Source organism: Anarhichas minor, unplaced genomic scaffold (assembly GCF_050575085.1).
Source record: "Anarhichas minor isolate MPS153535 unplaced genomic scaffold, ASM5057508v1 ptg000010l, whole genome shotgun sequence".
Classification (NCBI taxonomy): Eukaryota; Metazoa; Chordata; class Actinopteri; order Perciformes; family Anarhichadidae; genus Anarhichas; species Anarhichas minor.
The window spans coordinates 9857558-9922210 of record NW_027466456.1 but is presented as its reverse complement, the minus strand read 5'-3'; the positions used below and the strand labels follow the sequence as shown (position 1 = coordinate 9922210).

General features: G+C 42.1%; 3 protein-coding genes across 5 annotated transcripts; 1 reads left to right on the top strand and 2 right to left on the bottom strand.

Annotated features, from left to right (window-relative positions):
* Positions 1–4272: 4272 nt before the first annotated feature.
* psmd1 (proteasome 26S subunit, non-ATPase 1) lies at positions 4273–38331 on the bottom strand. Of its 3 annotated transcripts, none has more exons than XM_076088098.1 (25): positions 38148–38328; positions 37623–37666; positions 37108–37181; positions 36532–36701; positions 36058–36266; positions 35624–35767; positions 34717–34943; positions 34173–34233; positions 33909–34037; positions 33695–33783; positions 33517–33595; positions 33250–33423; positions 32859–32970; positions 32390–32586; positions 32092–32187; positions 31500–31564; positions 17661–17775; positions 14926–15042; positions 13919–14021; positions 9893–10062; positions 8915–9007; positions 8482–8568; positions 6392–6604; positions 5049–5214; positions 4273–4472 (listed from the first exon to the last, which is right to left on the bottom strand). In XM_076088098.1, the coding sequence occupies exons 1-24, from the start codon at positions 38161–38163 to the stop codon at positions 5068–5070; spliced, it is 2931 nt and encodes a 976-aa protein (XP_075944213.1). In that variant the 5' UTR covers positions 38164–38328; the 3' UTR covers positions 4273–4472; positions 5049–5067. The 3 variants fall into 3 exon arrangements, 2 of the variants coding, with proteins under 2 accessions (XP_075944213.1, XP_075944214.1); XR_012953106.1 differs by lacking the exon at positions 4273–4472 and adding an exon at positions 7987–8036 and having other exon boundaries at positions 5070–5214; positions 38148–38330; XM_076088099.1 differs by lacking the exons at positions 4273–4472; positions 5049–5214 and adding an exon at positions 7967–8036 and having other exon boundaries at positions 6497–6604; positions 38148–38331.
* htr2b (5-hydroxytryptamine (serotonin) receptor 2B, G protein-coupled) lies at positions 24132–29571 on the top strand. The gene is made up of 3 exons (XM_076088102.1): positions 24132–24393; positions 26463–26663; positions 27600–29571. The coding sequence occupies exons 1-3, from the start codon at positions 24132–24134 to the stop codon at positions 28547–28549; spliced, it is 1413 nt and encodes a 470-aa protein (XP_075944217.1). The 3' UTR covers positions 28550–29571.
* A 679-nt stretch (positions 38332–39010) lies between the features above and the next one.
* On the bottom strand, positions 39011–41668 carry LOC142946653 (uncharacterized). The gene is made up of 3 exons (XM_076088101.1): positions 40818–41668; positions 40075–40179; positions 39011–39836 (listed from the first exon to the last, which is right to left on the bottom strand). The coding sequence occupies exons 1-3, from the start codon at positions 41593–41595 to the stop codon at positions 39739–39741; spliced, it is 981 nt and encodes a 326-aa protein (XP_075944216.1). The 5' UTR covers positions 41596–41668; the 3' UTR covers positions 39011–39738.
* Between the last annotated feature and the right edge of the window lie 22985 nt (positions 41669–64653).

Here is a 64653-nt window from a genome sequence, read left to right as displayed (position 1 = left end):
TTAGTTTGTCTCCAGCCTGCGTTCCCAGAATGGGCAGAGCCGGCTGCCTCTATTTTTTTTTTTTTTTTTCTTTCCATTTTGTGGAGATTTCATTTCTGAGTGAAGCCTCCCCAGAGAGCAGTGCTCCACGCCATGGTGAGCTGTCAGTCTTTCCAACAGGTTTCCCCAGCTGGGGAGGTCTGGTGTCCAGCTGTTCCGACACCCAGAGGATGGAAACCTCCTTTCAGACTGATGGAGCATGTAGCCAGTGCTCCTCTTATCCCATCGTATTTGGAACAGTGGGAACCCCAAAAAAAACCTGATAATTTTCTTAGAGCAGCCGGGAACATGAAGGAAAAATAACCACCCTATTCTCCCTGAACACCATTTGAGCAAGGCACTATCTTACTGTCAACAAATCCCATTTAAAGACCAAAAAGTAGCGATGAATTGATCCAACGTGTTTGAGTGGAGAGGGACATTTGTAATCAAATGCATTCAGTCAAGACATGACTAAATAAAAAATACCATCACTAAAGTAACACCCATCTTCAAACTTTGAGTTTCCTCGAGTCCATGTAGCCAACAGCCAACAGAAAGTGTCCCTACAACTCACGCCAGCTGTGGAATTCAAGCACAGAGCTCAGAGGCTTCAAGAAGGTATTAAATCAATGAAGTGTTATTCAGAGATTAAACGCGGTGCTTAGACCTGCCACTTGTCCTGCCCAGCTGCTGCTAACGGATGCCAGCGACGACGCAGAGCATTATATAACTCTTCAGACTGTTTTGACGTCAGTCGCCCTATCTTGGGTGCACAGGGGCCGAGTGAACGTCAACACAGTAAACTAGTCAGGGCAGCGTTTGAGTAACCAGGCAGCGCATGTGGCAGAGAGACGGGGCGCTTTTGAGTGTACCTGTTGCAATCAGGCATAGTTACTGGTGTGACCTTTCACCAACTGTACTAATTATACAGTATTTCCTCTTGAACTTTAACAAAAAATAGGAGGTCTCTATCTTTTCACGGTCAGAGAATTAAGGAAACCTTCGAGCAGGAGGCCGCTGGGGCCAAAATTCACCACAGTTTGTTCAGCGTGAACTTCCATCCCGAGGAGACAGAACAGTCTGCTCAGTCCAGAGCTGTATCATGGACCACCGGCGCATCACTCATTGGTCTTCGCTACCAGCCAAAAGCTCTCAGCAACTTCGACCCTTTTCCGCAGGCTACACACTCGCTAACCCGACCAATGAGCTCTCTGGTGGGTCCATTTGTTTGCTTTAACCGCCCTGCTGAACCCTCCATCCTTTCGTCGACACAGTCACCGCTGCATCCACAGACGGTGACTACATGCTCCGTCTGCTCACGCAAACCATCAACCTTCTCTTCTTCCTCCTCCATTTCTTGATGTTTGGTTTGTCAGTTTACTGACAGACGTTAGTCGCTGCTGGTTGGCTGCCCGTCTCCATCTCCTCTCCACAGCTTGGCTGGCAGGACTGGGATCCTTTTGCCTTCTATGGTGCTTTGCCGTTGAAGGCCTACTTATTAGGGAATTTGGAGTTCTAACCCTTCTTTGACATTTCCTAAAAAAAACACAGGTCCAAGCTCAGAGGTTTGAGTTGTGAATTTGAAAGCAAAAGTTCACAAGTTCGATCCCTACAAAGGCCAAACGTTGTTGAGAGATTTCCGTTTGGACCGCCGAAAGTGGCGAGTCGCCTGACAGACCAGCGTTGCCATGAATAGAGCTAGCGGGGCTACAACAGAGCCCTGAGCTAATTTGGCCAAGGGCACCAAAACATCGAGCACTGCCATGTTACATGTTACATGTACAGTATAGACCAGACAAAGCTCCAAAAAAACGTTTTGGTGTAAGGAGAGTGTGAGAGAACAACAGAGAGCTTGACACAGTTCTTTGGTGAATAACAGATTCATATCACATGTTAGTTTACACGACAGAGGTATGGGGAGGAAGTCCACTTCATCACAAAGAAATGTGAGTATAAACGTTTCAGAAGTCTGAAGTATGAGACGTGGCTGTGTGTAAAGGCGCACAGACTGATTAATATACATCTACACCCCACCCGCTCTTCAACGGCATGTACGGGAAGTGAATGCTTTCAGCAGACCTCTTCTCATCTTAGCTGGGAAAGAGGATGGAAACAAAGAGAGAGGGAGAGAGAGAGAGAGGTTGCAATGTAACTAAACATCCCCTCCTGTGGAGACTACAAGGCCTTAAAGCATCGCCAGGAATGTGATCCTGTAATAGAGAGTTACATCCCTCAGCAGTGGAGTCAACAGCGTCTATATTTAGGATGTGTAGAGTCGGACGTGGAGTTCTGCATCAGTCAAACAGCAGATGCTTCTTCCTCCACCTCGCAGGATCACACGCCGAGTGATAACGATGATGGATTTGGTCTCAGACAACCGAGATGAGGAAATACACAGAGAGACCGTGGAGTCGATAAAGTTATTAAACAGTCCTCCGTGACCAAGTATCTGGGAATGTGAAGGGAGGAGTTGATTAGACTAAATGTCTGGCCAGAATGTGCATACGGTTCATTGATGGAAGTGGACGAGCTGCAAATCATCTCTGACGACCACTTACTGCAAAGCGAAGACGTTTTTCCACCGGTCTTGCGTATTAAAAATCAAACAAGTGGCATTCCAACACATTTCATGCAGAAAACAACTGCCTGTGTTATCATTTCCTCAAGCTTTCCCAAACCACCTGTCCACATGAAGCTTCATTCTCCAAATAGAATCACACTTCGGTTGGGGAAACTGGCCATTTGAAAATGATAAACTTGATCTTTGGTTGAAGGCCAAAAACCACAAGAAAAAAAAGTATGATATAGATAGATAGTATTACTTACAATACATGTTTGGATATATAATCCTCAAATTGATACTCAAGTTGCTATTAAGCATATAATTTAATAATCTGTAGTCCATTTCAACAGCTTACATTTAATACACAACTCTGCGACTGTGTGCGTCGGGTTAGGAATGAGAACGCTCGTGCTATTAGCTTAAGTTAGTGATGCCGGTGGACAACTTGGCAGTTAAATGTGGAAGTGAGATTGAGAATATATTTAGATTTTTCTGTGTGCACTATTCCAGTGCAGCCCTAAATCATATGCTGGCTCATAGCATGTCATGTATATCATGACCATTTAATTTAAAAAAAAGTCATCGGGATTCAAGGATGTTGAAAAAAATTCATAAAAAAAGCCAGAGTATAATATATTATATAAATCATAGTATAGTATGTAAAAAATGACATAGTATAGCATGATGAAAAATATACTATAATATAAAACGTATATATAGTATAATAGTATAGTATGTTAAAACAAAATCATAAAAAAGTTAAATTAAAATGTAATGAAAAAAGCAGTTAAATATTATATATTGATTAAAGTCTAGCATTTCAAAAAAAGTAAAAGAACCTTAGAACATGTTCATAAAAGCGTCATAGTATAGTATGTTAAAAAATTTAACTAAATTTGCCTCGGATGCAGCGACTCAAAGATTTCTTTAAAAAGAAAAGGTGAGAAACACTGCACCAATAAAACCTAGAAAGCGTGTGGAGACAATATGACCGTGAACACGTTACATATGGATATTCATAAAGGCAGGCAGTGATGCGTGAGAGTAAGCATTATATTAACGGTTATTACAGCCGACAGTGGAGGAACATTTTCAGCCCAGTTTATTTTAACCTTTTCTTTCTCGTATATTTGGTCGTCTTGTGAATTTCTTTTTACACAAGTGTGCCTTAAGTTACAGACGGACCTAAATAAAAAATAAGCGCTGAAGAAAATAGTACCGAGCCAGATCCACTCAATCAAATGTATCGAAAGTAACCGAAGTGTTAATGTTTAACCATCGAACCGCCACATGATTGAAATGTATTCTTAGAATCACAACTGCATCAACAAGGTTTTGTTAATAGACATAAATCATCATAACCGTCACTGAAACCAAGAAAAGAGACATTTTAAAGAAACGGTCCCGCCTCAATAGATTGTTCATCATCACTTATGGGCGTATTGTTTTTAGAGTTTTCCTGACTTTCGTCCTCCAAGGAACCAGGAACGTTACACCCCCCCCCCCCCCGCCACCCAGAGTTGTTTAGTGTGTATACAGTAGACTCAGCTCACTGTACAGAGACAGACTGAAGCAGCTGCTGCTGAGTGCTGAAAATGTAAACCAGTCTAAACGTATGAGATTAGAGAAATCCCCTCGCTGCACGCCCGGTGAAAATACCCACTCAAATAAACACACACACCCCAGCCTCCAATATATATCACTTTTTTATTGTACGGACAGAAAATTATACAATTTGAGGATGTAAAACACTCCCTGTCTGGCAAATGATGAGACGGAACAGGAAATAAACGTGTAAAAGAGGAAGCAGGTAGTAGGTGGATGAACAGATGGATACACGGAGGGGAGACGCTGGACCAACATGCTGACATCGCACTTCTTCAGATGCCTGAGGAAAGGAAAAACATGCAGGTTCAATTTAACTCAAACATCCCAAACATCCTCAAAAATATAATGCCACATTATTGGCCAAAACGGCATCCAAATATTGTTTGCAACTGTAAATGTTAGTACGACTTTGCACCTTTTCCTGCTCCGACACGTTGAGATGCCTGCTGTAGTTAATCACACATTTCAAACGTGTGACCTTCTCTAAAAACTCGGTCACTGACCGCTTTTTGCTGCCTCCAAGTCAGCCTGACAATGATCTCTGGCGTGTTTACTCCGTCACGGCACTTGAACCTCATTAAGAGGTGACATAGTGTGCAATCGAGGCCCTAATTTGGTCATCGACACCTCATCGGTCTCATCACACGCAGCGGCGACATGTGGAGGCGAGCCGAGGCGGTCCAACACAAACACACGCAGCAGCCGGTGTGAAGGTTTGCCCTCCGAGCTGCTGTTTGGAGATGCCAGTGGGTGTTTACGTTCCTCAGTCACCGACGAGTGAAACCGGGTCAGGCTTGGAAACAACAGCACAGACCTGCGTCCCGCGTTATCACACAACACAACTTCAGTGCGTTACCTTTGCTGCGAGAGCATTTCTACTCGTCGATGTACTCGAAGGGCTCCGGGGCCTCTGGTTCCTGCTCTTCCTCCTCAATCTTGGGGCCGTGAGCCGAGACGGGCTCCACCAGGTCCTCCTCTTCCTCACTGGTGTCTCTCATGATGATGATGCCGCCTGAGTGGAGCTGGTGACAAGACGAGGAAAATCAGAAACAGCATTTAGCCAATGGGTCGAGTGTCATCAGTGGTTGATGCACTAAAAAGGTATTCATGTAATAACTTTATTTAGGGGATTTAGGGGTTAATTTATTCAAAAGGTAAGATCACAAATACGAGTACCGTGTGGTTTTGGTTTTTCACTTTGATTCTTTAATGGAACTGAGTGAGTCCACAAAAGGATTATTTAAACTCTTCTAGTCCCAAAGACTGGAAACTTCACATTACCGCATGTTGATCCACATACTAGGGTTTCAATAAACCTCCAGACACTCACCAGATTTCAAGATAAGTCTATAAAACCTCTCCACTTCCTAAACCCGCCATTGAATGTAAAAACAAACCCTTAAAAGGGAAAGCAGCATTACAAAACGTTAAGACAACTTTTTGGGCACTTGATGCGAGCCGTCGTATATTGTAGGACAGTACTTCCTCTTAACGGGACTCGGGTGAGTTCTCATTGGACGGCCGCACGCCTTCCTGCCATTTAATGCAGGAAAACTGTCAACGTTTACAGCAGGACCGCAGTCGTCCGCTTTATAGGCCTGAAGAGGTGGGAGGCTCTGGACTCAACCAACAGGCTGGATCCTGATCTAAAGGATTCATTTTAAAAAGGAAAGAAATCCTCTCCGACACTTTTACACCGTTAAATATAATGTAATTGTTGTTTAGTGTGTAAACGGGTCTTTGATGCATTGGCTCAACTGTGGTTGAACTGTTGCATCACATCAGCTTCTGTGGTGATTTCTGACTTGATCGCCATGTTGTAGTTTCATAGTTATTCTTTTAAGAAGCTTTTGCTCTTTGATACATTAGAGCTAAATACACGAGCTAACATTTACTGTTCATGTTTATGATAGCTTAGAAATGTGTTGTAGCTGTACCTGGAAATAGTGTCTCGACATTATATCAACAAAACGGAGCCAGATAATAATACTGGTAATAGACACGGGGTGCTTTCACACCCAACCCGTATGGTGGGCTTTCAATCAACTCTAACAGGCAGACAGACAGAGAGAGAGAGAGAGAGAGACAGGCAGACAGAGAGAGAGACAGGCAGACAGACAGAGAGAGAGACAGGCAGACAGAGAGAGAGACAGGCAGACAGACAGAGAGAGAGACAGGCAGACAGACGTGCGTTGTTACCGGTTTGAAGGGCTGGTAGCGGCAGGTCTCGGGCATGTTGAGGACTTTGAGCTGAGCCGGCATCACCCTGGCCGGGTTCTCCAAGAGCTGGAAGTTTGGCTCCGCCTCTTTCTTCTTCTCCTTTTCCTTTTCTTTCTCCTTCTCCTCTTTCTCTCCCTTCTCCTTCTCTTTCTCCTTTTCCTTCTCCTTCTCCTTCTCTGCCTCCTGGACCTCCTGTGAGAGAGAAGCAGCATGTTCTGCATCAGGACTACTGGGATTATTTTTCACAATGTCCTAGTAGTGTGTGTGTCTGCGTGTGTGTGTGTGTGTGTGAGTGAGTTCTTTATCTGTACTGTTCTTATCCCCGATCGTTTCTGGCGTTTCACACATTTATTTTGACCTCTCTATTGGTGTGTATATTATACTTTGTCTTTTATGTAGAAAAAAAGGCCTAAAACATAAAATCAATTCAGATATTTCGTAGGGGAAAATTGCTTATCATCCACAATTATGACACTTTTAAACCCACTATAATCAGAATATATTTGTGAAGTATACATTTGACATTATTTGATAGTTCAGAGGAGTTATGAGTAATACACTATTGTGATTCAGTCGTGCTATTGATGGCCAGAGATTTGTAAGGATATCAGGCCGACACTGGAGACCCATGAACAAGACACCGAAGGACAGAAGGTGCCGAGGAAAGAACAACTTTTGTATTTCAAGACCAAAGTACGTCCTCTCCTGCAGATGAGGCTGTCTTTTCTCCTCTGGCTCGGTTTCTAAAGGGAGGCGTCAGGTGCAAATACTAAAGTATATACTATAGACTAGAGTGGTAGTACTACTTGTACTTGGCCTGTTTGGCCTTTTATTATAACATCAGCAGTCAATGTCTTGAATATTCTTATCCTTAGCCTTGTAACCATTAAATGTTATACACACACACTCCTAAAAATAATAATAAAAACTGTATTTTAGGGCAACAATTGTTAATATGTTGATTATTTTATCAATAATAGATTGCGTATAATACGTCAGATTTTATAGAAAAATGTCCACACATTTTTTTCCAGAGTTAGTCATGTATTCATCAATACCCCGTGTACTTTTCCCTACCATTTTATTCCCATCTCAATCAAAACAGATTTCAGCGTTGATACATTTAGTAAGGATACCACAGCGACGCTTTCAAAAGGAAAATAAACGAGCTAAACATAAACAAAAACGGTCAAAACCAAAGCCAGCTCGATAAAGCTGTCGAGAAAATGACGACGAGTGAATTGTGAACCGGCTGACCTCCGTGTGAGCGGATTCCTCCTCCTTCAAAAACCCGAGCCGTTTGGAGGCCGGACATTTCCAAGCTCGTCTCTCAGCACCGGAGCGGAGATGTAGCGTGTCAGAGCGGATCAAACGCGCCGCTAACGCCCACAGAAAATCACCCTGAACGCTACACCGGCTCCGGGCTGACAGAGTCTCTCCGTGAACACACTGGGTGTGGGCGAGTGAAAAGAACTAAATATAAAAAAGGTAGCTGTGTGCGCGTGTTTTGTCAAAGAGCAAAAAAGAGACTGCCTCAGATACACCATTAAGTACCTGGATATTTAGGATTTTACCTGCATACCAGCAGGTGCTCAATGAAGTGTGTCATTCCTCTTTCTGCAGTCTGGAAAAGACACATGGAGGTACGTAAAGCTTAAACTAAAGACATCACTACCAGGACACTCGCTGGGGCTGCTCTGCCATGTGGTCCTTCGTAAAAGTAATGCCGGTATAAACGCACCGCAGAGCACACACCTGAATATTATACGGTCTCTCGCCCGACCTTCAGAGCAGTGTCTGAGTCCAACAATGTAATAAATCCGTTACTTCAAAGACATTGGAAGGGTTTAAAATCGTCAAATTGTTTGACTTTAGGCAGACCGCCATTAAAATGGGCTCATTTAGGGAACATCGTTCTGTCACAGTAGATACAACTCTACTCTAGATGAACTAAACTAAAGCAGTGTTGCTGTGAGTGAGTGAAAACAAACAAGGAAATAAATTAAGATTTTTAGTAATGGGGGGGAGAGAGAGAGTTTTTTTTCCGAGGGCTGTGCATTTCAACTCACCACCTCCATCTTCTCCTCCTCCTTCTCTTTCTTTTCCTTCTCCTTCTTCTTGGCTTTGGCTGTGATGGAGAGAACAGCGGTGGATACCTGCCATGCACACAGAGAGAGCAGCGATGTTTCCACAGTGTAAGACAACACCAGAGACACTCAGACCTTCTGCAAACACGGCTTAAAATGTACAGAACTCCTCAACCACAGAATAAACGCTGCTCGGTCTTTCATTACGTTCTCCGAGAGCATCTACGATTGTGAAAGTGAGAAAAATAGGCCAGAGATGCTGAAATAATAAATACAACGGGCAAGAAAGTGATGAGGGTTCGGGTTAAAGATGATGCACAAATCAATACGAAGTGAGGTTGGCTTTGCTCAACTAATCATTTGAGAAAAAGGAAAAGTAAAACAAGCAGATCTGTCGTGGCGCCGTAGTTCTCACCTTCTCCTTCTCCTTCTCTTTGGGAACCTCCAGAGCTGGTGGGTAGGCGAAGGTGGAGGGCTTACAGTTAGAGCGGTACTGCACCTTGGGCATCTGAACAGGAAGAGAGAAGAAGTTTAGCAACTTAACACGACGTAACCACGACCTGCCCGCCAGATACACTACACTTCTATCCACCCAGTGTAATTTGGGTTAAATCTAAAAAAGTGTTTATCAATCAAACCGTTTTACACTCTTGTCACTGGAAAGAGCTCGGCTTAGTTGGGTTTTGAAGTTAAATGCATCTTTCTAGACAAAAGAAAGAAACACTCACTACAACATCCTCCCTCACCTATTAGCTGCAGGCGTAATTTAATGTGAAAATGAAAAAGCGGTCCGTCAGCTTTACCTAGATAAACATAAAGGAAGTTCTCCGGCCAGAGCAGCACCAGGTGCCTTCTGTTTAGTGTGAGCCTTCAAGTGATAACAGTGTTCTGAAAGTAAATGACTCAACGGTCCCTCTGATCCAACAGAGCACACGATGTGTGACCAGGGACACCAAATAACTCAGCTGTTTGACTGCAGTGTGGAGGCAGAAAGAGACTTCTCACGTATTCTCATCGATATATTCTTCATTTACGAGAACAACTTGTAAATGAAGAGGATGTTCCCCGTCCAGCGGTGAAGTCTGTGAAGACTCGTGCTGTGTAGTTAATTAAACAGGTGCTGACGAGCCTTTGGCACAAACTCTGTTAAACCCTGCTGTCCCCCCCCCCCCCCCTCCCCTCTGCTCTCTCTCCCCGCTGTATTATTTGGGTCTTTACACCAACTGTATTCTCCAGGGACTTGTAAAGCTGGGGCTGCACAACACAATAAAGAGTGCGAGAGTCTCTGGTGTCTGACACTTGATGGGCGATATCCCTTAATTCACGGCACCCGTTTAGGATCCCAATGTCACCGTGACACAACAAATCACAGCGAGTCGAGCCACTTCAGTACCTTGAGGTCCTTGTTGAGACCGATTATAGCAGTTGGCTGGAAGGCCAATGACAAGAAGTGGGAGAGGGGGAACCAGAACCAGAACTGGGTGAAGACCAGCAGGCCGACCAGTGACGGCATGTGAGTGTGACCGGTCCTGGACTGCAGAGAGATGGTCACGTTACGTCCACCTGTACGACAGAGGAGGGGGAGAGGGTTTCAGGCACAAACAGACATGACATTGGTCCTTCACCAGATGACACACCAGCTAAAAACTAATGTTTTACAAAGTAACTAAAGTAGAATATGATAAACTTATTATTTCCCCCCACATGAACATGTAGAGTGAACACACTAGAAGTTATACAGCGTGTGCTAATTGTTATGCGTCACATCTCTCTGATAAAAACATACTTGCTGCCACAGTATTTACAGACTGCTGGTGATATAATGTATATGTAAAAATACATGCTGTTCAGTAGAGGACAATTTGACTGCAGGTAGAAAACTGTGTTTGGTCTGTGAGTGAAACCACCGCCACCAGTAGCACTCGACACAACCTGCCCGTTTATAGATTGCTGTGAGCAAAGGCAGTTGGAGGCAGGAACGTAATCGTTAAAACAGCTCCACACTGATCGCTCATTGTGTCCACTTGACACAGGAGCGGTAAGATGAAGGGGTGGGAGGTTAATGAGGGCACCGACCAGGACGGTCACCACCCCGAGGAGGTCGTCTTTTGACTTCAAGTTATCTGATCTGTTGATGCCACGGGCAAAATATTACAGCGACAAACTGACGAGCCAATTAAACCCAAGAATGCATTGTCTAGTGCATCCTGCATAGAAGAAGAAACTTCATTCATTATCATCAGATGTGAGCTACAAAGGAGATCAACAATTAATCTACACCGTAAGAGGTTTGACAGCTGCCTTAAAATAACAGACGCCTCTACTAATTATAATTATAGATTACTTCAGCATTTCTCAATCTGGACACTATTTTCTTATGGGGACAACAATTTTTTGGGAAACGGGTCCAGTATACGACAGCCGCTAAACGGGCTGCAATGTAATCGCTCGGGGATATTCTGTATCGTCAATTTACGTCCACTGTAAAGTGCTCGCTTTTAAATCACCGACCGGCTCAGATTGTTATCGTAAGTGTCTGATAACATTATGGAAATGAGCCGACAGATCTACTACTTTCCCTCGGTCTGGTCTTTTTGCTACCGAGTGAGACTTGTTGTCGGAAGACGGTGGAAAAGAGAGTGAGAGTTTGAGACCCAATGTCATGGCTCACTATTTAGCCGATTTCGAGGATGTAAATGTGACGTGAGATTTCAGAATGAGACCCGGGCAATAACAAACAGACTGGATCAAGTGAAAGGTGAAGAAAACATTTGTCTGTAGCGTTCCCGCTCAATACTGGACCATCTTCAAAGATTGTTGCCCCAACGAGTCACAATAACACAAACGCATGGGTAAATAGGGTCCAGGTTGAAAAATACCAAAGCTCCCCTTTAAGGCTGAGAGTTGAAGCCTCGGTGTGGTTATTCATGGTGAACGTGCGTGTGCTCGACAAAAAGAGTGCGATGAATAGGGGTCAAGGGTGCTCCTTGGAGCAGCACCAAAAATGAAGAGACCTCTCGTGGCCTTTGTGGAACAAACGATAAGGAGCGACTGCAGAAGGGAAGACAAAGGGAGGAAGAGACGGTAGGAGGCAACCAGGATGAATCTGTCATCTCTTTAGGGAACAAAATAAATACTAGGGCGTATCCCTTCCAGATAAAAATGAGATCTTCCCAGACAATACCAGTTAAATCATCTGCTGTCTTTGAGCTCTGGGGCCTCATCTTGACATCTGAACTGGTGTTGAAACCGCTCCAGTCCCGCAGATTGAACGTTGGCCAGAATGAGCCACGAGGTCTGCTTGCTGCGCCACAACTGGGTGCTTAAGGGTCTCTTAAAAACTTCAGAGGTTGAGAGCACTTGACTAGCAGGTCCTCCCCCCTCCCCCTCACCCACCCAACCACTGTTTTTGCCAACTCTACGTTTGGTGGGCCAATTTTCATTCCAATAAGTTCGTGAGGGAGGCACGGGGATGGGAGTGAATCCTCGTGAGGGGTTGTATGACAAAATCAACAAGCAACTTGCTCGCTGTGTCGCTTTAAAAAAAAAAAGAAAAGAAAGGTGAAACCAACCAAATCCTGTCAAACAGAAGATAATGTGTTTTTCTCCCTGAATAAAGCTAATTAAAGGAGGGAAAGTCTATCTAGACGAACATGTAGGGGTGAGAAAACGAGCAAAAGAGCGTGACGTTTCCCGGGTAATTATCGGCAGTGATCGTGAAACTGACCTCTAACCGCTTCCGCCCGTCAAATTAAACACAATTACCCGAGCACCTCAAAATCGGCGAACCCCGTAGGAGAACCAGAATACTTAAAACATTCACGACACACAAGCTTGAGCGTGTCCGACACTCGTACAGGAGGAGTGGTGTTTCTTGCATGAATGCGTTTAAACTGTGAGCGTCACACTGAACTGTACTGAAAACACGGGTGAAGCACTGAGAATTAAGAGTTTGGCATGACAAGCCGAGGGAGAGTGGGGAGTGCGTCTGCTGTGTGAAAAATGAAACCAGTGGTTTTGTCTGGCCGGTCTCACGCAGAGTCATCTTGGCGTGTCTGCTGACTTTATTACGATCAATGCGCCCGATTTGATATGCGATCCATTCCGTCATCGAGACGGCCAACCTGCTCAGAACAAAAATAGCGCGTCGAATCATGCTCCAGGAGGGGCGGAGCTAATTAAGAGGCAATTATATGGCTGATGAAAAACATTCATGAGTCACAACATCAAAAAAACAAAACAAAACACATTCACTGCACTTATCCTTTCAAGTAACGGTGCAAATACTTGAGATAGACTTCACTTTGTGTAAGTTGAAAACACCAGATAGTGTATTTTGACAGCGGTGTGTAAACAGAGCTGGTTTCTTTCTGGCTCACGGGGTTTTATGTTAGTGCTAGAAAATGGATTTCTGCTGCAGCCTGCATTGAGGCTTTGTGTATACACGTGAATATGTGGGTGCTCTGTGTGTACGCGAGTGTGTAGCTCGCCACGTGATGATGTGCAGCTCTCTAGGACCTCACACACGCACACACACACAAACATATGCGGCACGCTTGTGTCCACAAACACTCGCACATACATACAAACACAGAGACCATCAGACAAACAGTAATCACCAGTGGGAGACCAACAGCCCATGTGGCTGAGAGCAGAGCGGAGCTGAGAGGTAGGAGCGCCAGGTGCTAATGCACCTTAGCATGATCTGTTCCAGAGACACGGTGCACGGGTGGCCAACCGGAGAGGGTTACTTTGGGTTCGCTCGAGCGTTAAGGAATTCAAATGACGACATACACAGCAAACCACAAACCCACATTAAGGTGAGAGCACTTCACTTGTTTTACAGTGTAATTAAGAATGTGGGTCATTTGGAATCCCCCTGAGGGTTGAGGGCACAGAGGCAAGTGGGACCACATACTGGTTTGATCTCCTGCTCAGTGGCAGACATGGATACATCCATCGCCTACTGGTGAGATCAAGCTGGTGTCTTGAACAGACTGCATTAGTAGGGATGGGCATTATAGGCAGAAGTACTACTTGATAATCACTGGGAACCATTTGATCATTCTTCGAAGATCGCCAGGACCTTTTCAAATCTAACTCTGTGAATTAAGGGTTTATTATGAGCAAATTGTTGGAACTAAGGATGCACCGGTCATTTCAGTCCCGATACAGATACCTGGGCTTCGGGTACCGGCCGATGTCAGTATGTTACAAATTACGGGGACGCCCCCCCACCCAAACGCCCCCACACGCCGATGGAAAGGAGTGGAACTGAACATGCCACGTTTTCAAGACGAGACATAAACTATTCTATTATTTTACAATTGAATGAGTATTCAAAAATCCTGACCCCTCCCTACCACCGGCCTGTATTAACAGCTAAATATGTCTTGTGCACGTTTGTTTCGAGACTCACCTGCATCGAGGATTCCCTGAGCCAGGATGGCTCCAAACTTGGCCATGACGTCATCATGCTTGTCGTTGATCACCTTCGCATAAAGCTGCCTGAACTGGTTAACCTAAAATAGTGTGTGGGGGGGAGGACATGTTAACGTACGTCACAGAACTGATGGTGTGACACCAATGACCAAATACAACATTTCATTTGTTAAAATACAAATTTTGACTCCAGAATAATTGTCAAAATGTGAATTTTAACATGTTGTATGACATTCATTTACACCAATAAGTGAAAGTCTGTTCAATTCTGTGACTCCTTGTTAGAGGCTCTTTAAATTAAGGGGAAGATACGTTTCACAAATCGCAGTACAGCCTGTGACAGCCACATTCAAACTGCTGTCAGCACAATATTCAAACCGAAGCCACGTCAGCATGGCCACGCCCATGATGATGGTGTAATACCTGTGGGAGTCCCGGCACTATCAGCAGATCTCGAGCACCACGGTGAAACCTTGAGTAAACACTGTGCTGCGTAGTTAGCAGTCAAATTGGGCCAATTTACCACTTTAAAACTAGAGGCCCGAGACCTGTCTACAACTTGGAAATTACATAGAGAGGGACTTTGAAATAAACAGTCATGGATAGAATACCATCCGACATTCCACTGTTTGAAAAGAAACTGCCTCGAGCACAATCCTGCATACCGCCTTGAGCTTTAAGGACTGTTGCTGTGCAGATGAGTCTCTAAAAATGTGTCTGGCAAATCTTAACCGTCTGCGACAACGTACGAGGTGCTCCAAGGGTGAGTGCGTGCAGTTATACCAGGACTAGTCACTCTCCAGCCTTCCGTGACACGGACATCTGATGCTTTCTGCTTTTGGTCAAGTCTTCCTCTTTTCTTTCTCCTCACTCTTTAAGAACAGGAGGAACTCTTCCAGACCAAAGCTATTGCTGAGTAAAGATCTGCTAGACCTATGAAAGAGGTCTAGCAGATCCTGGCTCCCCAAACGTTTTGGATCTTACCTTAGGACAGGTGACTTCGGACTGTTGGATCATGATGAGGGCAGAGGCAATGAGGGCGCCCTGTCTCACATAATTCACCGGGTCATTAGTCATCGGCTCAAGCAGATTGATCGCCTCCTGTGGAGATAAAAGGCAGAGCAGAAAAGTTGGTAATCTGGTTTAAAATCAAGTGTACTTTCAGTAATTGCCTATTTACAAGCTGCACAACTCTTATGGGTCTTGTAATTAATCATCTACTGCCCGTAAGCCACTTTCACATTGGGAAGCAAGGAATGGCTCATCAAAGTAGATCTTTGATGTAAATAAACAATGATTCAATCAAATGAATTTCCCATGTATGTATTTCAAACGAGGATAAGGACCAGCTCCTTAAAGGTGAAATGTAAAAGAATATTGATCTCTCTCTCTCTTGACTGATCACTCTCTGCAGTGTTTAGTTTATATCTGTGATGAAAATTAGGACCAAAAACATTGCTGCAAGTAGGACTATACACTTTTCACTGACCGAGCAAATGTTTATTACTTCAGAAAATCTCAAGTCTCAAGGCCGAGCCCTCCGCAGCCCAACAGTGAGTCTTAGAACCATCATTTGGGGATGAAAGTTGTCAGAATGGTTGCTGTACCGTTTAAATTGGTAGCGATAGATGTCCTGTGCATTCCCCACATTTCAATGGCAAAAAGACGATTTCACATATATTTGTTTCGCTCGCAAAAGGCATCGAGGGGGACAAAGGATTTTTGCTATGAAGCAGGTGGCTATGCTAAAAATGCTAAATAAAAGTAACAATGATGGACACTACTACAAACTTTAAGCGCGCCTTTGCAAGGCTACTCGTTTAGTACAACCTAAAAAAAAGTTGGAATAATGACCTCTTAAGTGACAATGATCATTTTATGCATTTCACTCCAAACATTTATATTTCATATTTTGCCATTTCCAAATGAGCAGATCAGTGCAACAGTTGAATACAAGGAACAACAGATCATTATCAACAGAGGCAACCAGACCACACGCATCAATACAATTAGTGTCATCCATATCTGGTTACCCAGGAAAACTGAGTTACGAGAGGCCCAGCCTTTTTTAAGTTCCCTCCAATGATCACTGTGAATGTAAAAAAGAGGGAGGACCACCTCTTTCCTTCTTGTATTTCTAAACTCCCCTCTGTCCTCAGCTGAGCAGTAATGGCTGTAACACACACCACCAGACTCAGAGGGAGGCGTCAGCTCCGCACAGGAAAGAGAAACAAACTGGGACGGTGACAGCGGAGGTAAAATAAACCATGTTTCATCTGTGCTCTGGGCTCAGCTGGCTGAGACAGCCGTGTACCCGGATGATAAGTTGGAGCGCAAAGCCAACACCAGTCCACCACATCCTGTTCCCGATAGGCTGTCGAGGGGTTTAATTGAGAGTATTTACTGTCAGACCCAATCAGCTGAGAGGGATGACACATAATGTGGTTTGCTTAAGATCCTCTTAATCCACGTACAGCGGTGGACTGTTTTCTTCAGGCTCTCGCCTCAGAGTGAGCTGGACTTTAAATTACATTCAGTTCTGCTAAAAACTGGCTAGATGCTTGTGTAAATAAATGGGACAGTGCCGAACACACTTTATCACGACACAATTTCCACGCATATTTATATAAAGTGTATCATATGACGGTATTCTGAAATGGTGGTTGGTTTTTGGTGAACAATGCTTCCACCCAACTCACTAAACCAGCTGAACAGTATTTAAGATTTTCATTATGGCACAAAAGTAGTAAAACAAACAGAAAAAGGTCAAACCGCTTCCCTGTGCAGTTCTTTCTTTTACATTTTTCCTTCGACATACAAAGTAAAAAGAAGAAACATCCCAAGCCCAAGGTGTATAAATGATGGCGAAGGAATGTGCTCCCTCTTAATAAGTGACCCACTTCTCTTGCCACAACATCATTATTCTCACCAAGGACCTAATGTGCTAGAGGTCTTAATCTGGGAAAACCAAGCAGCGGTGCTTTGGAGCTGATCAGCTGCATGTCTCGGGCCCGATCTGGTCCAAAAACATTCACTTTAGTGTTTCAAGGCTCAGGACGCAATGAGCCGTGACTCCGCTCTGGCTCTGCCACCTGAGCCCGATCAGCCCACATAGTTAGACAACTCGAGAACTGGCAGCACCTCGACTTCTGTCTTCTTCACTCTCCTTTTCGGACTCCAATGAACCCAAATGCGATGACAGGTTACAGCCTTGTGACTGTGAGCCAATTTGGACTATTTTATCAGCAAATCTACCGAGACCTTTCCACAATTTATGAGCTCCTCGGTGCTGCTGATATTCCATGGAAATCAAAGCTAATGTCAAAAGATTCCAAGTAGCTGCTTACTTTATTTTTTTAATCACCATATTCAGTAATTACAATAATGGTCTTTGATCAAACTCTGGCATGATTTGAAAATTGTCCTGAACCAGATGAGGTTCAAAAGAAGAGGACAGTCTTGTAGGATCATCTTAGGATAATTTAGGTTTGGTAAATATGATTCACTCTTATATAGCATCTTTAATGAGAGCTGGAGCAGGAGACTTTCATTCTCACATAGTCGCCATTTATTTTTCACCTCTTTTAATATATTTGTGTTACGTCAAACACAGTTGCATGTTTCAGACGGCAAACTTCCTATGCTTCCTGGTAAGCTTTTATGTTTAAACACTGCGTTTAGTTTGCAGCAGTTCATCAACTTACGGGGGAGGCACTCACCTTGTTGCCTGTCCCAGCACAGCAGATACCCAGGGCCATGGCAGCCCCACAGCGCACATGTGGGTTGTAGCTCTCTGACAAAAGAGACACCACACTGGGACACTGCTCAGGGGTCCTTAAGAGAGACGGGGAGAAATTAAGAGCGAGTCAAGAATTGAAGTTAACCGGTAAACGACACAGAGTTGAGAAAAGGAGCACGAAGAATCTTTTGCTCTTTTCAAATGAAAAATGACAGCAGGTTGAGGAAAATGTCACCAACAAGTAAAGGTGATGCAATCAATTTCTGATATCCCAACTATTGTTCGTCTGTGGCACACGTGTGCAGGAAGCTTTTTACAAACTATGCCAGTGTTTTTCCATTAAGGACCTAGACTCTAGTCTATTTCATCCCATCAGAGATTCAAGATGTCTACAGTTGTGGGTCACAGCTGTAGACATCTTGAGGTGATGGGGAATGCTTGTTTTGGCCATCTATCAAAAAGGATGGTATTTGCACCAATATGGTGCCATTTGTACAACATGGCACAAAGGGCTATGGACTAAATACCATAAAATTGTTTATGTCACAGGTGCATTTTGCATCTATAGAGTCCATGTTATTAGACAACGTGTAGAGAGAAGAGAAAAGTGGAACAGCATGGGTATGAAATGTGGGGCTTTGATTTATGTCCTTATTCATTTTCTGCCATTGGTGCAGCTGTGAAATATAATCAGTGAGCCAAACCATACTTAAGAATTCTTTCCACCTCTTCTACATTACAAAGTTTCTTTGTGGATGTTGGTTAAAATGTGCAAAGGAGTGGTCTACATTTATTTGTTTCCAAATGTTTATTACAAAAAAAATGTAATTGGAATATTCAAGATTTTGGGAGTGTAGTAAAAAAAACAAAAGCACTAAATGCGTTACTCATGCCTAACGTACTGTTGACTACATGACAAAAGCATTGAGAGTCAAAGTGTTGGCAGGAAAATACGCAATTATTCGACAATCCGGGTGAACTTGATGAGGTCTAAATGAGAGGCCAACGGTGCCGTTTGCTCTCCAGTCACAATGAGACACTCTGCAATCAGTACATGCCACATACATGCACCGCCTCGGTGATGAAAACTAATGTAGAGACTCGTTGCATTAGATTTAGGTCACCAGGTGTGAATGCCAACTTTGCCAGGCATCAATATGGTGGTCTCCTGATCTCAACAAAAAGATTTATGAGATTAAATAGTAATGTTTAGTGTTGTGGGTATTTGTTGAATTGGTCCAACAGAGATACTTAACTTGAAATAAAGGGGCAAAAGGATGAGGCAATCAGTTTTATAACCAAGAATGCTATCTGACAATTTGCTTGTGAATGGAGGTCGTTGATAACACCAGCGCTGCCTTGGCCTCACAGATGCACTGATTTTTAATATTACTCAGCGCCTTTGAATTTCACAGAAAGGTTTGGTCCGCCTCAAACAGCCATCAGGAGTGAATCAGACTGGTTGTAATTGCAAGCTATTATCACTAAAAATAAGAACAAAGAGTTTTGTAAGTCCAGTCAAGAAGCCAGCAACATAATCTCTGTGGTTTTACTTTCCACAATTCACTAAAATGTCACTTTGTGTAAACAGACCCAACAACACTTCCCTCCCACTGAGGAGGCTGCTGTAGTTTCTTACACATAACTAAACACTCATTGATCCAATAAAAGAAAGAAAAAGAACCAAGGCTACATCACCCGGCTGTACTTGGCCCTCAGCTTCTAAAACAGCTGGTTTGTGTTTCTGCTTAATGACGCAGCGCTCAGCAATTAAACGGATAAAAACAGAAAACGATTAAGAAAACTAATAAATGAATATTGAAATAAATAATAACTGTGCTTAATACATTTGTCAGTTCATACGCTAAATGAAAGGACTTCTAGCATAGCTGCTTTTACTAGCTCAGATTTTATTTGACTGAACCAAATAAAACTTCAAACGCAAGTTAAGAAAGAGTATAAAACAAAAACATTATTGCAATGGCTACAGCTACATTTCATTGAGCCCTAAATAGTGAAAGACGAGAAGGTGACCAAGACGATCGAGTCCCTCTGTCTCCATTCAACACACCATTAATAGCTTTGCCTAAATGTACAATAAGGAGGGGAAAGGATTTGGGTTCAGCCTCCATTGATTTGAACCAATAAATAGCCTCAATAGATTCCTGTACATCGATATACTGTAGTGGCATGTTCTCCAAGTATAATCTCCACTAGTGTGTTAATTAAAAGCTCTACAGCAGGGGTCTTCAATGTTTTTCAGGCCAAGGACCCCCAAACTGATAGAGAGATGGAGCAGGGACCCCCACGACTATATATATTGTATAAAAGGTGTTTTATATTAAATGGGCCTAGTACCGTGTATAAACATACCTCTTTATTGTGCATTCAATACTAAGCTATTCAAATAATACACAGGTTCATATATTCATGTTTTTATTTTAAACATCTGCAAGGTACAGTGAGCAGGGAGGCCGTGCCGCTGCCATTTATAAACAGACCTTGTCAGCTGATACCAATGCCAATATCAACATTGTCTGTCAATTGCATGATAATCATGCATACAAGCTATTCAAATTGATGTTTTCATTTTAAACATAAATGTGGAAACATAAAAATGAGTGATGCTCCATTAGTGCCACTGCCATGCATAAAGATACCCGTTATCTTTCATACAATACTGAACTATTAAAATAATAGACAGATTCATGTTTAGAGAAAAACATTTTTTTTTTTTTTTTTAAATGACACTTCATACACTTCAATTGTCTAATCAACCAAAATTTCGCAGACCCCCTGCAGTACCTCCACAGACCCCAGAGGGGCCGCGGACCCCCTGTTGAAGACCTCTGCTCTACGGGATAATCAAGATCACAAATGGCAATCATTGGGAGATCTAGATCATCTTTCAATTTCACCTTTGAGGCTACTTTATTCTATTGTGGTAGTCTGGTGATGCCCTTCAATCCATGCTTTGATACGGACCAGACCGTAAAACCTGTTAATTATAGGACGAAAAAGTATGAACCGGGGCATCAAAAGTTCAAGTTATTTTTTAGCTGACTACAGCAGCTTGAAGCACAATTTGCAATAACTTTGCAGTGGCTTTTTCAAATCGTTTAATCTAAAGCCTTCTCAACCCTTTCAAAGTAAAAGACAAGCTAATTACCTTCAACAACCGGCAAAATGGAAGAACTTGGCTGGAGAGAAGAAATCAATATCCAGCATTTGTTTAGTTTGAAAGGGCAGTGAAGCAACGACATCTGTATTTCAAGCCCGACTTAAACATCCTCATGATGTGTAATGGATTTAAAAACCTCACAATGAACTGGACTACTTGAAAACTCAAAGAGGTGAGAAGAGAAACGATAATTAGAACAGATTACATGGAACGCTTGCGAAAGGCTTGCAAGCGCACTCGGCCTGCTGTGGACATTTAAATTTATTCTTTTGGAAACGAATAACCATTTCCTACACCACGACAATGAACCCTTCAACAGTGTACAGTGCTCCTGTAATTTATTGGTCATGCGAGCCAATTCAGAAATATTTACTTAAAAAGGTTACAAAAATGCTCCAGGCTTTTACTTCACTGGTTAATGGACGGTATGCTTATATGTGCATGCCTCACATGTATAATGGTGAGTGACAGAGGCTGATACAGCTGCAACCCAATAACTCCCTCTGCCCTGGGAAGTAACACACACATTGAGAGGTAGGCCAAAAAATAAAAAAGCCGGAATAAAGCTTAGCTCAACAAATTATAGGTTGATTTTGACACATGAAATGTGATTGTTCCAGTTACTAATGCACTCGAATTGTCAGAGAGCAGATCTCATGAGCTTGCTTCGTGTCGGTTACAACCAGTCACCCAAATACATTGTGAAAGTACCTGGACAATGTTGTGTTAACAAACAAAGAGGCTGCATGGCTTTTAGAATTCAATTTAAAAACAAGAGAAACAATAAGGGAAACGAGAGAGAAGCCCTGGAAGTATCAACACCGGATCTATTTTTTAATAATATTGACAATTTGCAAATTTCCAAAAGAACATATTACTAATAGAAATGTCACAACAACATAAGTGCTGGTTGCTACAGCAGTTTGAAAGTGTAGATCTGTCAACTAAGGTCGCAATCTGAGTCAGTAAGGTTGGTTTTCATTCAAAAATGTGCCCGTGCGTCATGCATTTGATGTGGTGTGAGCTGAAGTCAGCATGCTGTTAGCGGCCCACCTTTAGCTGTACCTTGTATCATGAAAAAATATATATCAAGAAGCTGTGGAGGTGGGCTGGGTGATGTTTCACAGTAGTCCCACCAGGTCAGCTTAAAGCGATCAAAAATTAAGACATGCACTCGCCTTCTTCTGACATAAGAGCTGCAGTAGAAACTCCTGGGACTGAACATACTAAACACATTTGAAATGGGTGAACAAAAGGAGCCCGAATGGGGTATTAGCACCATAAGCAAAGTAGGAGGCATGTTTCCACTAAAACATTTGCTCTATGTCCGACTCTGTCCTGGGAGACCTCCGGGTACACAGATCTATGTGGGGAGTTATTGGCAGTATTTCACACATTTTCCTGAGAAGAATCATCATCTGGTTACTGTAAACTCCAGGCATATTTTATTACAACATCTTTGAACATTTTGCATCTCCTTTTAAAAGCAAAACATTGAGAACACATTTCAACAGGCAGAAAGAGCAGGAGGAACAACAAATGGGGTCTAAATTTCAAACATGACTTCCCCGAGCTTAATGAGCGCACGCTGGATGAAATTTAAAAAAAACGTTATGGGGGTACAAGTACAATTTTCAAGCACCTTACAACACAGAGGGCTTCTTCCAATACACCACTACTACATCCCCCCCACCACTGCTCGCTTCAGATGGAGGAGAGAACAGAAAGTGACAAATATAAACAGTGGGACGGCTGTGTTGAGGGAAATTACCTCCCAGAACCTCTGGCACACTGCCAGCACCAAGACATTCATCTGTTTTATACAGAGTCCGACTCACAAGCTAGATAGAGAGGGGGGGGAGGGAGGAGCGAGAGAGCGAACGAGACGGGAGAGTGTGCGGGCGGATCGCAGGCTGTGATCGAGATGCAGCGAGTGGGAGAGAGACGGAGGAGCCACAACATCTGAAAGTTTTAAACCAATGATCGCGGTCGGTGATGCGAAGCAAGACTGGGGGTTCCTCCAACATGTGGAAGAAAAACAAATTCCACATCATGGACTGCTTCAGACAGAGACAGATTTAGGTTCCACCGCTGAGAGAGGGCATTCTCCGTCACGTTTTTATTTTGGGGAGGGAGGAAATGTAAAGGCGAGATAGGGGGCTTTAAAAAAGATATTAAAGTGAGGAGGCTACGGAGATTGAAATGCATCGGGGCCTCAAGCTGCACTGTTCTCCGAGAACTAAATATTGCTTTAGTGTTTATGAAAGTGAACACGTAGCGGCACGGAAAAATACTCGAGGAGTTACTCGACATCGACAAGGATTTAAATGAACATCAGCTGTTACTCAGGAGCAGGTAAGAAACCAAGCAAAATCATTTTAATGCTAATTGACAGTGTTTTCTTTTAATTATTGATCAAGTTTGATTCTTTGTCAACGCTTCCACGGCCAGTCGTGTGCACGTCTGTGTAGACTTGATACGTACAGAGTGATGCAAGCCTTGTACCTTGAATTTAAAGCTTCATGGAGATTTTTAATATATCTGTTTTTATACATAAAAAAAACCTTCAATATCTCACATTATTGTACTAGTTTTATAAAAATGATTGCATTATTTTTTTACTTATCGTATGCATGTATAGAAACATGTTTCTATAGACATTTAAAGAATCTGTTCTTTAGTTAAAAAAGAAACAAATTGCAAAAAGCCTTACACAATTTTTCCGTATATTTTCCAACTCGTTTCCAAATATTGAAAAAGGAGTAGAGTGTGGCGACCATTACCACAATATGGTAAAGACCCTCCTTCTCTCATCTTATAAACATCTCATTATACCATTATTCAGACAAATCAAAGCGAGTGGGTAACACGGTATTGCTGTTCCTTTAACAAACCTGTTTGTTCTTTTAAGTGGCACAGTGGACGACGAGAGCATCAACTCCCTGGGACAGTGAGGACCCCTGCTAACATCTCACCGCGGAAGTACTAATCGTGTCGGGATTATTGCCAGCATTGGAGTTTGAAGTGGAAACCCGTTTGTTTTTTTAAATTCCCTCCAAACAGTGGATCCTCTACTGATTTTGAGCTACTTTCTTTTGGTTCGTCCAGTGCAACAGGGACGAAGCATCCTGTGCATTGACCTCGAGCCGTCACGCCCCCCACACTGCGTCCTTGCCCGAGGGACACAGTGACCATGCTGACCGAGTGTCCAACACCAGAAGGATCAGAGCCCCGACCCGCGCTAAGGCCCGCTGTGCCCTCTGCAGCACCATGTCTCAAGCAGTCGCAGCTGCGCTCGAGGCTAACGGCTCACAGTCTGGAGGAGAAGCCGAGGTTAAGCTGAAATGGGCCGCCCTGCTCATCGTCATGGTCATAGTCCCCACTATCGGAGGGAACATCCTGGTCATTCTCGCCGTGTCACTTGAAAGAAAGCTGCAGAACGCCACTAACTACTTTCTAATGTCGCTTGCTGTGGCTGATCTGTTGGTGGGACTCCTCGTGATGCCCGTTGCCCTCCTCACTGTTCTCTACGGTAAGTTAAGAACGGGGTCGTGCGTTGGAAAACCCGGTTTATCTTTGAAACAAACCTGTACTGCAAAATAGTAATAAATACTTGACTCGACCTGGAAAAACATCTCCCGGATACATTTCTTGGCAACATTCTAATGAAATGATAAATGACATTACCCTGACATAACACCCATAAACCATTACTAGAAAAGGACAGCAATGATTTAAAGTGAGTGTGAAGAGCGTCTGTGGGGCGACATTTTACGAAGAAAGTCCCCCATTAAATTGAAACCTTTCTTAATCTTAATATTCTACAAAGCAAAACACGCAAGCATACTTACAGCGAGGGAGGATAAAAATAGTTTGTGAGCAAGACTAGATACAATCTTGACTATCGCTAAACAAATTATTCTCGATGAAATATAATGACAGATAATGGAAAATAAACATACTACTTCCTCTGGCAGTGCTTTGGTGGCCGTTGCACAGCACTACTGGTCTGCGTGATCATTACCCATAGAAATAAAAACGGGTTTATTTTAATTCCTGTGAGTGCTGCGTAAATACAGCTGCAATGGAACCGATTCAGACTCCTATTCTCTACGCATTAACTCAACTGCAAAACACTGAGCTATGGCCAAGCTCGCCATTAATTAAACAGGAGGATAATGAGCCAGATCACAATGATGTCTCTCGCGCAGATAGGAGTGGAGTATAGCGTGATCTGTGATCTAAAAGAAAAATCATGTTTTGCATGAGAACTGTCACTCTGAAAGGCCTTCACGAGTCTGCTCACAGGTGCTGCTTTCATCTCTCCCTGATGCAGAGGCTCCATGAATAAGAACCATGCGGTTCATCGACTATTGCATCTCTACTTGTAATAAATCCGTCTATATGCGGTCCACATTGGGATCACATGGTTTATCTCACGCCCTGATGAAAAAAAAAAAACCCTAATCCTTAGGTTGAGAATAAGTGCAGTAAAGGTGTGAAAGCATTCATGCGTGCCATATTAATTATACATTTTTTTCTACTTCTCCGTTCTCTGTTCTGCTTTATGTTTATATGGCAATGAGTTTTGGTTCATTAAATACAAGCCACAAACAACAATACCACAGCATACAGAATGGTTTCAGCAGACAGTCATCTATGGAGAAAATACAGCCAATACACAGACTGAATACAAAAGAATTAAATAAACGCAGATGAGTTTAGTAAACCGACAACAACAACGCAATAACATTAATTCCTACCCACTGACCACGGCCTTGTGTAATCAGAGATCTAATACCCTCTGTGAAACAATCTTTCATTTTCAAAAGCAAACTTTCTTTTCCTTACTGTGTGTTCACATATACACAATGTAAAAACATAAAAATCTAGCGCTGGGCCCATTGCAGAGGGCTAACAAAAAGGTTACCGATTCAAAGTTTATAAATCCAATTAAACAAATAAAAATGTCACTCTTGTACAACTACTTGGACCTTTGAAGTTAGATTATTGAACTCGGCATTGGGACTAAACACATCTCAAAGTATATCTTTGGTACGTGTTTTGTCAATGAATAAGCCTTCCAGATGAAAGCTAATCAAAACTATGACTCAAAATATCCACTTGTGACTAGAAAGTGGTGCAAGGAAAAGAAGGGGAGGGTGGCATACCAAAAGATAATTATGCAAAGGAATATTTCCGACAATGTCAATGTGTGACAGGACAAATGACAGAACAATTACTTGCCAATTTTATGCCTGGAAGTGAAAATAAACACTACCGTTGAGCATCGTCTGCGGCCCATCTACATGAAGAGCTTTTAGCTCCGTAAACAGTCAGTGAACCGTCCTTTTTCCAGTAAAGTCATTCCTCACAGAGATAAACAAACACCAATCTTTTGCATGAGTGCTACTTCTAATCCCATGCCGTTGTGGTACATCTCCCATAACTGATGGTGTGCAGGACCACAATTATTTTTGGAATGAAACTATACCACACAAGTACATCGTAGAGACACAACCACAGATAAGTGATTGAAAACGACAGCTTATTGTGGAGAGCGATGAACTAATTTTAATTTGCTTCTCATCTTCTCTTTAGACTCTGACTGGCCTCTTCCGGAGCCTCTCTGCCCTATTTGGCTTTTCCTCGATGTGCTCTTCTCCACCGCATCCATCATGCACCTATGCGCCATTTCACTGGATCGCTACATTGCCATCAAGAAGCCAATCCAACACAGCCAGTACAAATCGAGAGCCAAAGCGATGGTGAAGATTGCACTGGTGTGGCTCATATCCATTTGTAAGCATAACAACTCAGATTTCCCTTAACTTTTACAATTCTGCAGGAGTCTTTACTTTGATTAGTCATTTCTCAGGAACAGTCGGATGTCTTGGCAGACCTGGTTAAAAGACAAAGAAATATTTGCCAGATGCAATAAAAGTAGATACTGTATAAAACAGCAATCTGCCAGCTGCAGTGTTTATGTGAAGGAGGTGGGGTGGTTGAGGGGATGGGACTGGATTCTCACACTTTATCAGTAACAGTGAATGAAGCCAGTCTTTAGGAGACAACCCAGTCAAAATTCATGAGCAACTGGAGTTTGCCCAAAGGGCAATGTGCCTTGTGCATCCAAAGCAAATGAAATGTGTCCCTATGTGAAAAAGTGCTGTTTTAATAATGCAAATCGTAGCTTCTGTCCATTATGTTTAACGCTAGAGTGTAAAAATATGGCCGAATTCACTGAGGCATCACTGCTCAATGCTCTATGCCCAGTACTCGGTCCACTAAAAGCACTCGGTTTGCCTGATGGATTTCATTTCATTTGAGCTTCATTTAACGACTAAAGCCAGAAGATCAGACGGAATGAAGTGAGCAGCACTTCAACTACAGTCAGAGTAAAAACTATTCTACTGTTGCTCGTATTAGGAAGGATCATAGCAAGCCTGTGCTCTGACTGTGATTAGTTTACTTGGTTTTTAAAATGCAAAAGTAAATCCTCCAATCAGAACATGCCTGGTAAAAACTGTGCTTTAATTAAACATGAATCTTTTGTGTATTTCTACGACTACCATCATACGTAGAATTAAAGTTTAACACAGGAATGTCTTTCCCTCAGATGAAAACCAAAAACTTCTGTAACTAGCGTTGAAAAAATAAATAAATAATAATAATATTACAAAAAAAAAAATAGAGCATTAATATTTGGAAATACTAACTGTCCTTCTCATTTTCCAGGTATTGCAATCCCAATTCCGATTAAGGGGCTTAAGAACCACCATCTTCCCAACGTCACCTTCAACAGTAACCACACATGCATGCTGAAAACAGACACCTTCCACAAGTTCATCATGTTTGGCTCCTTGGCGGCATTCTTCATCCCGCTGACCATCATGATGGTCATCTACCTGCTTACGGTCCAGGTGTTGCGCAAAAAGGTGTATTTGCTCAGGTCAAGGGTGACTCAGCGCTTTAGCTACCCGACAGTCTCCACAGTCTTTCAAAGGGAACAGGCTGTGACTCCCCCTCAAGCAGAGCAACTTCACAATCTGGACAGCAGACTTCCCAGGATGCAAGAAAAAACATATGCGGACGCAAGAAACTCTCCTACGAGGGATGAAATATCCTTTCGGAGAATGTCGACAATTGGCAAGAAGTCAATGCAGACTCTAAGCAATGAGCAGCGCGCCTCAAAGGTGCTCGGCATCGTCTTCCTCCTGTTCGTAGTCATGTGGTGCCCCTTTTTCATCACCAATATCACCTCTGTGCTATGCACCAGCTGTGATGTTCGTGTAATAGCCCGCCTCATGGAGATCTTTGTCTGGGTGGGTTACGTGTCATCGGGCATCAACCCGTTGGTCTACACCCTATTCAACAAAACTTTCAGGCAAGCGTTCACGCGTTACATGACCTGTAATTACAAAAACTCTGCTAGTCACGGTCCAGGAAGGCAACCGAGGGCATCAAACGCGGATCGGACCCGTACACGGATTTCATTCAGATCTTCCGTGGCAGAAAACTCTAAACTGTTCATGAAGCGTGGAATGAAGAACGGCATGGTTAGCTACCAAAGTCCACTGAGGAGCCGGCAAGAACCTGTACAGTCCTCCAGCGGTGTTTTGCTAGACACAATGCTTCTGACTGAATATGAAGGTGGTAAGCAGGAAGAACATGTTAGCCGTGTATAGAAATACCAGATAATTGAATAAAAGGGAGCACTTTAAAATGGATCATATTTATGGTCTGACCTTTTTTTTTTTTTTTTTTTTTTTTTAAATCTCTTTAAAGATGACGGCTAGCCCCACAGCTAACATTCTGAATCTGCCGTTACTCTCAATTTGATTGACAAATAGTTTAATGCCAGTGCTCACTGTAAACTAAAAGAAAAGGCAATATTATCAATTATGATCATTTCAGAAACACACATGTCATGCATAAGTCAAACTCTACTGTTATATATGTGAATATATGGTCAACATATGTCTCACTGGGCCTTTAACACAGGCCAAATGAATAATGTGAATGCTCAAAGACAGCGCATAGCGTACCAGAAGAGAGTTTGAGTATTCAAACGTTATGAAACCTTGCGATGACCTGTAACAGGTACACTAGAACACAGGAGTACGTCCTCGTCTATGAAAAATCAAAAGTCGACAAACTTCTGGCCGCCAGACAAACATGTTAGGAATGAAGACATAATGATAACTTTTAAATTCTCTGTGCAGACATGCAATGTATTCCTATGCTGATCCTTTCTCGTTGGGCTATTTGAATATGCTGTTAACCATCTCAGACCACATGCTTTTATATTTTGTTTAGACAAAAGACTCTACCTTTCAAATCTTTTCTGCAGCAGACACATAAAATACATTGCACTCTTGAAATTATACTTGTAGTATCTGCTGGACCTTTGAGGAGCACTCTTGTATGTGTATTGCAGGCTGATGTTTTGACATGTTAGACGTTTTCAAAATAAATGACTGTAAAAGAACAAAATCCAGATAAAATATAAACCTCAATGTGTTCAACTAGATATTTTCTGTGTTGCTGTTCTGAAAGAAAACTGAACAAATAGTTTATTTTACTGTCGATATCTACATTATTATGCTTCTTTATTTCAACAGTACGTAACTTTTTTTTTTTTTTTATTTATTTATTTTTTTTTATTATTTTTTTTTTTTTAAATCAGCAAATAGTAAATACCAGAATACTCATAACTCAGAAAACTGTGGGACAGTGTACTTAGCATTATATTCACAGTCCTTTTGTAGCAGTTTTGTAAGCCAGAATACGGAGGCCATAGAAATAAATAATAGTTTAAACAACATAAAAGAAACAGAGTTAATCAAATATAGAGATTTGGATAACGCTCCACCAGCTTGGTATGAGAGTTTGGAGTGTGACCGAATCAGTCTCATTGTTAACAAACATCCCTTTATAAGAATAGAGACTTAAGACAAAAGACGTTAAAGCGGACGTTTGTGTGTGCTGGTGTACATGTCGGGGGAGTGGAGGGAGTTCTCCTTGAGCCATTAGGAAGTTGGAGAACTGACTTGTTCTAGTTGAGAAGTCTTTCTAAACACAGTGAAGATTTACACAAAGTTTATCTAGCGGCCAATTGATCACGCAGAATATCACATAGCCTTGTTTGGGCTTAAAATGTACACCCTGATATTTGTTGATTGGCTGGGCGCTCTGTCTGACACAGCTCTGGTCTCCGAGTGATGAATCACTATAAATAGCTTGGGAAGAGAATGTGTGAGTTAGGGCTGGGCGGTATACTGGTTCAACTGGTATACCGGTTTCAATTTCCCGTATGATATGAATTTTTCATATACCGTCATACCAGTGCACAGCCGAAACAACTTCTGTTGCTCTTCAACAGGCAGCAAAATATATTGTTCGCTGCTAGGAGTACTACGGACGGAGCTAGTTGTCTTACCTGTATTGAGTGGGAACCCTAGTAGTCATGGTTTACTTTATAACTTTATAACAATTAACAACCCACAACTAATGCTCTTTAACAGGGTAAAACACCACGACTCAACAGTTTGTGACAGATAAACAATTTGTAGCACTAATAATTGTACATTTATAAAATTTCTCCGCCGAACTGCATGCTGGGTAAAGCTCGCTAACAGTCTGCTAACAGCTGGGAGAGGCTCTGTCACTCCAGTAACGTTACATTAAAGAACAGAAAAGAGCGATGCAGGATGAACAAAGACTGAACAATAAAAGGTATTTAGGTCAGACACATATGCAACGCTGATTACCGTAATATGTGTGGTATTTGTTATAAATATACATAGACGGTGATAAGAAGCTGCACATGTAGCGGCTTCTTCTTCTTTAAATTCCATTGGCGGATGGCAACCAACTTGCAGAGTGCATACCACCACCTACTGTACCAGAGTGTGCATTTTCAGGGTAACGTTTTCTTCACTGTTCTGATAATAAAATAATATATATATATATATATATATATAATAAATAACTAAAGAAATAAACCTAAACAACACCTACTAACAACTAAATCCTACGGTCTAATCCCGTTTCTTTCCATGGAGGGGCTTAGGACCCAGGGGAATGTAGGTGAAGAAAACAGGAAGTGACGGAACGGAAGACAGGGCACACAAACAGCTGTTCACCGCTCCTGGCCTGCCGTTTCTTTTCGGCGTTAATTAATTAATGCTTTAACACGGAAAAAAATACCGTGATATACCGTGAAACCGCCAAAATACAAAATACCGTGATATGCATTTTTGGTCATACCGCCCAGCCCTAGTGTGAGTGACAGTACGTCCAGCTTCCTCTGACACGGGAATACCGTCCATGAATACCAGGGAGTCATTGTAAATCCCACACAACAGTTCCATCTTAATTCTCCTATCACACCAGAGACAAGGTGTTCATATTCTACTACATCTCGAGTACCAAAACTAAAAAGGAGCAAAACAGAAGCAAGAATAATGAAAAACAAATGCTTCATTTTTAAAATACTACAAGGGGATTGCAATGGTTCACAAAAAAGCAGTACCGTGTCTCCAGTTTGCACAATGCTACTTCAAAAGAGAAAGTCCTCTGTTGCATGTGAGGAAAGGAGTGTTTAGAGCTCAAGTAAATAAGTCGGGTCCTTACCTGAACAAGATGAAGCCAATGGACTCGACGGCAGCCCTTCGGACATCATCATTCACGTCGCTCACCTTAAGTAAGAGAATGAAAGAACTCAAGTAACCAAAGATGATACTGAGACTCATCAAATCCTGCAATTAACTAGCTAACTTTAATAATGTAGCTCCCTTTCAGTTCACGGTGTAAAGAAATACGCTCCTCTATCACACCATCTAATAACTTCAGCTTGTATAAGGTGCCACCTACAGGACAACAAGTTTTCCACACCCCAGAAGTATGTTGCATTTGCACTGAAAGCCAAATGAATGGCATGTACATTAATTCACTTTAAAGTCATAACCCTATGTTTTTTCACGTTTAAGTTACGTGTTGCATCGTTAACCTCACAGCGAATTCAGGCACAAACACCCCCGATGTGCTATGTTAAAGCTGAATCACAATAGAGCCTAGTATGGATTATATAAACAATCATAATCACCTTATTAAACTGATTTCAATCAAGCTGCCAGCCACAGTCGTGCAGCCCTGGCTTCTGGCATCGCTTCACAGCCAAAATGATAAACCCGTCTTCTACTCTGTGAATCAATTTGTTACTTACTGCGACATGTAGCAGGCGTCGGATGGCCTTGTTGTTACCGGAGCCGCAGTAGGCCATGCCCACTGTGTACATTCCAGAGCGCCGCAGGATGGGGTCCTGTCATGGACAGTGAAGGAAAGCAGAGCTTTGAGACTTTGTGGATGGAGTCACAACTACGATCAACAAAGTTTGAGTCATTATGCACATCTAGCCGGTATAGAAGGATTCTTGGCACAACGTTAAGAGGAATAGCCTCCCTGTGTTGCATTAGGACAATAAATGATCCCAGACATGCTTTCTGGTGGCTTTTCGGCCTTACCTTGTCTCTACAGAGGCTTTCAATGAGGGTATCCGCCTCCTCCATGCGTCCGTACATGACCATAGCAATTCCCACAGCCAGACCGCGCAAGATCTTCTCGTGCTGCGTCTCCTGAGCGTAGCCCACCATGTCCTCGATGGCCTGGGCTGACTTGGAGCCCAGCATGACCAGACCCAGGGCCAGGCCTGCAGCTTCACCTGAGGGGTTACACGATATTGTCAGCATGGCTTGTTCATCAACATACGTTTACTAGTGTACACAACTAAATGACATTTAACAGTACTGCATATCAGAGACATTGGCCGATTAACATTCATACAGTAGTAGACACTTTTCTCTATATTTGTTTAGCCAAATCGGAATAATAATACTAAAGATTTTATGTTTAGTAAGCAGAGTGGTCAGGACCAAAAACTGGTTCGCCCCCCCCCTGCATTTCAGAAATGTATTTTGTCCGAGGCTGACGCACCAGTAACAGCATCATCCTGGTACAGGTTGGACTTGAGAAGGTCGTAAACATCCTGTCTGGCTGTTCCCAACGCTGCCAAGCCAAGACCGAGGGCGCCACCATGACGGACAATCTGTGAAACAGAAGAAGAAAAACAGACCATGAGAGGTGGAACACTGAAACATAAATGAAGCGCCTGAAACAGTGACTTAAACTAGCGGCTGGTCTCGGCTACAAACTTACAGCTGAGGCTTTTTGATCCTACAGCATTACACTTTTCAGAGACAAAATGTCTCATTTGATGACTCAAAAAACATGTTTCCCCTCTTTCAGCAATCATTTTGTTTGTAACATTCTCGTATATAATTGAAAAAGAACCAGCATTCAAAGTAAACGTAAAAAAAAAACTAACATCATTGCTGGCGTTCTTGAGCTGACTGAGCAGGTAGTCTATGATGTCTCCACCATGGTTGGCATGAATGAGTCCCAGAGCATACAAGCCTCCTCCCTCCTGGTAAGCCGAGCCAGGGGAGGTGTCTTTGGGCAAGTAGGTCGCCATTAACTGGAGAGCCTCCTTCTCGTGGCCCTGAAAAACACAGCATGTTATGTTCAAATTTAAATCCGGAATGGAATTCAGTATGTTTTTTAAATTTGCTGTAGATTATCATCATAGCTTTACCTTGTGGATGACACCCAGACTTGCTGTGGCTGTGAACTTTGCCCAGTTGGTGGCTCTTGCAAGCCATTCCAAGTTTTCTCTACACGGTCAAACAAAGTCATTGGTCAAATGTCCCTTTGAGTATGTATGTTTCTCTATATCTATGAAATATACAGTTCAGTTCTGCTGGCACAATCACCTGAGGAACTGGTCACTTGTGGTTCCCGTATGCATGAAGGAGTTGGCTATTACTGTGGCTGTGTGACACACCGAATTTCGAACTGCATCCTGGAGTGACAGAGAAAAAAAGAAATAAAAAGTCAGGAGGAAGCTGTAGTTTGTCGGACCATTTAAACAATAGCTTATTTATTTGTGTTCTCTAAGCCAGTCATCTTGTTGCTAGCCTACATTACCTTTGTGTTTTTGAGGATCATTAGATCTGTGTTGTTATTTCGGATTAGGAACTGCAAGTGCAGCTCGATGGCCATCTCCCCGCTAAGGATTTTGATCATCTTGGCATTCTGGTCTTTGGGCTCATCTTTCTACAGTAACACAGAGAAGCAATACGATGAGTCGTCAACCAAACCAAAGCAAAGTAGCTCTATTTAGACACAGAAAAGTTACCAGCAACGGGTATGAAAAGAGTGCTACAGCACATAACGACCCAAAGAGCGTACCGTTTCTACTGGCTTTCCAGCAGGGGAGCTGCCTGCCTTTTCATCTGTCTCCATTGCATCACTGTAACACACACACACACACACACACACACACACACAACACAAAAAAAAAAAAACTTTTCATCAGTGTTGAATCATTTGATCATAAGTAAAGTAATTTGACTCAAATGAGCCGGTGTACAGTTTAATTCACTCTCTCATGTTAACTTCTTTAGTTAGGTTATTTTCAGCAGGTATAAAACAGATACACACCAAAGAAACAAAGCTTGTCAGGCATCTACATATTCTGAATCTGAACTTGCGTAATGAACCCCCTACTGGTAAGTTCAATGTTCCACACAGTGCCTTAGGACTTGCAGACTGAGATGAATCTTTTCCTGCCATGCTTATAAATGCTGACGTTTTGGTTACTTTCCTAGCAGGTAAGTATTTTCTAGAGCTTAAATCAAAACCTTAAGAAGTGAAAAATCCCTGAGCCTTTGTGAACATGTCACCGTGCTTCAGCCCAGGTATTAGTGTGTCCTTGTTGTGTTTCCATGCCCACCTGTCTTTGTCTGGTGTGGGCACTGTGCCCGTATTTGTGGAGCCGGGGACTGAAGGGATAGGTGTTCCAACTGTGTGCAAGTTCTGGATGACGGAGGAGAGGAACTGCTGGCTGGCGCTCTCGTACAGATCAAAGCAGATCTGATAGGCCATCAGCAGGTTGTCCTCCTTCACTAGCTTCTCCAGGATGTCACTCACAGCCTGCGGGTCATCCAGGAAGATCAGGCACTAGAGAGGTGAGGAGAAAAGGTGATTAGAGGGGGATTAGGTTCAGACTCCCTTTTTGGGAAATCTAATTCCATGAAAGTAGAGAAATGCATTTAAACCGGTATAAAATATTGCCTCCAATTGGAGCACATCAATAGCTGTAGGTATAACTCAGCGCCAATACTAGTTAGCTTAAGCAAAGATATAAGATGCCACCATGAGTATAAAGCTGAACTCATGTTAAACTACACTTAGCTGCGGATTTATTAGGAATAATTCCAGAAGTGTTTTATTAGACTGCATTAGTTTTAGCTCGGTGGACAACCGAGTGTATATTGTAGGAGCATCAGCAGAGTAAATACCCAAACCCACATTCAACATTACAAGCAATCAAAGTATGACATTATTTTAAAAGTAGAAAGCGTAATAGAACATGTTAAAATGTCCTGACAACTTATTAGGGCTGAATGACCAAAAATAGTGATAGTTACTAATTTAAAAAAACATAAAGAAACTGTTCTGAAAGCATCTTTACAAATCAGGGTTTGTATTGGATTAACTCAATCAAAGATCTTATACTAAATAGTGATTGAATAGAAACTATTAGTCACATTAGTTACCAATCTTTTTATGTAGTTATCACACTGAGAAGTTGGTCAGGGAAATGATGCATAATGTGCATTTGAGGATCTGATTGTTACCTGACAGACATTGATGAAATCAGGCTTCTCCAAGTTCATGTAGAGCTTGACGAGCACCCGCAGCACCTCGTTGCGGAACTTCTTGTTCTGCATCAGGGACATGCAAACCTTCAGGCTGTAGGCAAGGAGGCCACTCACATCACTCTGCATGACAAGAGAAGCAAAACAAAAATCATTAACCTGTTTAATGAAAAGGAAGAAATGTACAATCAACAGCAGTGATCAAAATCACCATCCTGTACTGTGAAATATGTCGATGTCGCTATGACAAACACTTACTGTATTTGAATGAAGTGACTCTCTATCTCCATCAACATTTTGGGGCATTATCATGCAAAATCTGCTAGACTCTTGGACTTAGGGCTATCCTGGTGAGCGTTAACGCTAACAGTAGGTATTCCTAAACTATCTCAAATCAGCTGTGAGGGACTTACTGATTCCAAGATGGTCTTCTCAAACATGTCAAGTCGCCTGGTCTCCAGGGCGATGCCAATGGCCTGCTTGTACTTGTGGTCATCGAGGCAACGCAGGAACATTTTGTTGACAATGCCCTCAAGGCGGGGGTCAATGCTTTTCTTCTCCTCATCCTCTGGCATCTCTGCGTTCCCCACCCGCAGCTTGGTGTAGTGGTCGATGCATTTGGCTAGCAGCAAACAAAAAACAGAGGGCCTCCATTTTACTCCCGAATTAAATGAAGCAGTTAAAGTCAAAATCTTATTCCGTATGTCATTCATTGGCTTTTCCCACCAGAAAGCTGGAGGTTTGTAAGCTGGAGGTAAAAAAGGTGTTTTTTTTCCCCGTTTATGTTATTTACTTCACACTGCCTTTAGTATGAGGGTTACAGCAGTATCCAAACAACAGGAATGGCAGTTGAGTAAATGATGATGCGTTTCTGTTTGATTACTCACCAATGATGGTCTCCACATATTCTGAATCATCTGTGACTTTGAAGAGATCTCCAGCACCGAGAGCATAGTTCAGAGACTCCTCAAAGGCTCCGAGGTGGTAGAAAACCTTAGAGGCCACCAGGGCAGCAAACGATCTGCTCCGAAACGTCTCATCCTCATACAGGACCTCGCTGAGAGAAGACAACAGATGGTTACATAATGCTGAAAATCTTAACCAAAAAGAGATCTTTTTGTATTAACTATTGAGTGTAAATGATCACTTCTAAATTATATTTCTCTGTCCCGCAGAGCAGTTTTTACCAGCAAACCAAATCAAGAAGAAAACCAAAAACCAAATCACGAAGGATGCCGAGATCTGCTTCATAAGCACTGAAAAAATATTCAGTAAACTACTGGTGACTATGTGGAACATTGCACCCTGTGCATTCAGTGTGTCAAGATAGATTTCTAGATCTTTCTCCCAACTGAAGACATAGAAAGAATAAAACTAAAGAGTTGAAGTTATTGCTTCCTGATGTAACATTCTTATGTCAGATAGGGTTATAGTGTCCATTGCTTATCAATAGTAATACTTACATTTTATCGACAGATCCTGAAATCTCAGCCCAGAAGTCATTCACAATGGCATCTAGCTTCTGCAGAGCAAACTCCTGCAATGGGAAAAAGACATGTTGCCGTGTTAACCTTTTTCTTCCTGACCCATCATGCATTGGAAGTCAAACCAATGAATGCATGTGGAGGAGAGACAGACCAATGAAAGTCTTTGTTAGCCATGATGCAGTATGTGCCTCCTTTTGGGTACACAAAGAACAAGATGCCACACTCCAAACATCTAAAGAAACCTCCAGGAGCCACTCTTTAATCTGATATACTGTACATTAATACATTTTAATTAGTTTGAGAGCGTTATTAATGGGTCTTTGTGAGACCTCCCATGGAGATCCAGTGTCCTAAAATGTGTGCTTTTACAAACAAGTAAAAAACACACTCGTATGTAATCTCTTTACTTCTGTTTGACAAGATATGATCCGACATTACATATCACTATATGGGAGGTTGCCACCTTCAGGCACTCTCAAACCAGAGCTTACCTTGAGTTGTGGCTCCTCCTCATCAAGGAGGGAAATAATTCCAGCTAGAAAAGGAGAGAAACAAAAACTATTAGTATATTATTAGGTTCAAATACAGTATGTGTCTATAATCATAAAATGTCAGGATTTGATCAAAAGTTCAATATTATAATAGTATAATAATTCTTTGAGAATTATTTTGAAGATGAAAAACGTTCCTGTATATAAAAACTAACATCTTATCAAGGCTGTAGAGCTAAGATCATGTACAGTGCAATGCTACTGATGACTTGACTGTTAGCATCGACGTTACGATAACTTATTGATAATTACTGTATTTAAAACAGCCTCGCAGTAATCAAAACCGTCGCCTAGATTTAGCAAAGTCACATTTCAAGGTGTTCTTCCCTCCTGATGGTGGGTTTATAAGCTATTGCCGGTTAACGACTGACCGACAACTGCTACATTAGCCGTGTGACTCAGCTAAATCAATGGCGGCTAGCTACAGTTGCAGCTAGCAAAATAAAAGCACCTTTTATGACTTACCGGCAGATGTTATCATGATTGGCTCTTTATTCCCTCCTCAGCCCCACGATCCTTGTTCAACAGTGGAATTCCGTGCGCTTTTTCGGAGAGATAATGAAAAGAAAAGATTTGTCGTATCTGAAAATTCACAACAGTGGGGACAATCGCAGACTCTGCTACCTTCTTTTTGTCCAATGCCGCAAGTCCCCTTCCAGAGGACCTCAGTGTTGGCTGGCCTCTTTTACGCCTGATTAAAACGCAGACATATAATATTATTAATATAATATCCCCTTGGGTCTGATCAATACATAGGATTCCAGGAATATAGAATACTATCTTACAATTGTCAATCGCACTTAAAAAAAATTATGGAGATATAGTAGTAGAAAATATTTGATTTATGGACTGGCTTTTTCAAAGGGGGTCTATCAGTTGGCTCTATCAGTTGCACGGAAGGCTGTAGAGATGACTGTTGTTGGTAACAGGATGGGAATTGTAATGAATGTGATGGAGACGCTTCTGCGAGTGATGCCTCACTGCATGCAGTATTCAGAAGATAGACAGATCTTGTTTGGGGAAGTGGCCAAGTTGAGAGTGGAGACATTTGCGCTATACGCGACTTGTCTGCCATAAAATCAACATAGTAGAAGAGAAGTAGGTGGTCCATCGTGAATCTACGTTCTCTTTATACATGGATCCATGACCTACATCCATGATAGGTTTACAGAAATCAAAGGTACAATGTGGCTGTCATTTCAGTAATAATATATAAATATGACAGTACAGTGTTAATTAAGGAATTGATACTGAATTTTCAACCAAATTTCCACAGACGTCTAAAAGAATTGACAGTGAATGTCCATATAAAGAGCTGCACACTCACAAAAGCTTATATGTGTTTATTTACAAATGAATATCCTACATAAATACATAAAATGTGAAAAGTAGGTTCATCCACTTCTATTGCAGATAATGCTTTTGTCATTAGCACTCATCTAAGGCACATCATTCTAATAAATGAACATGAAAAAGGAGAAAAGATTCACAGTACTTCATCATCGCTGGATTGACATTCTGAGGCACCTTAGCGGGAAAAAGAAGCTGCTTGGTCTCTATTAATGAATACTCACTTAAGACCCTTATTATGACCGTTGATGTATCTTCCAAATAACATTCAATAAGCCTTTTGAAACCACTGGAGTTCTAAGAACCAGTTGGCAATCCAGCCCTGTTCTATGCATCATGTTAATGGTGTAGGCCTACTTATGTCATGAGCTTTTGCTTTAAACTATCCATACTGTGGTCTCAACATGTACTAAAATAACAGACACATCTCTCTGTAGGTCTCAAAAGTGGTGTTAAATGATGCAATACAGTTCATATGACTGAATAAGAGTCAGCCCAAACATACACATTAAATACATTTTAGCATTGTGCATCAGAGACGATGTGTAAATCAGCAGGACGGATTTGACAACAATCATGATAGCTCAGCAGTGGGATTATTGAGCACTATGAAGAAACACTAACATGTAGTAAGGCTCTATCAGCGTGAGGCTAACCCTTTCTTCACAGTTAAAACAGGATTGTTTGCAGGCCATGTGTCATGACATCAGCTGTCTGCTCCAGCTGACTCTCCATTCACATGAGGTCCAGCAGACAACGAGCTGACTTTCAGAGGGATGCCTTCCTCTTTACTTCCAGTGTCACCTGAAAAGCAAACATGAAAACATTGTTACTGAAATCTATATGATACAATTTGGCAGACTGGCAACCTGTAGCTATGCCTTTTGCCCATGTAGTGCTTTGGGTTAGGCTACAGTCCACTGCATCCCTGAACTAAGTTGGTGTATAAATTGGATGAAGAAAAGACGAGTTGAAAGAATCCTGTGGAAATGGAAATGTCTTCATCGCTCAGTCTAACTGAACTTTGGAACGATACTGCTACCTCTTTGCCTGCCGGTTGAGGAGTTGGTGGCCTGTCCTCTTCTCCGATCCCAGAACAAACATTGGAATGGCCAGAAAAGCTGGTTCCCTCTATCCCCGGTATTATCTGAAAGGCAATAATGAGCGTTTAACAATTTGGCAGCTTATCCAAGGGTCCGATTGTTTCATGAATGCTCCTTTTGTTCCCGGGCCTTTGCAGCCATGCCTGGGAAGAAAAATGTGAATCTCGTGGATTGACCTACATAGTGGAGCGCACTAACACAAATCACTACAGTGTTTGCCAACTATTCTCACACTGCAGTGCTCATTACTGAGCTTACAATGATCTTATCATAGGTAAATGTGTCTACTATAATATCAATACCTATCATATTCAATTAGTCACTTCTATGTTTATTCTAATTTAATCAGTAGTAATTGTGTAAATGAGTTGTAGGCTTGTGATATATCTGTACAGTAGTCTTCCCTTTAATGTGTTTTTAAACAAGTCAAAATCTGTAGTTCTTAATTTTGGCAATCTAATATTTTATGCTTCATCAAATCTGCATGGTGGCCTGGTTATTAAACACACCACGGTTCAAACTCCAAGTTGACAGATCTAGGCTGCTGACGTGTGCTTGAGCAAACGAGATAAACGGAGTTACATTATAGTAAAGCCTACACACTTGCAGGAGGCATATGTTGTCTGCAGTGGATTGATACGCGTAAAACTCAAAAGAACGTGGATGATGTCTGTTATTACACCTGCTGTTTGAGATGAGTATATAACTTTGCAGGCGTTTTTCTTGATGCTGAGCATTTTGGCCTCTGTCTTCGGGATGAAGCTGCCGACCCATACAGTCTCTGGTGACTGTTTGTGGAACACTGAGCGGATCAGGCGCTCTAGCAGTTGCGCACACTGGAGAGTCTCGGCGCTCTCCTGTCTAGTGCGTATTAATCCAATCAGAGCTGGTCGGGCGTTTCTGGCACGTTTCGTGCGCGCCTTTACGTCCTTCAGTGTCTCTTTTAAGCACAGTTCGTTGGATTGTTTGCTGATAAATGTCTGTCTGAAGATGAATATGATGATAGGAGAGTCTATGGTTCGCTTTCGGCTGTAAATGTTCGCCCTCCTTGTTGCTGTTCTCTGAGCGTTGCCATCGCGCGTTGGCTTCTTCACCTTGTCCCCGTCCTCGTCCTCTTCCCCCGGACATGCTCTCAAATCCAAATCCTTGGGCCTCGCTATTAAAGGCATGTCATTGCTTTTAACACTCTCTGGCTTGCTGCAAATGGGGTTCACACTGGCAGTCTCTCTATGACTGTTTAACGGAGCGGGTTGAGTCTGTCCATTGCTGTTCGCCGGGCTGCTGTTGGCGAACATTTCACGGATGAACTCCTGCAATATTCCAGCGTCATCCTCGTCGACCTCTTTACTTGTACAGGTATCGCTCACCAAATAAATCCGCTCTTTACCTCCGATCGAAGCTATAATCTTCTGAAACTCCCTCTCCTCCTCGGGCAGCGTGGACTCAAGGAAGGCTGCCATCCTTGCGCAAATACGTCTGCGCGGATCCGGTTTATTTACCACGAGCTGTCAAGCCAGTCACTACCCTCTTAAAGAAAACTTCCCCACGGTCACCAGGAAGGAGGTCGGGCATAGAGACGCAGCGTCGATGTCTATTGGCTGGTCCATTTGGTGGGCGGGGCCAACAGTCGTGACTGTATATACAACATCGGCTTGTTTCAAGATAATTAAGTTAAACTTTATTGGATGACTAAACTAAATATAAAACTTTGTTTGAAAAGTTGTTTCATATATATATATATATTTCACACACAATAAAATAGATATTCAGGAAAGCAGGATACCTGGGAAAACAAAAGCGAGCCACAAAAGCCTACAAAAGATTAATTATATCTTTTTTGGATCTTTTTTTTATGAAATATTAAACGTATATTTCTATAATGAAGCATCAAAATCTAGACTGCGTGTTTGTTTATGTTTGGGTGACAGAAAACAAAAAGTAAAAAAAGGTCAAAAATTAAAAGGTGTCAAGATGTTTAAAGAGCAAGAAATGTATCAGCGATAGGCGTAGTATGTTAACACAATCACACATTAAAAAGAATGTAGAATATCAACAAACAACTTTAATGGATGACTAAACTAAACACAAAAGTTAAACTCACATTAAACATCATACAACAACAAAGAAGAAAGAGTTGTTTTACAAAATAATTTCTCATAAATAATCCAAGAGATTGTGGGATAGATTTTAGATGATGAAATCAGGGCGTGGAGGTCACTCTCTTTATTCCCACTATTCTCATTGAAAAGAGTCCTGCCTTCCTTCCAATGTTGTAGATTCCTGGCTTTTCATAGAACAGAAGAAACAAAGCGAGAACAGTCATAAGCACTAACTTCAACATTTTCAATTAGCAGTCAACTTTGACTTCTTTGTAAGATCAAAAATGCCTTTCACCCTTAAACCCCCACTACATCAGCAGGCTGAGCTCTTGAGACTCTAATCCTCTAATCCACCGTCTTTAATTACAATCTGCTGTTTGTCTGATTTTCCACTGAGTTCATAAATTGAAATTCAATGACTTCAAAATTAAATGACTTCATCTACTCACCCTGTGTGGGGTTGACTCATTGTTTACTTAGGAATAAATGATGAAACCATAAAATCTGATCAAAGCCAACACAGAGGTTTGGGCCTTTGGCCTTTAGACTTGCTGAACTTTGATTAGCTGGGCGATGTGTTTGTTGTTTGGCTTTTCTTCAAACAGTATCTCATGTCATTAGCCTACAGTCCAACTGACTGACGGGGGTTACTGCTTCGCTTCTTAACTGTTGATATTCTTTTTAATCTTTACTAATAACGACGTAACTCTGTACAATCCCTCCAAACTACATACACCACACATTGTTTTACAACAAGGGAAAGCTGTATAGCAGCTCTCTCTGAAATCATAATACTTTTTACATTTTTAAACGTTTTAAAGAACACACTTCCCATTTCTATGCATTTCAAGTTATTTAAGTGTGTTAGATAACTTACTGACCTCTTTGTTCAGGTGAAGGAGGAGCTGAGGGTCAAGAAGCTCACTTGGACCGGTGAGAGAGACACGGAGAGTTAAGCGAACTGCAAAAAAAAAAAGAGAGAAGTTCTCAATGAATTGCTTTATAGTGATAATATAAAAACGAGCTTTGGTGAAATTGTCAATCGTCAATTGTCATCAATTGAAATGTGCCAAAACAATGACACGAGTGTATGTATTCAGACCTGGGCTAAATAATTGTTGCAATCTGGGATATATTGGACTGACTGGTATATTGGTGATTTTGGTCATTAATCAAATATCAGATATCAACCAGTTATTTTGTCTCTGGTAGGCTGGAGGATGTTCACCATTTCACTATTTCTAAAAAAATCGAATTCTTCAGTAATTTGACCAGTAAGATTAATTCATTTCTGAAAAGTAAATAAATTCATCTTTAACTTGGTAATACTGTACATCCCAGAGTTTTCCAAGTCAGACCACATTTCATACTCAGCAATACAAAGTCCTTTCCATTATGAATAAATCACAAGCATATGCAAGAAAGAAAAAGGAAAATGATGAAGGTTTTTAGTGACCAATGATGGAGGGATGTGTGAGCTGTGGTAAAGCTCCCAATGGCTGACTATACTGCTTCCTCCTGTCTTCTGTTCTCTTTATGGTCACAGTTGCTATCTTTAAGTGTCTGCACCTGTTCAACAACATTTCTCTCTATCTGACTGGTTTAATAAAGAATACAAAATCCCTCAAGCGTCACATCTTTTTTCATGCTTTTGCTGCCATCTTGTGGTTGAAAATGGCGCACCGTCTATCTCACCACCAAAGGCTTTACAGCTGTAGTGCAGTGTTTCGACCTAGAGTGGACTGTTACAGTGCTTTTGATTCGGGGAATTTCCCTAACAAGTGCGGCTTTTATTTAAACACTGCTAGAGCTGATATAACTCACTGCCTTTCTCAAACGAATAAAAGTTTTAAATTAGACACATACTAGTGCAGAATGACCTTTTTAAATGCTAAATATTGCTGATGTTTTTGCTCTGTACCCATCTGACACTGGAGCAAAGGGAAACAAACACGACAACGTATTTGCTGAAAGTACTCCGTCCAGGTCAACTTGTCTTCAGTTGACCGATAATATTTTTTTAAATGTCATCATGCTGTTTTGAGTTGAGTGAAGAGGTTTGGTAAAGTCTCGTAACCTGTGATTTTCTTGTCCGACACCAGATCTTTAAGAGAAGAAAGATGAGACGCGGTCAGAAACTTTGGAGGCAAAACTGATTTGTCATTGTAGGGAGAGCTGCTTCTTCTTCTTCTGACATTGTTTTCTGTCATGTTGACGTCATGTGGAGTCTGTAGGAGTGGTTGATCCTCAGATGACCTGGAGGCGGCTCCTCTACCCGACCTACACTCCCCCTGAGAACCTGAGACATTTTGTTTGGTAAAGGTTAAACCAACAGAATACCATTGCAGCATCTCTAATCCTATTTGTTTTCATTGTTCATTGTAAACTTGCATGTTTGAAACATTAGAGATTTGAAATTCGAAACCTCCGAAGAGAAAAAAGCAACACACTGATAAGAAGAATATAGCAGTGAAGGTACTTACGGATACCGTACGCAGCTTTGAATAAACAATGCCTGTCTTACAAATAAACGTGGATATTGTGATGTTCATTGCAGTTCAAGAATTTCAGTGCCATAAAATTAACTTTTCCCACTTTTCTATATCCCAACTTGTGTGCTACCACTTCATTTTGTGCTCTCCATTTCCAAGAACAACTTTCTTTTAGAAGAGAGATAATAACTTGTTCCATGTGAGTCAACGCTGTGTTTGGCCATAGATAGCTTGGCATTAATTGGACGTGTTCATAACTGCTGCTACGCTCGCTTTCGCAAAACACAACTTGTCTTGTTTGACCTAGAAATATATATAAATTACAAATGGCTGTTTTCTCTATAACACTTCATGGTCATCACTTTTAGAAACAGTTTTCTTACATTATTGTCAAATATGGACAATGCAAATTACATTTAACTGTAGAATGACAATAATTGTTCTGGTGTTATCGTAGAAAGTCAGTATGACACACAACGCTGTCAAACAGCACAAAAAGTTTTAAAATTGTGTAAATAGCTTACCAACACATATTGTTCCAAGAAGCAACAAGAAAAGCAAGTTACCAATACCAACTAAGGTCCACCTTTTGAACTGCAGCGCCCCGAAACAAGCTGTCCTCTTTGTCATGGTGAGTAAAAAGGTAAATGCAGCATTGGAGAAGGTGAAGGAACATTAGAATGCCCTAGTTTTAAACACACAGTGAACCAGACCTGGGATAGTGGGTATTACATTTCAGCCAGGTTTGGTCTCTTCACAAAGGCTGTAAGATTGGGGAGTGTTGGTCCCATGTGGGAGAAATACTAAGGAACCAGTTTTAACCGACATATAATCAGCAAGAGAGCTGCTGTACAACAAAACTATATACTTACTCAAATAGACAGGTAGACAACCAGAGAGAAAGGGGGAAATAAAGTGGGTATAGAGTGGGTAATAAAAACCAATACTCATACATCAAGAATATATACATTATTATCTGCAATAGACTGTTATTGACAGGAAACAGAACAGATTGACTGAAACAGAAATACAAACAAATACACCAAAAAAAAGAAGATGAAAGCTTAAACCATGACTTTTTGTCCCAGTTCTCAGTCAGGTGGCCCATATGTTATTATTCGGTACTGGAACTGACACGTGTCAACACATTTACTTGTTGACAATTGGAAGTAGTCAAAGTTCCGATTTGACCTACTGTCCATGATATGAACCACTGTGGACTGATGCATTATGCATGTGTGTGAGAGAGGGAGCCTTTAGCCTGTCCCATCCCAGTGCTGTGTGATTGGGCCAGCGCTGTCATAGATCAGACTGTGCTCCTCTGTTGCTCTTCAACACCTTATTACATTTCCCACTTTTTGCCATGGCGCAATAAGCAAACACACACACGCATAGTGTAGATAAAAGGAATCAGTGTGGGGAGGGGCTTGTTAAAATGTTGAGGGGATGCCATTATTGTCAGCAGGCAACATGAGAAAAGATTATCTATGTACTGGATATATTGTTTAAAATGGTGATTGTCGCAACAGATCATCTGCACTGCTCTCCTTCATGTCACGTTACATACTGGATGTACGGAATTGCTTACACATGCACGCAATTATCAAGTTCTTCCACAAGAGGGCACTTTAGGAGCCTATCAGAAGAATTATGGAGAGAGTGTATTCCTGGAAACTTTGTGATAACTTGACAGTCTGCTAATGTGTTCCTAATGCAACATTTTAATTTGCTGTTAGATTAAGTACAGTGAGGTTAACAGCTGTTCATTTGACACTTTACACTTTTACTCCTGTGGATTCCCACACAGGATTCCTACCTTTACACCTTTGTGAATCAGTTTTCTTTAATAACGTTGGTCTAACTCATGTTTATGAAATCCCTTTCTGATTTGTAATCACGATCACTGAATTTGTTGTCCAATACTGCTTTCACAGTTTCACAATTGCTTCTAGTAAAAACCTCAAAGGCTCACTTGTGTGCAACTATACATAACGGGGGCAGAAAACTGACTGAATCTAATGCTTCAACATTTTTTAAATTATGAAATTTTCTATTTATGTAAACCAGTCACAGGTTAAGCCCCTTCATAAGTAATTCAAGTAAATTGTGGTGTTAAAGTAAACAGTAAGAAATAGGCTTTGGTCTCTAAAGAGTGAAATGTGTTTGTATGTATCCCTTTAAATTATTGATGCACATGTTTCATTTGATTCTCCAGTATAACCTGTCACAGTTGACATCATTTTTCCAGAAAAGTCTGCTCAAGCTTTTCAGCAGTAAACGTTTCTGCAGACCGTTGCCCACTAGGTGGCAGTGTCTTCCTACTTAGAGTGATATTTTTTACTTGTCTCCTCTGATACTCTCAGTGAAACCACACCAAGTCCCTGGTACTGCCTCCCAAGAGGCATCATTTACTGCATGTTATTAAATACATCACCAATACCACAGTGCACCGTAAGAACAAAAATAACTAAATATTCACTCACTATCAGCATTTCAAAACAAAGCCTCTGGGCCAACTCATCTGGTTTGTAATGTCATTACTACAGAATCACTCATAGAGATCGTCTTGTGTGTGTGTATGTGTGTGTGTGTGTGTGTGTGTGTGTGTACACCACAAAGCCATCCGTTAAAGCTTTGGGACATGGGTTAGCTGGTTGAGCTGTTGATTTGTACACTGGTTGTCTGAAATCATTCAAACCACGCAGAGGTTACTTCAGAAGAAATTTCCTTCAAAAAGATGGTTCTCAATTAACAGTCGAGCGTCAGTCACACGTCAGCAGGATTGACACAGTGAAAGCTGCAGCTGCTTGTGGAAACTTCAGGCATGCAAAGGGCTGGAAAATGAATGACAGTGGCGGATTTGCACTTGTGCACTTGCTGGCGCTGCTGCTCTAAATCCTCAAACCTTTGACAAGATCCTCTGACATACGGTGCTCCCACTGAGTCTGAGTACAGTCACCACACCGTGCAGTAGGGCCCTGTGGTTGACAGACCCACTCACACAATAAGCACCACTGCTAACTTGGAGAATGACCCTGGTAGAGGCTTCACAGACACACACACTAGAAACACCCCAGTGGTGGAAAGTAAGTACTTACTATAGGTATGCATCATACTTTACTTGAGTACTGTAGTTCCATTTAAAGCTACTTTAAACTTCCACTCCACTCCATTGTACTGACAGCTGCAGTTAGTTTGTAGATTAAGATTTAATATAAATGTTTGATGAAACCACCCATTAATATAGAAATGTGTAAGCCTCAATCAGTCACAACATAAATGTGCTGCTTCACAAGGACATTTTGCTTTTGATGCTTTACAGAACAGCCAGGACTTTAACATGTATTGGAATATTTTTATAGTGTTGTATTGCTACTTTTACTTAAGTGTAATATCTGAATACTTCTTCCACCACTGACACTCACTGACACAGAGCTGACCAGATGAGTCCATAAACTAGTGATTACCAATTCAGTCCGTTTCACATATTCACATGTTAATTTAGGTGCTAAAATAAGCTTAACATTCAATGTACAGACACATCATTGTGAATGTGTTGCAACCTCATGCTGCCATCAACTGTTGATCTTTAAAAACAACTAAATGTCAATCAACGGACTACAGGCTTCTCTGTCGGTTCAGAAAATTCTACCGTTTCTGAAACATATTTGAAACCCATTAGATTACCTCAAAAGTGTATCCGTATATATTCTTTCTTGTTTTTATATTTTTTAGCATTTACATTTTTTAAAATTATTTTTCATCATCTCTCGTTTGTGTTGATCCAGTAAAAGAGACCCATGCTCCTTTACAGGCACATTTTTTAAGTGAGTTTTTTGAAACAGATTTTTTTTTTATCATGAAAGTTTGCTGTATATTTTACATTATAAATCAGCATACACAACTGATCTGTTTTTTTTAATGCAATACAAAATGTGACTAAAGCATGACAATGTGCGTTTTTAGATTATTTTGAATTCCTAACATGTATTAATTCACTGTAAGGAAAAAGATTTGAATGAGTTTTTGACCACCACTGGTCTTTCCGCTTTGAAATATATTGGTTGCTTGAGGCAGTTCATATACGACACACATAAACAAGCACGTAAAGTTTGGAAACAGCTATTGTTCTGTTTGTCAGAGGTCACAGGGTAACAAGTTAACTCGTAGGTGCAGAGACTCACAGCCCTCTGGAGCACTGTTAACCAGAAAGAGAGAAAAAAAAAAATAGCAAACACAAGTGTCCTCCAGGAGTCCTGCTTCTCTTCTCTCCATCCTTTCTCCAGGGCTGAGACATTTACAAAGCCAAACAAACAGCCCACTGTAAGCAACTTTTCCAGCCCAGTGGGCCTGGACACAGAGGACTTGTCCTCAGAGAGAGACTAGGGATAGGGGGGCACGGCACAGATGGTAACACCTTGAATACGTCAGGCTAAACCTACAATGCATGACAGGTCGGAGGTCACCAGAGTCGACAAGCTCCACAGACCGAGTGGAAGATGATGCGAGGTAATTAAGTTGGAAGCGGCCTGTAAGATCTTTCTGGTCTCGCAAAGAACAGCAAAACACAAAAAAACTAAACGCTGAGGGAATTCATCAGGAATCAGGGAATTAGATTAAAATCTAATCACAAATGTTAATAGATAATTGTACAGATTTACTAGATTTCAGTTATGATTATTTGAGTTGTGTGTACTCTTGTTCGGTGCTTTGAAAGTATTTACTTTGTGAATCAGTTTCGGAAATGTAATGTAATAATAAGAAATTAAATGATCTACCAGGATGCATTTCAAACTTCATATTTTCACATCTATTGTAGTTTATTTTGAGTAATCATCAAAATAAGAATCCTGACTCCAGAATAAACCTGAATACCGGTAAACCAAAACATTTAAGTTAAATATTACTGTTATTTATCTCTGATTGTACTCTGGGGATGACACGCACAAACCATGGCCAAAGTGACATTCATGTTAGAATTTGGCAGCTTTTCATTGGCCAAATGGAAAATCACACCAGTTGTATAACTGAGAAGCGTTCTTCCTGTTTCCGCCAGAACTTTGAAGAATAGTAATTTCATGTCATCATTCAGGGAACACGACTTAAAGGTAACACATACGCCGCATCTACAAATGCCAACAGATTCTGCCTTTGTATTTTGTAATGAACTGACATTGTTATGAATATTGTGCAGTTATGACACATTACCATGAGACAACAATAGAGACATATTTTTGTCGAGGTCACGGCCTTATTTGAAAGTGAATGTATATTTCAGTTTGCCATCTTTACATTAAAGTCATTTAGCAGACGCTTTTATCCAAAGAGACTTACAATTCAGATTCTATCACATTTCTACACCGTAGGCACAGCTACGGGAGCAATATTTGGGGTTAAGTGTCTTGCTCAAGGACACATCGAGATGCAACTAGCGGAGCCAGAGCCGGGGATCGAACAGCCGATCCTATGATTGAAGGACGGCCCTGCTCTCCACTTAGCCACAATCTTAACATTTTAAAAGCATAAAAACGTTAAGAGGACCTTCAGCTGTGGGCAGAGTTTTATGATGCAAATCTCTCAGACAAAAAGGCCAGGTTTTGAATTGCAGACGTTGGCTGCATTAATCGAATTATCTCTTTTGAACTGCAGGCAGGCAGCCACATAAAGAATGGCGTCCGTGAGAAATAAGAAAAAGCAGTCCCCATGGCCAATCTTCCCTTCAGCAACAAAATATTTGCACAGTAACTTGTGTTTTCAGAAGCACACAGTGGGAGAAATAATTCCATGAAATGCAAAGAAATGTATGCACTGAGGCAGAACTGTTGACTGAAGAAGTTGCCGAAGTCTTCAGCTGCTCGGCTTCTAGTCAACCCACATCCCACAGAGAGTGAGAAGGAAGTAGAGAATACTTGTAGCAACACTGCTAATTCACCAATTACTACCACTAATTGTTGCCTCCTGAGGAGAGGTTAAGGAGACGAGTCAGTGACTCCCTGGGTGCTGCTGACTGGCTCTCTGCCAAAATGTCATCCATCCTGGAGCCTAATCGAGTTATCATATCAACAAATCTCCCATCAGGGGCCCCACGGCTGACACTCCAAAAAAGACACCCGGAGGGGAACAACAAATTTCTAGCAGCAGGACACTGGGGGACACTGCCAGGCGGCCATGAAAGCTACCTGCAGCTCGTGGTCAAGCTCCCCTCTGGGATGACACTCAAACTGGACACTACAACTCCAGCCCTGCAGCCATGGACATTCCCTGGAAGTGAGCATGAGAACTGGAGGACGTAGACGGCACATTATTTAGTGCTGCACACAATAGTCCAGAGGGAACACAATGTGGCATCTTGCAGAATTTCGAACGGAGAGCAGTGACTGCGGACCCCCTGTGGTGGTGTGAGGGGACAGGGGGTCAGGGTTTAAGAGGCACGCTGGCCTCGCCTAGGGAGAGGGTTAATGTACTGTTAATCTGAGGTCAGAGATGCCCCTTCACACTCATACATCACCACTGACAGCACCAATCAGTGATGAGTACCAGCATGAATCCTCGGTCATAAACACTGCACATTGGTGCCATAGCTAAATGACTCTCTGTGTCCAGAAAAGAGCACTTTCACTGTTATGCAGCTTCCCTAACCCTGCGGAGCCATTCAAGTGTGTTAACAACTAATAAAACCATCAGATAAATCTGAACTGCTACGAAGAAATGGGTAAAAAAAAAAAAACGTTGAATGAAAGTGATCAAAATGAAGGTGTTACGCAGCTTTTCAAAATTCTAGCAGCAATAAAATGGGCCATACAAATTTAAAATGGTCCCATGTGAACAAGAGTGTTTTGTTGTATTTTCATGAATAGCAATTTCACAGCCAGAGTTAGATAGATATATCCATCCATTAGCAATATCTGCTCATCCTTGGGAGGTCCCAGCTGATAAATACTGTATATAAACAGGCAAATTCATATATGAACATACATAACAGCCTACAAAAAGACAGGGCAAGTGAATGGCTGTTGTTTAAGACTGTATAGGGGTTGCACTGCAGATTACATTTTCTGACGGTGCATGGAGGCATGAGAGCAAGCATTCCCTGGATGCACAGGGGTGTCAAGATAAGGCGATAAGGGCGAGATCTGGCTCAGCACAGATTCAAATGTTTGACATGCTCTTTCACCGTCCAGTTGTCTCTAAAAATGCACTTACTTACACATCCACATAGCCACATAGTCACCCGCACACACACACAGAGACGCATACATCCCCTTATGACTCGCACCCGCATCAATAACGGTGATAGCTGAGATGTCATCAAAAGGTTTTGTTTTGAGTTGTGATAAGATTTTAATCCTGCTGAAGTGCTGAGACGTGGACTTGTAATCTGCAGAGAGGAGGCTCTGACCTGCCTTGCTCATTATTCCCTCTCATGGACCCATTAATCGAATTAGCTATTCATCGAAAAGTGGAGAGAGCACTGAATTAGTCTCTCCGCTCTGCTACCTCTCAATCTTAAGAGTCTCCTTAATAGTGTGTTGACTGGTTTCCATTGTATGTAGCTGTGTCTCCGCGGGCCTATGAGAGTGGAAGGGGGAGACAGGGCAGGGCAGGTATGGAGCAGCCCACAGGGGGGCTAACCTTTGCCCCTGTTCTGGAGAGGGACTCGGGTCTATCCAGAAACACAATACTTCCAGCATATAGTCCTTGGTGGCTGCCTGCTGCTATCCACAATGAAGCCCATTGCCGGGGTCTCTCTGGGCAGAAAGGCCCCCCGGAGCGCTGACTGCCATCCGGAGGTCTTTCACCGCTTTCTCCCCTCTCTACCTCCGGCCCTCGCCTAGAAAGAGAGGAAAAACTCAATAACAGAGAAGATAGAAGGGAAACAATGGTCTTTAGAGGGCATCTTAACCCGCAACAAACAGTGTCAACATCTGTGGGGAGTGGATAGATAGATACACACTGTGTCCTCCACGAACAGAAAGGACCGTTTCCTTGTGGGCAGTCACATTGAAAAGGCTACAGTGTTGTTTTGTTGTGTATGAGAGGGATTTGGTCCCCGTCTCTTTTCAGCTGGAGTTGAACCGCACTGTGGTGCCGGCGAAGAGATTTTGTCTCGCTGGAGAGCCGGAGCAAAAGATGAAGCAAAGCCTCGAGAGCAGGGCCTTTCTTCCCATGGCCCACTCTTTTGGAGGGGTGAAAAAGATTATTGTCGTACAACATCGAGCAAAAAAACGCATCAAAGTCGGCGGGAAGTGTGGCCCGGATTGAGAGAGTGAAGGGTTGATGTTATGAAGAGGGGATGAACACGGACACATGTGGCGTGTAGCGTGTGTGTGTGTGTGTGTGCAGCGGCCACACACAAGTCCAGACGCGTGGGAGTGTATTGGATTCTCATGGGCTGTCTGGGAAAGACACTGTCCCTCTCTCTCTTTTTCTATCTCATTCTCTTTCAAGCGTGTGGTTTCCTCTCATGTGAACACACTGCCAGTATAAAGGATCTCTTCATCTCTCTCTTTTGCATCCTGATGTGAAAAGGGTTCATTCACTGGGCCCTACAGTCTAACTCCACTCATCCCAATTTATCAGTTACCGCCAATTGGGCCTAACTGAGAGCTTGTGGGAATCCAGGTGCTTATCATTAATGCTGCTTCACTGTGGTTTGAGAGGATACGCTGGAGGAACTGTGTCATGTTCCTGCATGTCTGCACCATGCTTCCCCTCTATATACTGCATCCAGACACACACGCCCACACATGCAGTTACATATTGGGAGACATGCCTGTGTTTAAACTTCGACAGCATGTATTTTTTGCTGCCAAAATGTACAAAAGCAACGAAAAATATCAGGACCATAATGCCACTGCATGCTGATCCATCAGTTGCATACTTCTGCTGTCTCTTCAGGTCTTTGGTCAGATTATCATAATATTCTGATGTCATTTACGGCTTTCAACTTGATTAGGATGAGTGTACAGTTTCACATCTGAATGCAAAAACACATTCGAAAACCATCAAAGAAAAAAGGGCCAATGACAAACAAAGACAGTCTGTGGCTAACTCTATCATCCATCTAAGATCTAAATCCTCCAGAAAAACCACATCCCGAAAACTCATTGCCTCAACAAATGTTTAACCCTGGTCGGACTTCCTGTCAAAAGTTTTAGAAGTGACACAAATAGACACATTCATGCTGAGATCAAAGCACACGTTTTGTGGGTGTCTGAGCAGACAGAGAGAGCTTATGTTTGGTACAGTATACCTCTGTACTATCAGAGGCGCTGAATGATTTTTCACAGCCTCAATGATTTTTTATCTCACTCGTTATTGTCCTAGCACTAGACAATAAGTCAAGAATGGTGAATATAAGCGGTGACAATGATTATCCTGCTGAACAGAGGAATTCCTGGATGTATCCTATATTGTACTGTATATAGTGTGAACCATATGCACCTTAATTTAAATGCAATATGGGCTCTAGCTTTTTAGATAATAACGCTACAATATATATTGTGATTGACTTCATCAGCACATGACAAAACATCCATGAAAAACAGAAGAAAATGGTGAAGAAATTGCCCTTTTGTTGTCGCCTCTTCTCACTGTCACGTTCATACAGAGAAACATGTGGCTTGAGGACAGCGAATATGCCAAACTGTAACATTAGTTAGCTGAAACAGATGAGTGAATAAAAGTTGCCACAAGTATCTAATTTTGCAACATGCACTAGTAATGAAGATTGAAAAAATTGTGTTTCCATTCAGCTTTCTCTGTTCCCCCCCAAAAAAGACATCAGCTCAGTGGCACATGAAAGGAGAAACAAACACACACTCACACACACACAATGAGAGAGTAACACAGTTGACGCGAGAAATCCCATTTCCTGTTACATGCACGATAAGAAGATGGACACTCCAAGAAGTGAAAGGCCTGTAAAAGAAAGCACTTTCTTTGAGGATGGTCGTCCTCCTGGGAAACCACGGGGGGAGTGAATACCAGCGGTAAGCATCTTTAGCTTCTCAGTGAACCGGTCTGTAATGTTCATTAGCAGACCTGGTAAGAGAGTGGACAACATGAATGGAGGGTGCACCTTTGTTCTGTAACCCTGTGCCAGTAAAGGTCCAGCAACATTAGATATGGCTGACCTGAAGTGAATGTTGGCCTCGCTGAAGGAGAGAGAGATCCATGGCGGGGGGTGAGGAGAAGAGGCGAAGCAGCACCCTCCAAACTGATAATCTCTTGTATTCCTTCCCCCATGGTGCTCTTTATTTCCAGCACCCCGCCCCCTTCCCCTCGTTGGTAAAGCTACTTATTGCCAAATTACAATCATTGCATGTGGAGATCTCCCCCAAGCGCACACACATTCACAAACACACATAATTACTACGATCATAGAGGAAGGGTTTGCTGATGAGGTGCCCCTAATACAAATCTAATCAGTGTTTCATTCAAATGACTCACTGGGATTTTTTCATTGTTGTCTAGTTCAGAGAATTAAGAGATTACAAAACCGGAAACAAATAAATCCATTTTCTTTGCATGACACAGCAACAATCCCCTCGCACTTCAAATATCCAGGGACTTCAGAGTGTGGACTTCCTCGAACCGCAGCATGTGTTAGACACTGCATAGTAAAAGCCTGGTCAATGCTCATGCTAATGTAATACACACAGGTTTGGGAAGAAAGGAGAAAATAAAGACAGCACCGTAAAAGGTCACTTACACAACAACACAAATTTGGTGGTCGAGATGACTATAAACATCAGACTGTAAAACTCTGCCTCGCGTTGGGAAGAGAAACTATAAATGTGCCAGTTGTTCCTTGGAGTATTTTATATGCCACAACAAATAGCAATTTGAATGCCTGAGCATGACAACCAAGCCAATCTCTCCTTCCTTTCCCCTCTTCCTCCCATTCCAGGCAAACCGCTAGCAGTTTAATGTGTGTTCAGACAGGCTGAATATACACACTGCGTCTGACTCAATTCTAAACCGCAAAGAAGCCCTCCTGTTAGGGCCGACCTTAATGAGGCAGACGCTGTGTACGTGCATGTGTGTGTATGTGTGCTCAGGCTAACACCTGGCCCAGCTGCTAGCTATAAAGCGCCAGCGCTGTCAGGGACTATCAAACCACCTTGCGGGCAGCCATCTTTCTTCCTTCCCGTAAATCTCCATGATGCCTCTAAAATCACTTAACAGCATCCTCCATTAATTGGCCTCTTACCTCCAACTGGCTTGTAGTGGGGGCATTCATTTGTACGTAGACATGCACACTCAGAACAGTAGAATGCACTCACATACACACACTAAACCACAAACTCACACACTCTCAGGTGAGTGAAACACTGCAAGCAGATCTCCCTTTTTTCCCCTTTTCTCACAGCAGAAGCAGGCAGCGGGCGTCAAGACTGAATATGTGTGTATATGTGTGCGTGTGAGAGAGAGAGGCAGTGTGAGGAAGGGTAGAGCAGGCTTATCTGGCTCAGCATCAGCTCTGGGACGATTTGCTCTCAGTCAGCGTTGTGCGGGTGCAGAGAGAGCGCCTTTGTCCTCCTGGCAGAGAGCAGGCTGGGATCCTGCCTCAATAGCCACCAGCTCACTCTCATTTATATACGGAGGAAAACGTGGGATCTTAATTGTGTTTGTGCAGAGGCACACAGGCAACTAATGGTACACTGCAATTCTGATAAAGTTGTATTAACTGTATCAACATGGAGTAGATGCACTTCTATGACAAATTGGCTCAACAAAGAAATTGTTTTATTAGTTTCCCAAAGTGCCTCAGGCTTTACAAGATGGCATGTCATCATAAGGTATCTCTATGAAAATATCATAAGCACTGTTCAAGGCGAACAAACATTGACTAGGGAGAAGAAAGATGGAACACTTAATGTAGTTTTATGCTGTGCAGGCAGCCGGCAGTTTACAACAAAAATCCCAATGTTAAGTGGACCTTTAAGTATAGAATCAGTGAAACCGTGGCATTAATAGTAATCCTGATGATGAATCCATGGATTCAGGTCAACAACAGTTGGACATTAGTGACGGTCATTTTGGAAACAATGTCCTTTAAATGATAAGTTAAGAGAGTGATTGTTCTAAATGAAGCTGTAATCCAGTACAACCTGAAACACGTTGCAGGAAGAAATGGGACCTCACAAAGGTCCCAAAAAGGTCACAAAGTAAAGCATAAATTCTGTAGCGTTGCATGTAAGTGGAAATCCTGAGTTTACAACATAGGACAATATGAGTGCTAGAAATGTTAGTGGAAAGGAAATGACTTGAAAATACAGTCAAAATACTTTTCTGCTGGTGTCTGACACTCGACCGTATGTGAAATATGGTAAACCCCGTCCACCTGGCGCTCCATTAGGGAAAAACAAACACTGGGAATCATTTGCAAATGTTATTTGACTCTGATCTGCTGAGCAGCTCGGCTGGGTGTACGCCATCCACAAGTACATGTCAGCATGAGGAAGATTTACTGCCTCTGAGCCAGGGGCCGTTTAGCCTGGGAGTGAGAAACTGATTGACTGAGTATGTGTTGGGATGGAGAGTGCGTGTGTGCACGGGTGCTTGTGAAAGTATGTGTGCACGCACACACACACCCGTGACAGTGAACATGTGTACGAGTGAGTGAGAGAACCTGTGGGTGACGTGACGTCTGTATGTGCACTTGAACGACCGGTGTTTGTGCTGAAATATGTCTTTCTCAGCAAACGTATGCATTCCACTGTGTGTAGGTGTGCGTGGATGTGAGATTGTATATATATTTGTATTGTCCTGAAAGCCAAGCAGCAGGGGTTACTGTGGTGCTTTGGGCTGGAGCAGAGTTAACAGCTCATTAACACCAATTCATTACGGGCTACTTCTCCCTCCCTCACGGTGCTCTGCATTAAGACACAGCCAACCGCCCTCTTTCACACACAATGTAAATCACTCGAGACAAGCTCTCAGGCACAGAGGGGGAGCTGAGCCAGCTTGCCTCCTGTTGAGAAATACTACCTGTGTGTTTGTGTTTTTTAAATGCGAGCGTATGTGCGCGTCCTGGGCTGCTGCTAGAAATTCTGGGCCTCCATACAGCAGCACACTCGTGACACTTGAGGATTATAGGGTCGAGAGCTGTGATTGGCCCAGAAGGTTGGTTAAGGTAATAGGACCATTATGTGTAGGTACAGTGGAGACCGATTATAGTGATCAAGGTTACAATGATCAGCCGTTTATATGGGCAAAAAAGCATGGGAGAGAATCATTCCTATTCAAATGCACATTGTTTTTTTTGGGTCTTTAACTTGTGGATAAATAATGTCAAACTACAGTAATTCCACTTTTTTCATTTTACTTCCTTTGCCTCATGGTAACCAGAGTGCCTCCAGCAGTTTCCTGAGGCGGTTTTCTCTCGCTTAAAAATGTAATCTCCTCGAAATTTATGAAAAACTGTCGAAAAAAAGCCAATGAGATGCAGGAGGAAACTCTGTGTTCCTCAGGATACCTTTTGTAGTGTATTCAACAAACAGGAAACAGTCACGGCTGCTAGTGATGGAGGCAGAAAACAAACGGGCAAAGCGCCTGTGGATTGAAACTGCCCGGTCACGCAGTGCCTTCTAAAGCGGGCCGTTGCTGAGTAACAATACAGTAACTTGAAAACCGTTTGAAACAGCTTTAGTTAATATAATTATGTAAATAGCGCAGCTGTCTGTTTGATTACTTCATATTCATGTAATAAATATTTAAATGTCTTTTGGTGCAACGCAACCTCATCCGGTAAGCGCATATGGCTGGTAGATTACTTTGGAATGTGAACAACATATTTTTGTAGTTTTGAGTTGTAATGTGCTGTCTGTGAGTATTGCAAGTTGTGTAGTGTTTTAGCATCTGATAAGCCTTTAGACGCATTCATGTTAATTCCTGGATTGTATATAATTGTCTCACCAGTATCATAAACAACACTCAAATTCTTCAAATGGCATGCCCTGACCACACCAACTGCTCCCAGTTATGTTTACTTTTCTTGATAAGTTACACATGTGCATACTACATATTCAAACATGTAGTCTTTGTGATATAATGTCTCTCACAATGCCCACAATGCCACTGAACATAATCCATGGAAGTGATTACTGTCAAAACATAATTGGCAAATCAAATTAGCATATAAACATAATTTCTAGGAGACAGGGTTGCTCTATACGAAGAAAGGACAAGGCAACATCATCTGCCTCTGCCCATAGATTTAATATAGAAATTCAATCACATGTTGAAATTGTCAATAGGTTTCTGTCTACATACATTATTTCACACATTCAAAAGTAGAATAATCACCAGATCCAAAAAGCCCATGTTAGTCACTGCCAAAAAACAAAACAAAAAGTGATTTAAATATATTTGAAAGCCCTGAAATTAAGATAATACGGACAATTCTCCACTAAACAATCATGACGTTGAGGGGATTTGTGAGACAGCTGCAGAGTCTCTATAGACGAGCGTTCGGAGGATGAGTGATGGCCCTAGAACACAGCTGCTGGAGGTGTGGAAAAGCACTGAAGGAGTATCTCTGCGTATTTGTATGAAAGCAGTCTGGCCCTTGATATTTTGACCCTCTCATCACCTTCATTTTTAACACAAGACAGGTCCATAGAGAAGGGGCAGAGAATGGAGATCAAAGAGGTAAAAGGGAGTATCAGATGCAAAGACACATATTAGACTTGACCCCTTACCTAACTACATTATATATGTATGTGGTGAATAAAAAGCAAAACACAGACAAAAATATTATTGAGCACAATTTCTCAATTTAAAGGTTTAATTAATAAGATCTAGGCTATTTTAAATAGCATGGTCGCAATCATTGCTATGTGGGAGCATGTCAGTAAAAGAGAGTTCAGATGTCAGGCTTCATTGCCCCCCAGAGAGAACAGCCACTTGCCAAATAGCCACGTGTACACCTCTTACCTACAATGCACAGGGGGCTTTGTATTACTGTCATCTCTTTTACTACAATGGTAGCTGATGCCACTCTATCATCTGTTCCTGCTTCAAAAGCTGCCCATTGTGCAGAGGGTGAAGAAGAAAGAAATACAATCCTGTTATTATCAGGCAAATAAATGGCAGTGTATGGACTTGCCGGTCACAATCCTTTCCCAGCCGCTTTATATATGGCTTTGGGCGCAATTTCAGTGCAAAGCATATTTAGACTTTAGCAGAAGAGTTGATGAGGTGAGGGATCGTTACCTCCTCAGGATTTTCTTTTGAAGGCTCCATTTCTCTGACCTCTAAAAACGGGAGAGAAGAAAAGCCATAAAACCTATTTTCCATTACGTCCTTTTAAAGCGCTGCCCGCAAGAGAAGGGATGGAGGGACGGAGAGAGAGAAAGAAAAATTGGCTTCTGGATACCGTTTGCATCACTCACATGTCAATGCAAATAGGGTGATCTGGCTGCTCCGCACTGCGTTTGCCCACAAACACAGAACAACAACAAAGTTCTTTATATCTTAGATGGTCCGATGAATGTGTTTTTGCCCATATATCTCTTCTCCCTCTTAATTACAATGAGTTGGTGCCATAATAGGATTGTCAACTACCAAGGAGTGACAGCTTAAAAGAAATGCTTTCCAGTTGAAATGTGCCTTTGAGGGCCGATTTTCCAGAGCTTTCTTGCTTCACTTTAAAGCTCCATCCAATTCAGCAGCCCTTTCAGTGTAGCTGGGATACAAATCCATGCCACTGCAGCTATCACAGGCCCAGAATGAGCATAAAAAAGCTGCATTACATCTTGCTTCGTTTTTAAAGGTTCCTTTTGGCTTCTCATGTGCAGGGCCCTCTATAGCACAAAGTGGCCCACTTTGGTCTGCCAAGTGTCTGTGTTACTGGGATTTGTCATAGGGAAGTCAAAGAATCGCTACGAAGACAATGCTAACCGCCACCATTTCATCGTAGCTCAGGCTCTCTATCTTATTTCAGAAACGCCATTGTCATGCTGCTGCCTGCCAAAATGCGTACCCCAGGCCAGCTACCAATCAGCCATTCGCAGCGGTGAGTTTTTCAGTTAGCCAAGGTTCTTTACTATAACTCCATCTCTCCCTTCTATTTATTTTCCTGTTGCAGCTGACAGTTTGACAGATTCCAGGAGTGCTGGTGTTTCAGCCAGCATGTCTTGGAGGCAGTGGCAGCAGATGTCAGCGATAACCATCCCCAGCCAAAGGCTACGGTGCCTTGCATCTCTTTGTGGGTGATTTCAAGGCACGCTCTCGCCATCCCGCACATCCGCCCTCCTAGAGCCTCTCCAGAAAAGGAACACATTTTGCAACCTTCCTCTCAGAAATTTTCATGCCATCTTATGATGTAGGGAGAAGAGATTATAGGGTATACTAAAGATGCCTTGTGGTCTTTCCCGGTGCCGACCACACAGGTACAAATAAGTGCAAATCCTGGAGGATATCCTTTCAGATTTTCTTAGAATAAAATTGAAATTATATCTGTAATTTAACCGCATTAGAGGTAGAAAAAAATGGGCATTAGTGAGTTTAGAGGACACCATTCATTGCAGTTGCTTTTTTTTCATTTGACCCAGGTTAACCCCAGACGTTTAAACAGTAAACTCAAACATCCTTTACTCATTTTAACAGATTAACTCACTACAATAACAACGAAACTAAGGCTTGAAATCAAAAGCCATACACATTATGAATCAGAGTTTACTGAGCAACTGAAAAGGAGGAGGATGCTGCTAGTGTCAAATACTATTTGAGATATTTTACCATCCTGGCAAAAATTCAGAAAGGAACAGGGTTGTGGGCAGCATAATCTGTAGACACTGAACCAAAACCCATTTGACATATGTTTCAGGTTATGTCTTTCTACTTAGTGCCTGCACAAACACAAAGGGGATTTGGGGGAGAAAGTTCCCAGCACCTCATTCACCTCTCCTCACCACCGCTCCCCTCCCTCCTCCCTGTCCACAGGTCTGATAAAGCTGTGGGGCCCAGTGGATGCACTGAGCTCCTCAACGAGCCAGACCTGGGAATGAGAGGGGGACTCTATGAGGGCCCCTTAAGGGGTCTACTGAGGGAAAGGCCATTTTTGTCTTGCAGTCTAAAGGGGAGCAGAAAAGTAGAGCGCTTAGACTACCAGAGATCCCTACAGGGGGGGGGCAGAAACAAGGCATTCCCTATAAACAACCCTAATATTTCCATTTTGTCACGCTGTCAATCCCTGTAAGGTTTTTCACAAATACTTTTGAAAACCTGTGTGATCCAAAAGTTGTTGTACTGTCCCAAGCAGTGAGGTGAGATATTTTGAGAATCCTCTGTGCAGCTTTTTAAAATGAAGATATTAAGGTGGATTAAGGCTTGACAAAAATATGTCCATCAATTTTATCTGACCAATACATTACAAAGTCACTTCCTGCACCAGTATTTTCTTTTTGAAAATAAAGTGGTATAGATTATCCTCTAACTCTCACTGCTGTTTTTCCAACACTCCTTAATAAAAGTTAAGATACTCTTCTATGTATTTTTGTATAGTATTTTTTTATGTCACTGGTTTACCTGAGGTTTGCTGTTAAAATGTACAACAAAGAGCACACATTTTATGAAACAAATCTCAAGTCCTCTGAAATAATCAAATCAAACAAAATGAACAGAAATTAAACACATTTCAACCTGAAAACAACCCAAATCCCATGGCAGACATATTCAGCCTGCTTTTTGATGGAGTTCGTGTATTTAAAACTGCAGAAAGCCTCAACAAGCCTGAAAACAGCAAAACTGGACTTAAAGTGAACAAAACTTTCCTTTGAACAAATTGCTTTTGGCAGCACATAACTTCTATCAATCCAAGCGGCTCCATTTGCATTTAAATGGACCTTATACACGCCCAATCAAGTACGATAAAGAGAGACAAAGGATAAAAAGCGACAGGAGAGCAAAAATGAAAGGCAAGATGCTAAAAGAAAGGACACACAAACAGAGAGGAGTTAGAAGGGTATGTGAGGGAGCAGTAAACAAAGAGAGCAGCCAAAAAAGAGAGAGAGAAAAAGAAATTGACTGTGTGGGTGAGTTGGCGGTGCTGAAGAGGAGCCAAACCCTGCAGCCCTCACCTCAGCCACATCTTCATAAGCTGCAGCGCCTCCCTCTCCCCAGTCCAGCCTCTGGCCCTGCAATAAATACATTTTTAATTACAAGCACTGGGGAACAAAAAGGAAGAGGGGGAGAGGAAGGAGGATGGAGGAGGACCCTCAAGGAGTCTGAGTGAATCCTCTGGATGACACCTCTGGCCACAAGGCTCAGATGTGCTGCAGCGGTGGGCCCCATCATCGGGCCCCGGCACACGCGTGTAGTCTAATCACTGGCTGGCTCTTTGCAGCCGGTCAGGCATTTAACGGAGCCGGGGTCTGAGTCCAGCGGTGCACCAGCAAGCACTTTGATGGAACACCTGCAGTGAAACAAGATCTTTACTGGACACGGTGCAACCTGAACCCCACACAGATGGAGTGTTGTGAGACCCGTGCGGGGTCGGGGGCATGAGCGTGCGTTGGACTCCAGACATACCACCACCATGCCTTTGAAGACTATTATAGATGGCTGTTGTCAAGGCCAATATAGGGTTTACATCAGTGCCACTGGATGTAAGGGTGGGATCAGAGTTTATGTCCAACCTGATCAAAATGGCTGTATGTATTATCTTCATCCACTTTCTGCTCTGTAGATGGCAAAAACGTAATACATTGTCATTTTTGTCATTGTGTAGTAATGTCCATTTCCCATTTATGCACTGAATTCACTGATTGTCTTTAGATCTTGATGTTGCACTTCATTTAATTTGATCCAAATATGAACTGGTCTTACTAGGTAGAAAAAACAAGACATCAACTGTCTTCCAAAAAACAAAAACAAGAAATAGTCTCGCTTATTTAGTACTTGATGACACAGCAAAGATGTGAGAGATAGCTCTAACTGCTGGCAATTCAGACCTGGAGGCAAAAACAACCACAGAATATGTTCAGCCACTATATGTGGATTGTACAAGGTCAGCAAACACTTCCTAAACAGTGTTTGCTTTTGAATGACTTTGAACACTAAAGTCATTGGAATTAAGTTACTTTAGGCAAAGTTCAAAACTGAAAATTTAGATTGCATCACACACATAAGAAGACATTTTCAAGGATACTCTTTTCTACAATCACAAATGGAAATCTCAATAATAGATTAGAAATTATAAGCAAGCGTGCTATTGTGAGTTTTCCCCGACTTAGCTTCATTTGTACAGTTGTTTCATTAACCTGCTACACCAGCTCCATGGCCGCCATTTCATATGTTGTCTATTGGCTCATTGGCTATTGTGGGTCCATTAACTGTCATGCAAATATCAGAAAGGGGTGAAATTATTAGAGCAATCCTGAGTCAACAAGAAGCTAGGGAGGGTCCCTATTCTATATGTGAACTATTTACATACATGGATATTAGGTGCCAAACATCTGCAACAACCAGCAACCCAAAAAATAATCTCTCCAGAGAAGCAAAATAAGGATAAATGGATTCAAACTTCCAGTGATTTGTGCCTGCCTTGAATATAAGCATTAAGTAAGGAACTGCAAATGAAGGGCTGGCTTAAATATTTCGCATTAAACACAATCAATGGTGCGCCATCATTATTCCAACACACTCCATGTGAATGTTTGGTATCCCTGGTGCGACACAATACATCAGTTGGCAGGCATTATAGCCACCAAATATGGGCTGCTGCAGAGAAGTCAGTGATGAATTTGTCGGCAGGTTTGTTTTCGGCAGCACAAAGCAGAGCGCCGCCTCAGCAACATGGGCTGTCACCGTGCACCGCCCAGGGTCACGGTCTCTGTTCTGAGCACCGTGACCGCTGCGGTAATTACCTAAATTGGTGAAGAAAAAAAAAGAAGCTTCGGCATTCCAGGAGTGTCAC

Excerpts from the sequence above, each read along its gene's own strand:
- htr2b (XM_076088102.1), top strand. The coding sequence starts at position 24,132 with ATGTCTCAAGCAGTCGCAGCTGCGCTCGAGGCTAACGGCTCACAGTCT. Across the intron at positions 24,394-26,462 it reads CCTCCTCACTGTTCTCTACG|ACTCTGACTGGCCTCTTCCG; the intron begins GTAAGTTAAGAA and ends TCTTCTCTTTAG. Across the intron at positions 26,664-27,599 it reads GGTGTGGCTCATATCCATTT|GTATTGCAATCCCAATTCCG; the intron begins GTAAGCATAACA and ends CTCATTTTCCAG.
- psmd1 (XM_076088098.1), bottom strand. Across the intron at positions 34,944-35,623 it reads ATTTCATCAATGTCTGTCAG|TGCCTGATCTTCCTGGATGA; the intron begins GTAACAATCAGA and ends TCACCTCTCTAG. Across the intron at positions 32,188-32,389 it reads AAAGCCTCTGTAGAGACAAG|GACCCCATCCTGCGGCGCTC; the intron begins GTAAGGCCGAAA and ends TGTCCATGACAG.
- LOC142946653 (XM_076088101.1), bottom strand. The coding sequence starts at position 41,595 with ATGGCAGCCTTCCTTGAGTCCACGCTGCCCGAGGAGGAGAGGGAGTTT. Across the intron at positions 40,180-40,817 it reads ATACTCATCTCAAACAGCAG|ATAATACCGGGGATAGAGGG; the intron begins GTGTAATAACAG and ends ATTGCCTTTCAG. Across the intron at positions 39,837-40,074 it reads CTCAACCGGCAGGCAAAGAG|GTGACACTGGAAGTAAAGAG; the intron begins GTAGCAGTATCG and ends TTTGCTTTTCAG.